Source organism: Colletotrichum graminicola, assembly GCF_000149035.1.
Source record: "Colletotrichum graminicola M1.001 genomic scaffold supercont1.2, whole genome shotgun sequence".
Lineage (NCBI taxonomy): Eukaryota > Fungi > Ascomycota > Sordariomycetes > Glomerellales > Glomerellaceae > Colletotrichum > Colletotrichum graminicola.
This window is the reverse complement of record NW_007361006.1, coordinates 760,071-811,888: the sequence shown is the minus strand read 5'-3', so window position 1 is coordinate 811,888 and position 51,818 is coordinate 760,071. Positions and strand designations below refer to the sequence as shown.

Below are 51,818 nucleotides of genomic sequence, written 5' to 3'. Positions count from 1 at the left end.
TTGCTGGGGGCAAGCCTGTTTGGCCACCCCATACGGAGTACACCATGTCTACATAGTAAGTCTCTAGCATACGTCGGCCCCCAGCCCATCTTCGTCATCGTTGGCGGTTAACCGCCGACGAGAGCAACGAAGAAGACACATTCCAGATATCGGGGTGACACGCCAAATGGAACATGGATAACCAGGGTACCTTGAAGCGACCGAGTCTGCGGCATGTCTCGAGACAGAAAATACACAAAGGCGGTTCGGAAGCGCGCCAGCCACCGCTTCCTCGATAAAGTCGTCAGGTCAGCTCTGATCTCTCATCATCGCCCAGTGGAGAAAATTTCCGGGTCAGACCGGCTGGCCTGGTCGCAGATGATGACAGCTGAGGGGATGCAAAGCGTGTCGGGCAGGTTGTCCTGAGAGTCTAGTGGGAACATCTGGACCAAGAAAGGGAAAAAAATCGTGGCAGAGCCAGGGTCTCTTCATTCTCTCTGCCAGCGGCAAGGTGGTATGGGTATGGTCCTAATGTTTGGCTTCGGGGTCTGGCTGGCATTTGTCTCGATTTACCCTCAACCTTATGGTGGAGGTAGCGGAACGCTAGGAGCATGATGCAGCGAATACCCCCAGTAACGATGCCGGTCCATCCTGGACCCGACGAATGACAGTTTCAACAACGGCACCCCCCAAAGACGTAGCCAAGCCCAGCCCCGGGACGCCAGCCCCATGCCTCACTCCGGTATCCTTGCCAGAGGCGACAGCTAAAACAAGCCTAACGCTCGCCGTGCAACCCTGCTACGTTTCCCAGCGTTCGCTCCCGCTCCGGATGAATTGACCGTCGCATGGGTGTGCTGCGCCAGGCGCTTGACACTTTGCTGTTCAGGGGCACGATCCTAGCGTTTGGGTTGGACACGCAGAAGCCGTAGCCACATGGACACGCCGCTTACTATCATTTCTTAATATGTGCCGAAAGACGGAACTCCAATTTCGGCAATATTTCTGGTTAGTGTACGGATACGGCGAGCCAGTGATGGACCTCTCAATACCACGCTGCGCTCGAAAACAAAGGCGGTGTGTAACACATCTCACGGGCGCCTTATTCGTACCTACCACGGTAGAGGGTCTTACATAGGTAGAGTCTTACATACCTAGGTAGCTTGATACGATGCGCGGTACAGAGTATCTGTACACGCGGTAGTTTTCTCTGGATACGCAAACTCCCCGTCCCATCCCATAGAACCTAGGCTCGTTGTTTGGATGTCACCGAGGCACGATGCTGGTTCATAATGTGCAGTTGGCCAATGCCCTTCATACAACTTCCCCGATGGTTCCATTCGAATTACTTCCGCCCTATCGGCGTGCGTAAGCCGATGAACATGGGAATAGCCTTTGCTAGAACCGGCTCTTGAAATTGGATATTTATGCCGTCTTGGATTTGCACTTCGCTCTCTAACCCATGCACTACGCTTCCAAGTCGTGCTTCATCGCCTATCTGTCCCTGCCATGTGATGTCCCAGCCCCTTCTTGTGTTTCACCGCTCGGCCGAGATCGCGGAGACGGCGACGGCGACTGCAATATCGGCGTATGCCCGCCGCTCGAAGATTGTAAGGAGGGCCAGAAACCCCAGCGGCGTTCCGCCCGAAATGCCGCAATCTCGATACTGCATGGTAAACTATCCATCACTCTCACGGGCCCACCTGTGGATATCCGCACACGAGGTGGCGTCCATTTCTCCTCTCTGGGTAAGACATTGTTGCATTGAAGCCCGGTGCCGTGCGTCACTGCTGTTGAGCCTCGTGGGCCTTGAAACTCCACCCTCTCTGTCTGTATCTTCGCTAGGCGCCGCCAGGTTGTCCATCACCCATAATTGGACGCCAAGTCTTTTATGGCAATTACTTCACAGAAGTCACGGGTCGATTGTGTGTACACACAATTTGGGATTGCCTTTGGACTCGGCGATCTTCATCGGACATGCTTAGCTGTCGTCGGCGAATGAGCAGGGCGGAACATGCACTTGCCCAATTCGGGATTCGTCAAGATGACCTATTGGCAACAAACCCAGAGTGACTAGGTTGGTACGTAATACAACGTGACAAGTGTGTCGTCAACACCGGGCCGGGTCCATGCAAATGACTCGGCGCCTGCCCATATGAGAGCTTCGGACTGGGTTGACCCAGGATCGCGCTTCGGAATGCATTGGGCGGTGGGCTTTTCTGATGTCGGCTCAATAACGTGGGGCCAAGTCTACGCACCACTAGGTACGGATACTTGATGGTGCATAAGGCATGAATCATACCTACACACATAGAGAGCCCTATTGTGGAACCAAGGGCCAGCTGTTCGGACGAATGAATGTGCATATAGAGGGCTGCTTGTTGAAGGGTCAGCCTTGAGCTCTGGGGAGGCGCACGAAACAACAAGGCCTACGAAGGAAGGCGTACCTATTCAAAGAGAAAACAGCCTCGGGAGGTCTAGAAATCGAGACTCTGGTTGTCTGCAGGTACGAACACTACCAGGCGGCGGTTGAGGTAACTCGGCCCTCTCGAGGCGGGCTGAGGCCACACATGGCAGGACGGGTGCGCGTACCTAGAGGGCCCTGGTTGGTCCTAGTATAGCAAGGATTGTGGAAGGCTTCCAGAAGACGGTTCGGGCTGAAGAACAAGGTGTAACGGAGTCGCCCCCCTCCTTCACCTTTCCACTACGGATACCGCGTGAAAATGAGTCTTCACTAATCTTCTTCGCAAAGAACTTAGGCCTTGTCCACGATATCAAATGGCATTTATGCACGCAGCCTTGGTACCACGCAACCCCCCATCATCCAACCAGCGGTGAGGATCCTGGGCCACAAATGCATATTTGTATGCAGCGCATAATAGTGAGGACCCTGGATCGGGTGGAAGCTATGTGGATTGTGATGGTCGGTGGACTGCATGACTTGGACCCTGAGCATCTAGAAGCTCTGAAACGCAAAGGGACTCGAAACTCGACACAAGTTGGCCTATGGTAGACACGTTGGAGGCTTTGGGGTTGGGTTATTTCGTGTTCCTCGGGGGGAGGGGGCAGTACGCAGTAAGGAGATGACTTCCGTTCGCCGCCTTCGGGTGTTTATTTAACCATCGCCAAGTTGGAATATTCTACGTCTACATCAGTCGGGCTTGTAAAGTAGAGCCCAATCACAGACACCCCCAAGCGTCGTTCTCATCGTGCTCTTCACGGAGATGATGCCGAAACGGCGGGGTAGATCTGGCCCCTTCGTTGCAATATGCCGCACACGGCTGGTGCAGGCAACATTGACCCATGCCAAGACGATGTCGGAAATTTTCTGCAGTTGCCGCAGTCCCCGCCAGACAATGTCGAACCCGAATCCCATGTGACTATTCACGCGGCCGCCCGCAAGGGAACGAGGTTCGCTCATTCCAGGCGCAGCAACAAATAGCAAGTCAATATCTCGAACTTGTTGCAACATCTTTAACAGCAAACAGCACACTTCACGGAGATCCTCTGGCGCGCAAATCGGAGTGCAGAGGATCGCAGGACGAGAGAGTGGTGCCAGAAGACCAGAGACGGCCCAGACTAGAGCATCAGGCCACTTCCGTCATCCTGGCCACACGCAACGAACAGACCTCTAGATGGTTGTGTTGTGACGATGCGCGGATAACGAAGTGCGCCGCGAAGTGCGGCTTTCGGCCACTGCCGGTGAAGAGGAGCCGTTCGCTCGCCAACAACGAAGCTTCCCTTGGCTGCTCAGACCTGTTGGCCATTCACCAACTCGGGGAGACTCGCCCTGGATGCGGCGGTAACCCAAACCCAGAGGAGGGGGGGGGTGCTTCGGTCATTAAGCACTCTGGGCATAGGTCGGCAATCTAGGATGTCTGTCCCCATGTGAATGATTACTTATCAGGGCGTATTCTCAGGGCTGTTTGAAGGCTTCGGGGAGCACGGGTTTTCGGTGTTTGAAGCGACTACGACTTACCTAACCGACTGGGGCTGAGGGCAAACGGCGAAAATAGGAACTGAGCCAAAGTGGTCAGACCAGCGAACGACATTAGTAGCTCTTGAGCTGGAGGCGAGATGCTGAACCAGTCGGAGCCGACCTAGCCCGGGTCTTTGCACAGCTGACTCAGCGAATTTCCAGCTGCTCAGTCAAACGCCGAGAAATTTCCGCCATCAGCCTCTTGTGAAAGCCGCTCAAAGGCCGCTGGAAGACCGCTAGAAGACCGCTGGGCTGTGGCCGTGAGGCGCTGAGCGAGGCCGGCCAGGACCGGGCAGCATGTGTCGATTACATCATGCCGTACATTAGCGACGACGACCTCATGGCACGATTCTGGGTCCCGATACGACTGACTTTTTCGCCCATGCCGAATTCCTCCAGGTTTTCAATCGCCGTTCGCATCTCTGTCATCACCTTCGGCGAACCCCATTCCATCTGTTTTAATCCGGATAAGCCCGAACCTGCCATTTAATTAGCAATTCAGATCCCCGAGATACCTATCTAGCACCAGACCACCAAGCCTCTCATCGCTGCACACGCGAGCACCAACGGCAAGCTATCTTATACATTTAGCTAAGAACTCGCCCCCCCTAACCGTCATCCATTCGTCACTAGTCACTGGGCACATCGTACGATACCATTTACCCCACGACCGCCGCTCCAATTCCCGACGACACCAAAACCACAAGGCTGCGCACCTAACCCGACTCTGTTGCAGCTTCACGTCACATCTCTTCTTTTTCTCATACTTTTTACTACTCCCAAAAAGGCAGGGCTATTACCTTGCATACCCTCTGATACGATACGCCGGAATTCCGCGCCACAAATCCCAACCATGAAGGTCCTCAGCAAAGAAGAGGAGGCCGAGCACTACAGCGTCGTCGTCAAGGCCGGCCTCATCGGCGGCACTGTCGGCTTCGGTGCCGGCCTCGGAGGCGTCCTCTTCGCATCCAGGCGCTACCCGGCGTTCCGTCAGCTCACCCTGCCCTTCCGCTCCTTCCTCGTCACCTCGTCCGCCACCTTCGGCGCCATCGTCCATGCCGACCGCGAATCGATCCGCTTCGGCAAGGAAAAAGACCCGATGTACGGCTACAAAGACGCGACCGCGCGCGCCGTCGCCGAGGCCAAGGCCAACGAGCCAACACTGCAGAAACTCAAGGAGTGGGGTCGCGAGAACCGCTACTCCATCGTCTTCGGCTCCTGGCTCGCCTCCATGGGCGTCGCCCTCTCCATCGTCGGCCGCGACAAGTACCTCACCGGCCCCCAGAAGCTCGTCCAGGCTCGTGTCTACGCCCAGGCCCTCGCCGTCGCCATGCTCGTCGTCACCGCCGCCTTGGAGATGAAGGACGCCAAGCAGGGCGCCGGCCGCTGGGAGACGGTTATGATTATCGATCCCGAGGACCCGGAGCACAAGCACCTCATCCAGAAGAAGATTCACAAGGAGGAATACGAGGGTCAGGACCTGTGGAAGGGTAAGCTACGCCCCCTGCTTCCGAAATGCATCCGGCCTGCTCCTTATCTGAAAAGCTCTAAACTGACTCGATATCCACAGACATGGTTGCTGCCGAGGAGCGCCGCATCGCCGCTCGCAAGGCTGGCGAACACAAGTAAACGTGTTCACCTACCCCACCTACCTATACCTTGCAACCCTCGAGCGCCCTCACCCACCTTACTTCCCAGGGGGGAGGGTGGTGGTTTTCTGTAACATTTTCCAAGTTATTTACCCCTCTACGTCATCTCTTATGTCCTACAAATAGTTAGAGGCTTTCGAAAAAGCGCATTTCTTCTCCTGGGAGTTAGAGGAGAGCGGCTTGCGGTTGGCTGGCTGGATGCATTACTGGCGTTATTTATTTGTCTGGCTTGGGGAGAGAGTGTGTGGGCGTCAAGACCAACCAGTCACAACTGTTCAATGATATGAGTGCCGAAGCAAGCGAGCGAAAGTTGCTTTCTTAGACGGACTGATGAGCATACCATGGCCTAACTTATCAGGCGATGATGAGCGTCTAGACGATCCATTGAATACAAATTCTCCATTAATCACGAAGCATCCTCCTCACACAGATAGTGTCTGGCAAGAGAGATATGTCTCATGTTTATTTCAATGTCAAGGCGTGCGAGGAATCGATTTTGCTTCGGCAACTTGGCTAGGTTGGGTTACACCCACACCTACAGACGACAACTAACATTTCTCACTAGCTTTCCTTGACACTGCCGAATTGACTCGTTCCTATGCATGGCCCGCATCTGCCGTCGTCCTCGTTTACAAATTAGAGTGTGACACGCACACACCGTATGCTTGGCTCGCAAGAATCGGAATATGTCACTCCCCCGCCACACAATCCTCCGCGAACGCGCACACCACCCCTCACCCCCTTCCTTCTATCTCTCCCTCTCCGAGGCCTTCTGAGGAAAGGCTCGCAGTTTGCTCCAAATCTCCAATCTCCAAGTCTCCAACTGCACGTAATCGACCCTAGGACGATCACCGAGACGCTACCCCCTCACACCCTCGACTAGTGACGTACATACAATCTCAATCTACCCAAGCACGTGGGGGGGACAGTGTCAATACGCGAGTCAGTCAAGGCAGTCGATCCGGCTCAGTAGACACAACAATCCTACGCTGACTCCGCGAGATCTTACGAGGTTACGGATCCGCCACGTCACACATGATAAACAGTGACAGATGGCGGTTTCGAATTGTGACTTTATTTAAGAGGGAAAATACATGCCTGCCTGCCTGCCTGCCTGTCGCCAATCGGGGTTTTATGAAGCCGTTCCGTCATCAAGCATAAGTACTGTAGCTAAGAAGATGGTGGGGGGGGGGGGGGGGGGGTTGTTGAGGTTTAACGATACAAGTTGAGCAGATCTTGAGAACACTTTCACAATAACAAAGAAAGAAAAAAAAGGAAAAAATAAGGAGGTAACACAAGATAACAAGAAACGCAATAATAACGGAGTGATAGGCCTCAAACCTCGATGGTGAAGTGGCTAATTTGGGAATAATATGCATGCACGGCCAACTCCAACATCCAAACATCGCTAAACACCTCGCTGCCGTCGAAGCCGCCGATGACAAACAGACGGCTGTCATACAACACGGTGCCGTGATAACCCCTGCCACTAGGCGGCAGCCCGTAGACACGCCGGCGATCCCAAGTCATGGTGACGAGGTTCAGCAGAAGCACATCATTAGAGTATTCGTTGCCATCGTGGCCGCCAATGACGAACAGATAGGAGCCCACGAGGGTGGCTGTGTGGGACAGGCGACGGAAGGTTTGCGGGATAGAGACTGCCTTCCAGATGTGGGCGTCGACGTCGTAGACCCACACGTCGTTGAAGCACTCGCCGCCATCGGAGCCGCCAAAGATGATGAGCTTGCTGCCTACCATATTGGCGGTGTGATACCCGCGGGGTTTCGGGCGGGTTTCCCGGACCCCGGGAGGCGGGATCCGCTCTGGTCCGGAGACGAGCTTCCACGACATCTTGTTCATGTCGCTGACGTCAAGCCTCCAGACATCATTCAGAGCACGCACGCCATCGCCACCTCCAAAGATGTAGATCCCGTTCTTATACAGGCAAGCCGTATGGGCCCGGCGTTTCGAGGGAACACGTTCGCCTGTGATCTTGGGTCGGTGCCAGCGGAAGTTGGTCGTGTCGAGAACGTATATGTCATTGTAGTACGCAGGCCCATCGCCGCCACCAAATATCACGAGTTTCTTGCCCACGGCGGTGCATGTCATTGCGCGCAGCGGAACAGGGATCTCGCCCGTGACATGTGGTACAGACCAGTAAAAAGCATCGGCGTCAAAGACATAGAGCTCGTTGAAACAAGCACGCGAGTCGCACCCTCCGAACACAAATATATTGGAGCCAACCAACGTTGTCGTATGAGCACGGAGCGACGTGTGAGGAGCACCCGAGACGGGCGCGCGAGACCAGTACATGCCTGATGAAGGAGCCGGGGGTACATCTGGCGCTGTCTTGGGGTCCTGAAGAGGCGGGAAGGGGGTATACTGGCCCTTTGGGGCAGATCGGGATGAAGAGGTCGCAATGGAGGGCTGTCGTGTCGAGGACGATGAGAAAGGGAGTGAGTGCTTGCCGGCTATTGCGGACGTTGAGCGCATGGCAATCGGGCGGCGGCTATCACGGTCGGAGCCGTGGCCGCCGGTGGACTCAGAGCCATCGTTACTATTCAGGGTTGTGGCATCGCTGGCAGTGTTGTTGGGTCGGAAGGAAGGCGGCGGTGGCTTGGGAGTGCTAGAAGTCGTGAGAGCAGTACGGGAAGGTGGCTGTACTTGTACTGCTTGTGTTTGCGAGGCCGATTGGGAGCGCTGGCGAATGGATAGCTCGGAGGGTTTGCGGCGACGGTCCTGACTCTTGGACGGGAGGTGGCCGGACGTGTGAGAACGGGGGAGGGTGCCGCCGGGGGCGGAGGGGACACGACGGTGGTCGATGTCACGGTCGCTGAGGTCTTCGAGATCGTCAGGCAGGCCAGCGACAGGCGGAGGTGGTGAGGGGCGCGGCGGACCGCCGGGCGAGGGACCGGATATCTTGTTAGAGCGGACGGCCTTGGACTTGAGGGGGGGCCGGGGGATTTTGTCCGGAGACCTGGCCGAATCAGCCATGGTTCGGCGGGGCGATGGTCATTGCCCCCCTCTCGCGAGGACGTGGATGAATGCCCGGGGGTTGGTTTAAGGGGGGCGATTGCGGCTGCGGTTGCGAGGGAGAGGAAGTTGAATGGCGAGGGCAGAGGAGGGGGGGGGGGGGGGGGGTTGGCAGGCCAATTGCCCGGGTAAGGTTGTCTCGAGAGCCGTGTTTGGGGCGGGGCGGGCGTCGGGCGTGAGTCGTGAGAGGAGTTGGGTACACGACGAGGTTGTAGTTAGGACGACCCAGCGATTGGCGGCGGTTGGTGTTTGTGGTGGTCGTCTGTCCGGATAGGTAGGTGGTTGCAGAATGCTGGAGAATCGGAGCCTAAGCCCAGCCGCAAAATGAGAACCCGTCCACCTTGGAGAGAGCACAGGTCACAGCTCTGTCCAGCTTGTCGGGGCTTGGAAGGCGGTGGTCATTACTGGCTCCGCTTCAGGGTCAAGCAAAGCGAGGCAAGGCAAGGCAAGCGAACCGGAACAGGAAGACCAGCGAAGCCAGCCCAGGTCCCCGGGCAGGGTAAGGTGCGTTCGGGTAAGGCAGGGCACGCCTTCGGTGACGGGGTCTTGTTAGTGCAGTCAGGCGCGGTGCCCCATGCCAGCTCACTAGTATCTACACAGCAAGGTAGGTACCTACCTCTATAGTTTAGGAGCGAGGTACCGTAGCCACTCGTCAGATCCGATATCTGCTAGTTCTTGGGCTAACGGGAAGGGGTATCGCGGCCGCCGTAAGGAGTATGATTTACTGGCAGAAACAGGGATCTAGTGGTGGCAAAAGTAGGGGTTTGTCATGTATATTAGAAGCAAATTAGGTAGGAAGTGTGAGAAAGGCAAAAGGCTAGCAAGCAGGCTTGTTATGGTTGCTAGACGTCTTTCGCTAGGTATTGACCGCCTTCTATTATAGGACTAGTTCAGCGGGCCACACTATACCTTATATAGTAACCGCGATACCTATTCCCGTTAGCTCCAAAGTCAGCAGATGTCGGATCTGACGAGTGGCTACGGTGCCTAGGTTGGCACTCACCTTACTGGAGCATGATGCCGGCTCCTTGCGCGCCATTGGCTAGACCACCACCGCGTCATTTGGTACCCTAGTTCCAGCCCGTGTATTACAAGTCTCGTTACGGAGTACGGGATTGCCTTTGCCGAAGCTCACCACGGACCACCGCCAGCACCTGCATTGACACCTTGCCTGATTTGCCATCGCCGCTGGTGCTGGTGAGCGACGAACGGTGTGATTAGTTGGGTGCGTGCGCAAGCAGCCCGATGTTTGCTCAGCTGTACGTGTCTGATTCCAGACTGCTGGTATCCGACATCAATCATGTCACTCGTGTGTAAGGTCATACCGAGTCGTACAACCTCGTGCTATACTCGGTGCTTGTGTGAGTGGATTCAATGTTGTTGTGTTTGGAACAGAAGAGCAGAATCCCAACGACTTTGACTGAAGAAGACCTTGAAAACACGCCGTCTCTAGGTACACTAAGGGAGCGTAACCCTCTCACGCATTCAGATCCTCCTCGTCCAGAGTGACTGTCTGTCGCCAGCTTGAACTCTGACCTCACAACCTCCCCACAACGCGGAAATCCACACAAACAAACATACGCTGGTGCGCCAAGACATCGTTCTACATAGGGATGCGGCCGAGAGACATCCCCAAAACGTCACCAACCCTCAAGCCACGCTCAAGAGACTCGCCCGAGGGCATCATCTCGCGAATTTGCATGTAGCCCAATACGCCATGGTCCTGACCCAGACTGATATCTAATAACATGACAACGGCCTATTCCGCCGAGACGTTGAATAGACGTCTGCGTGTGCCTTGTACGAGCAATTGACCTATGCTCTTGAGCATGGAGCCGCCAGTGTCTGGCTGCGAAAAGGCGATGACTATACACGGACGCAGAAGCACCGACGTGGCTCCAACGGTAGGCTCCAATGGATTCTTGATACCTTGAGACGTTAGGGAAGGTCAAAGACAAGAAGAGCTCAGCGCCACTTGATCTGATCACTTGGGTCCTTGACCGTTCCCCGTCTAGTGACGAGCTGGCGTGGCCTAGTTCTCGTGCCTATAGCCTTTCTGGTGTTCTCTATATCGTCTCTCGTCCCCTTGCTCGTTGATGAGACGGTGCTCAGTCGCGTGAACAACCAAGCCATGAGTCAGGGTTTGGGCTTCGACAGATACGACTGCTACATCACGGCGTCTATGTCAGTGACTGACCCTCTCTCTTCGTTGCACTTCGAATGAATCGCAACCCCCGAGGCTAATTAACCTACTTTTGTCCGAAGTGAACCCCGCCTGAACACCGCCCATATGTCATCACATCGGCTTTCCCACGTATCTTTCTTTTCTTTGCGGGCTTTGGTAAGCATTGGGAAGTAATGGCATTTTCGACACGCTTCGCGCGCGAGAACTACTGCTGCTACGCTGGGGATTCACCTTTGGCCGTCAAGTCCCACAAGTTTAGGCAGGTGTGCGTAAGGCGGGGCTCCGCAACAAGCTCCTTCGTTTCTGCCGGCGGAGTCCTTCACATATCTTCAACAATGACATTCCAACTTGACGGGTTACACAAACCCCACAAACAATATTTACATCCCTTTCTAGGTAATCTGAATGGTGCGACTGTTGCCGCAGATTGGGTTTCACTGACTAGCCCAAATAACGCAAAAGTAAGATAAGAAGGGGGAAGTCTAACCTGTAAAGATGGTATGACGCCAAGGCATGCTATGACGCCAAGGCATGCGCGACTAGTTCAGGGACAATCAAGGAAGTTGGCATCGTGCGATTCACATACTCTTTTGGTTCATCCAGCTTTTGACCACCGTTATGATTGTCAACTCTTTTTCAGAAACGGTGACTGTTCAAGGGTACGCGTTCCGAGATGTGCCAGGCATTTCACAAGACCCCTTACCACCAAGACAACCCATATCTCAGGTGGAGGGGCCATGATTCAGTTCTGGCAATTTCCTGCCAAAACCAGGGGAGTGTTGCAGTTGTCGATGGACAGGGCCTGGCCATACACGTGGATGGGCCATCACCGGATATATTGCCCATCAGTTTGATTGACATGGAGCCCCAGATATAATGACTGTTTTGCGTCATACTCCTGCCAATCAACCTTGGCGAGTCCGACGAACGACAACGGAGAACTGGACTGGGTAGATGGTTATCAGAGCTCTCGTAACGATCTAGCCGTCTTTGCGACCTCGCACGTTGCATCAGCGAGTGCACCTCGATACGTGCCTCGGCTGGATATCGGTATCGCAAAGATCGGAGGACGGCATTCCCAAGTTCAGATCATGATCAGACAAGGGCCTGAAGAAGCAAGGAGCCGAAACAGGCAATGGCGAAGACCAAAGTACTGTGTACCAACCGGCGTTGGACGCCGGATGTACCATCTACATCTGGAGTCCTCCACCACTTAACCCTATTAACAAGCCCACCCTCCCTCTCCAATTCTCGACGAACCACAACATGTAAGATCCATTCTACGTCATTCATACCCACACACTCAAGTAGTACCACACTTGCATCTCCGAGGACCCAATGGAAGCGCTGTAGTGGTGCCAAGGCAGTGGGTAATTGCTGCCCATCCAGCGACTCGGGTGCCTCGCCTACCTGCGAGACCGGCCGGTGCCAGGTCCATCCGTAGCGGCAGGCAAGACCATCAACCAACGGCAGAAAGGCCAACCCACCGGGGAATTGGGAACTAGCACGGATGCATCGGAGCGAAGCCGGTGCCATGACTCGCTCCGCATAGGTCACGTCCGGAAGGGGTTCAGTCGGATGTCACCCCTGATGTTCGGAGGGGGGTGGCCTGGTCGTGGAGGGATGAGTCTGCGCTAGAACTGGTGGAGTATCCAATTACCCTGGTGTTGGTTCTTGGGCCATTTATTATTCCGCCTGTGCACTAGCATCCGATATGGTGTAGTGGCCAACATGATGCCCTCTCATGATTGAGAGGCTAGGCATAGCCCCGAGTTCGATTCTCGGTTTCGGAACTTTTGCATTTTTTGTCCGTTACTCACTCACTCACTTTAGTTATATGTAAGTCGTGTTGTCTGGCAGGAAACTATCAAACAAAATAATCAACTAATGGAAGGAATAATGAATGAATGATGTTTGCCCCTGATTCTTACCTAATGGCAAGCAAATCAAATCATAGATAGATAATAATAGGTGATGGATAATAATAGGTGACAAATAATACTAGAAAACGTGTAAGCAAAACACACACACACACACACCTAGGGCCAGATCACGTATAGATAGATATAAAGAGGGAGAGATATATATGTATTAATTATATTTCATTATGGCTCAAACATAGCGAATTAGACATGCATAGTTCGACATCGTTCAATATTCGTTAATCAATCAATCAACTTGAACGGTTCCTAGAGACCGCCATGGTCCGCAACTGTCACGGACCTTCATGCTCACTCCGACACTCGTCTCAACGTGTAGTTTTAGCTGCAGCGTGCAAATTGTTCACTGTCATGCTGTGAGCACCTTGGCACCTCCAAGCTACCGCCGATGGTGCTTCGCCCCTTACCACTACGTGCTAGGAGGTCTGCGCGTCTATGGTCCAGCGTCTGAATGACAATTCTCAATGCCCTCTCGGTGATAGATTGAAGCACAACAGTCCTGAAAATGTATTCCGAATTGGAATCGGCGCTCTACTTGAGCAATGTCGCCATGGCGGCTTCAACACCCAACGCTCATGGGGCGGGGCTTCATCTCTGCCGCATCGTGTTGTGGATGTAAGTTGGCGGATAGCTTGGGAAGTGCATCGAGCGTCGATTCGATGGTTTCAACTTCATGATCTCTTTCTGACTGGCTTTCGACAACTCGATCGAGGAGGGGTATACAATAAAGAAGTTTGCCGCATCGACGGACAGCCGGAGGACTACGTTTGTACATATGTTCACCGTGTGTCCAGCAAATAGTAATGGCGGTAAGTTAGACAAGATTGGCAGTGGAAATATGAAGGAAGTCCGGTGGGTATTTTTACTCTAAAAGATTAGGATACCAACCTCACTCTTCGCTCCCGGCTTCCGAATGCAGAACACTTAGTTTTGGTGAAGAAAGGCTCTCGGTGTCTATGACTGAAACAGGGAGGGAGAGACCTCGGACCTTTCTCACATATCCATGGAAGGCTTCATCTCCCTCAATATTGAATTCTTTGCTGGGCCGCTAGGGCCTTCTGGTATTTAAGGCTATAAATATGCTTTTCCATGGTAGTGACTTCGTTGTCATCAGAGCCATCAAGCACCCATTTGGCCTCCTCTTTGTGACATCTCTTGCTCAATATCATGCTTCAAAGATGGTCTGAGGGTTTCTCGGGTAGTCTGCCGATACACATAAACCACTTTTGTCCATGGTATTGATATAATTGATTGAACAAACGAATGTGGCAGGAACAGTTGATGCTGAAGTATACCCCACCCAATAGGCAGGACGGAAAACGGCTCGGATTACACCAGTGGAATTAATCGAGTATCAATATGAGCTCGTGTTTTCTACCTGATACCTTCGAGTCGGACGATTCCCGCTATAGTTCATTAGCAACCTTGCGAATGTAAGTCGTTGCTAGGAAAAGTTTTCAGGAAACCAGTGGCCAGTCCTTGGGAGTGGTTGCTAATTCGAGTTGATACATACATCCTATGCTATCCGACACCATGATAGGAGGCAATTACATACCAAAACTACCCGACAGACCTCGCCCTTCGTTCGGGGTAGCTATCGCGATATAAGGGGAACTCCCAGAACGGCAAAAGTAACTGTGAGTAAAGTACTAGCCTAGCCAAGACCTTTTGTCGATTTTGCCATATCCTGTTTCTTTTCCTTCTTTTACCCAGGCGAAAAAGACCCAGAGAGCACCGGGCGTCCCCCAAAGCACACAGAAGTACCAACCTAAACGCCTTGCGTCCTTCTCCTTTCCGTCCCCATCAGACCATATCATAGCTCCCAGGGAATAAGATCGCATTCGCCATTCCTACAAGCGCCTTCGCGATCGGATTCCTCCCCTCCTTATCCCCCCACGGCAACAAGCCCATGGCCCTGAGTCCGTCCTCCCCGCCGGCATCGCTGACCTCCTGCACGCCTGGCCGACCCATATGCGTCGTCTCCCCTTTACCGCCCCCAAAGTCCGGGCTCGGCTGGCCGAGGAGGAACGCCTTCCGCTGGCGGGCGAGGTAAAGCGCGTTAGTCTGCGTCAGGGGACAGGCCGGGATATACATGATCGTCGCAGCCGCCGCCGACGGAGGCACCCTGTCGACGCCGTACACCATGTCCGGGTGCCAGACAACGTAGTCACCTGGTCGAACAGTTGGAATCCGCACAAGAGACTTGTCGAGCTGCAGGTGCGGGTGAAGCACTGAGTTAAGTTCTTGCGTGTACGACGGAACGGCGCCCTGGATGATACTCGTCTGAGCGAAGTCCAATGTCCAGTTTTCACGTGCAAGAAAGTTTGGAGCGGTCGGCGAGGAATTATGAGGGGAGAAGAAGGGGCGTAGCAGGAAATAGGCTGTGGCGAGCTGGAGCATGGGGCAGAGCAGAAGGGTGCCGTCGGCTGGATCGATGTCGGACATGGACAGCCAGCCCTGAAACATGCGGAACATGCTGCATGAGCCTGCTCCGTTGTAAAGGTCCGAAGTGACCTTAAGTCGGGTGCTGCTGTCCCAAGGGTCGTAGTCCTCCCACCGTCCGTCCCAGATCCGCTGATACGTTCCAGCGTTCCCATAGCCGTCGCTCTCCCAACGTTCCACGCTGCCGCCATCGACGTGGGCGTTTAGATGCCATGTCTCGTCTCCCGGGGTACGTATCCTTAGACGGTCAGCGTATGCGACGGGGTTATCGACCACCACGGGGGCGTTTGGATCCCGGGACCGCCACAGGCCCATCAAGAACCGCTGGGCGGCGAGGACATTGGGATGGGCACGACCCTTGATTTGTGCCGGAGACCAGTAGATGCCAAAGAGGTGAGGGTCGCGTGTCGGCCAGCCCTTGGTATGCGGATTCTCGGAGAGGTAAGCCTCCGTCTCCTCCCGCCAAGCATGGGCTTCAGCGGCCGGTACGACATTGCGGATGACGGCACCACCTCGACGCCGGAGCTTGGCGGCGAATTCGGACACCCGGGAGTGGTCCTGCAGCTCGGAGAAGTCAATGGTAGGAATGATGTCAGACTTGATGACGGCGATGACGGCGATCTCGGCGCGGAGGGCGACCAGCAGGCGCTCCCACGACTGCAGTATTGCATACTCCTTGCCCGCGACGAGACTCCGTTTGATCTGAGCGAACCTCGGCGGGAGTGGGATTGGCCCACCGTTCTCTGTGAAGATTTCGTCGGCACGCATAAAGCCTCTTGGATGGTTGTCCAGAGCAATTGGGAAGGACTGAGACCAAAGCAGACTGGGGGTGTCAAAAGGTGAGAGAAGCTGAGAGAACAGGTCGTCAGGCATTGATGGGGGTGGCGGAAGCAAGGGATCATCCCCGTCCTGGTCATATTGATCTCCAAACACATCGTCGTTCATGATGCACAGAAAATGACTGCAGAGTACAACGTCGTACTCGCAGTACCCTTGGTGTCGCGTGTTCGTCGTGCAAATGTTACCGGAGTGATGGCATCGGGGCCCGCCGCCGACTGGCTCCCGGGGTCCAAATGGCCCGGGAAAAGGTCGGGTCGCCGCGGCTCAGTGGTGGAGGTCACGACTTCTCGCTGACGACGCCACATACTGGCCGCTGTGCCGCAACGGGCCCCGTCCGATCCTTTCCTCGCTCCATGACCAATAGGGGAAAGTTCGGAGACCGGAAGTGAGTAATCATAAAAAAAGACTAAAAAGATTTCGAGGCCCGAGTCCGTTGTAGCCATGGATTCGGTACGCGATGAAACCATCAACCCTTGGGGCTGTAGATGCATCCAAATCGGGTTCATTCCGACAGACCCGTTGATCTGGATTGGATTTTCTTGTCCCGGTCGGTATGGGCCATCCACCGTGTTTAGGACGGGCCTAAATTCCACCGTCCGAACACCTGACCGAAATAAGCTCATGGTGCCACCTTCCCGCGCTTTGATCGTCTGAGTGGAACCTTGTCTTCCAGAGAGTCTTCGACACTCTTCCTCTTTTTTACTGGCGCTGACTGCTTGGGCTTCGACGTAGTCTTAACGGAAGTTGAAGGGGAGTCTGGGGTAGGCTTCGGAATAGAACCCTCTTGTTTGAGGAGTACATAGGCCACTTTCTCGACCTCCATTGCCCCGACACCAAGTCTTTTCAGGAGCTTACTGGCCTGAGAGTCGAGATGCTCATAATCCTTCATGCTGTACTTGAGTGAAGCCTTTTGACCCTTATTGCACAGCCAGTAATATGCTTCGTCTGAGAAGAAAAGGACTTTTTGAGGATAGTGAACTGCGAGGATAAGCGAGGCAGTGGCAGGGCCAATGCCCTTCATTTTGGTTAAGATATTCAGCGCAGCTGAAAGGTCAGCCATGTCTCGGTAGTTGTCGATGGCTTTCTTAACGGTGTCCTCGACAGCGGAGGAGTCGTTCGATGACACGAGTTTCATGAGCGTCGGGCGAAATTTCCCGTGACGACTGTAACAATAAAGTTTGAGCAATCGATGTCGTTCCAGTCACGAAAGCAACGAACAGTATGTGGCCTGGGAATCAAGCACTTTCAACGCAACGCTGCAACGGATGGTCTGAACCGAAGCCCCGCGTGTCATACCAACGGGGACAACGGTATAGAGGGGAGTTTATGCACTCACAGCTTCCAGTCAACGAGACATTTGACATCGTCATGATTCATGGCTCGTTTCGGCCCATCCTGCGAAAAGAGGGCCGGGGCGTCAACAAAACGAAACTGATCAAGTTCTTGCAGGGTCTTCTGGCCCGCCTTGGCTACACGGGGATTGTCAGGTACTTTGCCGACGGCATCTTGGAGATGAGGGGAGGCCGCGACCAAGGGCCTACTTACCACCTTTGGAGGTTGAGATGGAATCGATAAGAAGATCATAATTGGCAAGCAGCTGTCGGAACTCTTCGCAGGACATGTTGTCTGGAGAGGCAGACTTAGCACTAGCCATGCTGCTACGCGTCGTCGAAGGACAAATGCTCTGGGCGATGGCTGCTTGTGTGCTTGAACTTACTTCCTTGCAAGTTGAGAATTGCAATGGAAACAAGCTCTGACAGATACTTGTGGTGGCTAACGTTGGCTGAAGGACGTTTGGAAGACGAACTAGCTCTTGTACAGGCAAGCGTGCGCCTCGATGATGATGCTGCGACGCGTTCTAGGTGCGGAAAGCTACATGCAGAGAAGAGCCAAGTATCGAATCCTTGAACGTGTGGAAGCTGCACCCTCTATCACGAAATATGGGTCCGCGAAACGGAACAAGGCCGGGCGAACGCCAGACATGTGAAAGGAAAGGAAAAGGATAGGATGAAACGGCCGGCTCCAGCCCGGAAACCAGTAAAATCCGGCCTCCGGGCTTAGGTTTTGGTTGTCATGTCGGTGTTGGTAAAGAAACGTCCCCTCGGTGGAGGCAGCCACTAGAAGCCCGGAGGGCCCGTGCCCAAGACAGTCTGGAATGCAGATCCATGCAAGAGCAGCTACGGGGTCATTGGAGGAGAGGGGAGGGGAGGGAAAAAGTTGTCAGTCTGCGCCCGCTTTAGACCGGTTCTATTTTCCCTCCTCCCAAATCTCACGAACACTTCCGACTCTTGCGCATATCAACAACCGTCTTCACACACCATATACACACTTCGGTTCTACTCAACAAGACATTCAAGATGGGCAACGTATGTCAATCACACTCTGCACTTCCTTCACCCCACCGCCGATCAGGGTCCGGTGGAAACCAAATTGAGGGGCGGGCCAATGCTGACAACTCGGATTACAGGGCGCAAAGGCTCAGCAGAAGCGTGATCGCAACGCCAAGGACGCGAAGCCCAAGGGCTCCCAGCTCAAGGTGGTAAGTCACTGACTTCTCGTCCAGACTGCATCGCATTCTGAACGACCGTCGCTAACCATCCCGTACACAGAACGCCGCAGCAAAGGACATTCAGTGCCAGATCTGCAAGGCCACCTTCCTCAAGACCACCAAGGCACCCGCGTAAGTTGTATCGCCCCTTTCTAGACAATCTAGTGCAATACTAACGGTACAATCATCGCCTAGTCTGACCGAGCATGCCGAGAACAAGCACAGCAAGGGACTCCCCGACTGCTTTCCCTCTTTCGTTGCCGCATAATGGGGAGAAAATTCGTCCTTTGAGATACGGTGGAGTTTTCGTGAGCAGTGTGGCGAGGAGTTGTGGCAAAAATCAGCGGCACGCGGACCCGGGGGGAGGCGTGGTAGGTCGAGTCGAGTCGGGGCATTCAGCGAAAGGCGTAACATTGGAATATTGCTCTCTTTAATACTGGAATACAGAACGAGCCTATAAGTACCCATTCGTTATGAGTTTGTACGTGACACTTGTTGTTCGATTACAGAGCCCTCACCTTGAGCCACTTCATATCGATCGTTCGTACCATGGCCTCCACACGTCAACTAGGCCGCTTTGTGCGCTACAGTCTCCATTTTCAGGAACATGGAGGACTCGGCGGCTGGATGCCAGCTCGCCCTCGCAAGGCTTCGGGTGAAGCTGTGCTGTCTAGCTACACAAGGGGCGGACACCCGCCTCTTAATGAGCTGGCACCGCAGTCGAAGACACCGCAGGAACCCCTCTCTCGCTCCCTTCTGTTGCCGCTGCGGTGGCCCTCGCCTGTTCCTCCCTGATTGCAGCCAAAATGTCCGGATACCACCGCTCCCCGACATCTGGGTGACTCTTGACCCGATTCCTCAACGTCGCCTCGCCAAGCGTCTTCGCGACCCCGCCCTTCCGGAATGTAAACTCGACGTCGTCCAGCCTCGCTCCGCCGTTTTTCTCCAGCACCGCCCTCCTCTGCTCCTTGATTTCCTCCGGCACCTGCCCGACGCCCACGGTCTCCAGGTCCTCGAACTCCGCATCTCCCTTCACCCCCTGGAAGAACGGGATCGAGAACCGCGCCCCCTGCCCGGCGGGCGGGCTCAGCACGCGGTGCGTCGTCGACACGCACACATCCTGCGTGAGCGCCTCCAAGCCCTGTCCGATGGCCACCACCAGCGTCCCCTCGACCGGCGGCGCGTCGATCCATTCGCCACGAACGTTCTGCACCTGCAGCCCGCGGTGGTGGCTTGCCTGCAGTAGGTAGCTGCTTAGCATGCTATCCTTGTGCGGGCCAACGCCCTGGCCCTGGGCGGCCGGGTCGGTGATGCCGAGCTCATGCAGATCTGGATACTTTACGACCTTGAGCTTGTGCTGCTGGTTGGCGTCAAAGTATTTGGAGAAGGCGGAGGGCGGGAGCTTGATGGCCTCGGCGATTAGGGAGGTGAAGGCGATGGAGACCTTGCCCATGTGGTCCATGTACTCGGTAAAGGTGGCACGGAAGCCGGGGATAACGGCTTCGGAGGGCCACTGGTTCGGAGCCAGAAGGTTGTAATCTGTAATATTGTTATATAATCGATTATTAAAAGCTCATATTGAATCATATTTAGGGGACAGTATCATACAGAGCGGATCGTTGGGCCCCGGTATTGGATGCTCCGTAGAGAGATCGATCTGTTCCCGGTGGTCTATCTTGCCTGCCGTGATCTCGGCCGAGAGTTGAGAGTATCCCAAGAAAGACTTGGCGTTCTTCATCTCAATCTTCATTCTGCGAATAGCCGTTAGTCTAATTCAACTCGGGTTCATCCCCGAATAAGGAGCTTACGGTACTTTTCCTCAGTCGGGATGTCAAAGAAGGCCTTGCCTTGCATGATGACTCTCTGAAACAGATCATCGGGGATGCCGACATTCTTGAGATATAAGAAGCCGACTTCCATGAGTGCCTGGCGGAGGTCTTCGAGGAACTGGGGTTTTGTCTTGGGGTCCTGCGCCAAGGCGAAGTCAAGAATCGGAATCGAAGTAAAAGACATGGTGTCTCACAGTGATTGTCTCACTAGTGGATACAGAAACTCGACGGCCACGCTATGGAATAAGACGACTCGAGGAGTGTAGGGTTTCTTCCTATTCTTCACTAATATCTCGCAGAGGCCGTTCAGTGATATGATTTAGAAGAAGAGCAACAGGTTCGTGATATGAACACACTGCTGTTAAGTAAGCCGATACCTGGGCTCCCAATGAAGTGACAGACCTCGGGAATGACGTGCTTCGGCGGCGGGGCTCGGCGATCAGTCTGCCCCGCACTTCGGCGCCGCGGGAACCCCTCCTTTCTGATGCACGCCGGATCATGATCCCCATCTGTCCTACAAATGTGGCGCAATTCAAAATGCTTTTACATTCTTCTTCTATTATCGGGTATAATGCACATAGATTGACAACTTTTGTGTGTTGTAGCCGTTTCATGACCCCAAAGGCTTTGTCGCCAACAACCCCGTAACCTTGTAGAACATGTCCTCGACAGAGGGCATGGCGAACGCCGGTGCTGCGTCAAACAACTCTGCCAGCTTCTGCCTATTGATGACGGCCGGCTGGGCGTCGTCGTCGTCCAGATCCATCTCGTCCCCGTTGGCAACGTGCTCTTCTTGCTCATTGTCGCTGGCCATATCCTCGTCCTCGATAGTGTCGTCAAGAATCGCGTCCGACGAGACGGGCTCGCCGTCTAGCTGCATGTCCTCCAATGGCCTTGATAGCACCACGGATGCGGGGTCCGTAGCCTCGGCGATGGTCCAGAGCTGCGCGGCATCATCGACCGCCACGAATCCGGACGAGTTGCCAGCGGAAACGAGACTGGTGATGCGATGAGGAATGCGCCTCACGCAGAGCAACTCAGGCTCCTCAGGCTTGAACACGGCAAGCTGGGATGCTTGACCGCCGGGCACAACGACGGCAAAAGTTCTCGACTTGCGGTCGATTGCCAAATGGCTAAACTCCTTCACTGCCGCGGCATTGCGACCGCTTGGCAGCTGAATGCCATATTGCAGCTCGTCGGCCACTACATCGTACACTCTCAGGTCGTCAGAAAGGGTGATAATGTAAGGCGAGAGGACCTGCAAGCGGCGAATGTGTCCCTTCCATAGGTTCTCCAGGGTTAACCTGATTTCGCCAGACTTGGTGTCAATCACATAGACGGCGCCATCGTTCGAGCTGCCAAATGCGACGAAAAGTGTCGAGCCGTCCTCAGAAAAACACAGGCTGCCGCTGCGCTCGCTTGTCGTCTCTCCCGCAAGGGCAAGCGCATCGGCACCCACATTGCTACCGAGACCTACAGCCAAAGAGCACGACCATGAATGCAGGGCCTCACCAGTAGTGTCCTTGGAGGTGAGTCCATCTTGCTGTCTTGTCCTCGACTGCCATATGCGCGCCATGCCGTCGTCTCCGAGAGTAGCAAACCTGTTTGTTGCGTGATCTGCCGCAAGCGCAAGAACGGTCTCCGGCCGGCTGGTGACGTGCGGGCTGTTAATCCTGGAAGATAGAGCAAAGTTCTCCTCACCGGCCGTAGCAGACCAGAACTTAAGATAAACCTCGCGCCTTTCTCTCACAAACTGCTCACGCGCTTCTGGCGCGACCTTCTCGAGGTCACGCTTGGGCGGTTGCCAATCGTCGACTGTGGCCAGCCAGTGGCCGTCTTGGGAAAACGCGACGTGGGTGATGCGGGGTTCTGAGATAGGATTTCCCTTTGATGTGATATTGACATCTGTTGGCTGAGTTCTTGCTAGAGCCTGCTTTGAAATGCTGCGGAATGACTCCATATCGAACGACTGCAGCAGGGGGGCCGACTGGAGCTCACCTGCCAACATCGCCTGCTGACCCGTACCGGTGCATACGTAAAGCCTTGATGGCTTTGCAGGGTTCAGAGCAGCAGGGACAGGATGCCGCACTTCGTCAGACACTGACCAAACACGCTTGACGAGCAAGTCTTTCGGCGTTGATGTAAATCGCGCAGCCGACTGGATACCGGAGATGTACGTTGATGGCTTCATCTCTGAGGTAGAGAGAACCATGGCAGAATTGTCATCCAAGTGAAGGGCGTAAGATGCACCTGTGGGCGACACAGCAATGTTCTCGATGCTTCCCGACAGATGGGGGAGATGATTCATCTTTCCGGTGTCCATCTGCCAGAGTACAAGGACGTTTTCTGAACCACCAGAAATCATGTAGTGGCCTAAAAAGTAGATTAGCTTCCGATCACCATGCCAACTCGAATGGGTAATACTAACCATCCTTCGACCACTTCAAGCTGTGCACAGCCCTCCTGTGCCAGTGGTATTTGCGGCCCTGCAGACTGTCCTTCTTTGACTTCGGCGCGTTGATATTCTGCAGTTTTCTGAGGATGTCGTTGTAGAAATATATGGCACCCCGGGCACCGCCTGCAATGAGATCAAGGACCAAACCGTCCTTGTTGTTCTTGACTCGGATGTCGAGGGAGCAGACAATATCGGCCGTATCGAAGGTGAAGAACTCGCACTCAAGGCTCACGTCGGTCTTGGAGACCTCGGGGGCCACGGTTCCCACAACCAGACCCTCTCTCGTAGCTCCGACAATGGTCTTGCCGTCAGCACTCGAGTGGAGTAGATGGATCCCTTGATCAACCTGCTTCGACGTGAAGAGGACCTCGGAGGTGGGGTTGGTGAAGTCGGGGCCAAAGTACGCCACGATTTCGCTTCTCGATTGCTTTTTCCCCTCGGAGACGTAGATGACCTCTGTCTTATTCTTGGCTCCCTCGATCGCCACCACAGACATGTCAAGCGCCGTTTGCGACTGTGTCCGGAACTCATCATAGACCGTGGTTCCCTTCTTCCAATTGACGCGCCAGACACGGCCATCGGAGCACGCCACCCAGAGGAAATCGGGCTTGACTTGGGATTGCCGCGTGGCCACAATCGTGGGAGCCGAAACCTTCTCGGAGTATGTGTATTGGACCACTGGCAGGGCGATTTTTCGGATCAGGAGGGACTCGGCCACGGAGTAGATTTGCAAGGATGTATTGTAAGTGAGGATCAGGTACCTGGTCTAATGTTAGACAAGCGGGCGATGATACCATCATCGGGTGCACCTACTTCTCGTTCTCCGCGAATATGGGGTCAATATCAGCCATACGGCCTCCCATTGGCATAGAAACCTGCCATCCTGCTTCTTGGGCCTCGGTGTTTCCAAGCTTGACAAGCTCACTTTCGATTTGGTCGTCCGTGAGGTTCTTCTGGAGCTGCGACAGTACGTTTAAAGCATCGTCGCGAAGGTCGCCTGCGTCTGTCTGCCCGTTTTTAAGGGTTTTACCAGGGCTCTGTTTTCCCCTCTGGCGCAAGCGTTTCGCTTGCCCGTCCCTCTCGTTCAGTTCTCTTTTCCTCTTCTTCGCATCCTCCCGACTTATCGGGGTCGACGGACCGGCCATTGTATTTTTGTGTTGAACCTGGCGAGTAAACGAATCCGATGTCTTCGTATGTTTCCGGGCGGAAAGGCAGGGAAGGGAAGGTTTGCGGCCTTAGAGGTTCGTTCGGCAGTCTGGCTTGGAATTCCTGCTCTGTTCGCACACATACGACGACCCTTCGCCTTTTCCTGGAAAAAAAAGTTCGAGAGCCCAGAGAAATTTTGGTCCCGCTCCATTGCTGGGCCATGCAATTGGCGGAGCTCCCCCACAATCCTTGGTGATAAGATAAGGGACGGAACATTCACGGACCGACAAATTTTCTTTTCGCATCGCACCTTCCCGACCCGAACAGTAGAAGGGTCCAAAGTTTCTTTGACGGCGGCGACGATTTGCAAGCGACGACGGTAGCAACAATCACGACACGGTCAACATCACAAACCTAGCCCGAGCTTTCTCGATCTGCAGAAAGTCTTCACATCGAGATAATACGTCAAAATGATTATTCCCGTTCGCTGTTTCTCGTGTGGAAAGGTCAGCCTGCGGAGCGTTTGTCTTGGCCCAACCTGGGCACTAACTTTTTCTCTAGGTCACGGGCGACCTGTGGGAGCGCTACCTGAAGCTCATCGACGACGGCATTACTGATGGGTCAGTCGCCTGCGCTCATTTCCCCATCCTTGGCCCTAGCATACTAACGTGTATTGCGATAGCGATGCGATGGATCAGTTGGGCCTCAAGCGTTATTGCTGTCGTCGCATGGTCATGACCCACGTCGACCTTATCGAGAAGCTCCTGAAGTACGCATATTGTCGAATCCTCGCTATTTGGCGCATTGAAAGGCTTACAACTACAGATACACTCCCGATGGTCGCAACGAGAAGAAGATGTCCCTGAACCCGTAAACTCGCCCATGAAAGGATGATACGAATGGAGTTCTGGAATTAAGAGCATTGCAAGGCGTTAAGGAACCGCACCAGAGCAGAGTTCCCAGTGTCAAGAAAAGACGGTCGGTTACTTGTGCCATGGAAGACCAACGATATTACCCCGCGCCCTTCAGATCGCTACCACAGATTTCTCGCGTTCTTTGATCCCGTGCTCGACTGCGACAGCTGCAGTGGAGGCGTTGCAGAGTATCGCACGGGTGCAACGGTCATTCTAGTCGTTGGCTTGGCAGATTTCGGCATGATAAAGATTTCTGGGAGGTCGACCGAGGGCAATGAAGGACAGTTGTTGCGAAAACTGGTCGCCGCGACTGATTAGAACGCGTGTCTTGCCAAGACCGTGACAAACAAAGCCCCGGGCCGTCTTGCTAGTATTGTTCGCTAGGCAGCTACGGCTTTCTTACTAACTATCTGCATTACGATACTACGATAGTGATGTGAGCATATGAGACAATCCAAGAGACAAATATTGGAATATGCAGCAGCGGTACGTTTCAAATGGCGGCTATAGTGTGTTAGTCAGACTGCCTGTATTCCGGAAGGCAGGGCAAGATCTGATGTGACGATCGAGGCAAAGATACAACCAGTCCACACAACGCAGCTTCCTGCTAGTCGGCCCAGCTTGTATCGCTGACTGCTAATCCGTTTTGTTGAGCCAGTCATGTAACAGGTGGCAGAGGAATGCCGAGTGGCACATACAGTATATCCCTCGGGCCGAAGAACCTCATCCACCTCAACATCGCCCAAGTTCACTTTGAGGGCCAAGAGACGATGACTTTGCGCGATTGCGGCAAACTTTGGCGAATGAGCGAAAGAGGGCGGCTCGGCTCTTCTTGAAAGCCTAATATGGCTCGAACCATTGCTGCCCAACATTTTCGTCGACCAACACAACATGTACGGTATACTTTGCTACATTACGGCGACCCATTGCCTTACCGACTTAGGTTCTCACGGGTTGTAGCACATGTGAGTTGTAGAATGAGGGGTGCAAATTGATGTACACGTCGTAGTCCAACGGACAGCTTCCGCACCCGAGGGTCTGGGAATGGTGCGGCGGTGCTCTTGCCGCGAGGTGCACCAACATGATGTCTGGAATAGGAAGATATCCGCCGAGCTTCATTTCGTGGGCATTGATGATTTGCCGAATGGACGCAGGGGTCTCATGCACCCAGGCGTGCTATATGGCGTTCGGGGTCCGGGGATACGTCTGTTGGATCGACGCAAAGCTGTAAACAAACCTCTCGAGGACAGGTAAACTTTGGTGGATCAAGTTCCACAGTCCCTAGGCATCGAAGCCGCCGTGTTGATTCAAACGCAACAGTTGAAACGGGCTTTCCGCGATAGGGCGTAAATTGGCGCGCAGGTGCACTAGTGAATGGTGGTCAGCGTTCGATATGCAGAAAATCATAGCCCCATATCGGTTGCACGAGGGCAGGCGATGCCTGATCCGGAACCCCGAATCGTGTATTTCATGGAAACGCTTGTTGGCGCCTATGCGCCTTAGCCTGCATGCGAGATGCAGTCGTGGCTGCAGGGATGCCTTTCGACAAGCGGAGGCAGTGTTTGATACATGATCGCAATGTCGTGTATTGACGGATGGGTCGGAGAATCCTGATCGACGGCAAACGAAGGTCTGCTGCTGCTGCTGCTTGTCTGTGGCCACATTCCTTGGTCGTCAGAAGGAAGCGGGTATAATGTCTGAAGTTTCGATATCGTATCTGATGCTTCTCGATGTGGAGGGGTGGTGGAAGAACAAACCGGCCCCCTATCGGCGATCAGCAACTGGTCCGGGCACGGATTCCTGGGTCTTGGTTCCCTGGAGCTGACACCCTTAGTGTAGATAGAGGTAGATTATTCCCAGAAGTTCTGTTAGCGCTGTGATGAGTGGAGGACACCTACATAAGATCCAGGTTCATAACCGCGCTAAAATTATGGCTGGGACATGATTCTTCACGAGATGGACGAGGATGCCAGTGAACCTATAACCACCAGCGCTGGTGGGCATTTCAAGCAGAGAACTCATGAGGCATGTGCAGACTAGCTCACTAAGCGAGCTTTCTCAGGTAAGGGGAACGCCTCCGGGACATCGATGCTATAGGGTAGATAGGTGTGTTTTTTTAAAAAAAGAAAAAGAAAAAGAAAAAGAAAAAAGGTTAGGCAGGTGTTCCAACTAGCCTATATCTCCGTGGCTTAAGTCCAAGAAGGTGAATAATATATTGGAACGCTGATATACTCTGTTATAAGCTGCCGTGACCGGGAGAATTTCGGAGTTAGGGTTGTGAGATGGCAGCGAAGATTCGTCTTGACTTTGAGTTGCGACTTGAGCACAACCAACGGTGAAGGGTAGGTACCCACTGTGCCAGTAGGAATCGATGCCGTTCACGAGCCCGAGTGGCCTGTCAGACCCAAGGGTAGCGAGCGTCTCAGTGATGGCTGATCAATAGAGGGATGGGGCCGCTTGCGGTTGAAACGGATACCAACAGCACCGCGTCGCTGCTCTCTCCGACCTCACCTGAGGTCATATTAGAGTGGTGTTTTCCCTTCGTAGTGCTATCAGCCGCCTGCTTGTATTATACAAATAATTTACCACTTTGAAATGAAGTGGGAAACGAGAGATCAATGGGGCATCTAGGCGTGTGTTGTAAAGTGACCTTTACAGATGGGCTGACTCCCCACGTGTAAGTACGCTTCCATTCCTCCCTTCTTATTGTTTTGTACCCATTTTACACGCCAGAGTCTTTCTTTCTCATAGTAAAATACCAAATATCGGCCTCCATTTGACTGCATGCGCGGCAATAACTTGGGAAATGGCAGACGAGCACGCTACCAGCCTCCTCACCCTACCTACTACCTAAGATGCCTTACCCAAAGGACGGGTACCGCTTGGCCTGGCGCTTCTCGGCTTGACTTGCAACATCAACCGCACGCCGGCTCATTGACAAGGGGAAAGAAAGCATGGCTTTTGTTTATTTGACGACCGACTCGGGCCACCATCTCCGAACCCATGTCAAGTGTCGAGGTCGAGGTCGAGGCCGAGGCCACGCTCGGTTCTGTCACGCTGGAGCTGGCAAATGAGGGTACAAGTTACTTAGACCTTGCCGCAGTCGGCGCGGTAGAAGGTGAACGAGTGCCGTGTGGTGCGTCTGTTTCTCTTCCACTTCTGCTTCCAACAGTTCATCCCCGCTTTGCACCAGGCAAAGCCAAGCCAAGCCAATTCATCCACAGTCTGACCAAGGCGGTAAACATGCCCCGACCGGGACTGGCGGGAGACATGGCCACGACGACAGACGGGCAGCGCCGTTCACAACCATACCTGCGCGTTGCGGCCCCCAAGCACACACACACATGGGCATACACAAACAATTCCAGACATAATAAGCTCCTTTAGGTAGCGTGACTACGTTCCTTCGTCTTCAATTACACGGCATCCTCGGATTGGCCCTGAACACATCCTGAACGTTCTGGGCATACTTTGTTGCAGGGCAGACGAGCAGGAACGCGATTGGAAGAGGGTTGCGAGAGATATCCGTCCATCCCTCCTTGGTGCGCGAGCAGCCACACGGCAGGCAACCAAAAGGAAGACCAAAGTCCCCGTTCAGATAGTTCGAGGATGCAGACGGCGGTTGATACCACTGAGCCCGGCACACTGGCTCAGCCTAGACACACTTGGCCCCTGCCGGCCGCATTTTCTTCGATATACTGGTGAGGCAGATAGAGACCTATTCTAGTGCAAGTTGAGAACTCGGCTGAAGCGGGAGTCGGATTGCATACCGGAACTGCTCCTCAGATCGTCACATTCATTCGGCCTCTCGATTTCCTCCCATTCGATAGTTTATCACAGCCGAGCTGGTTGGTTGTCTGTCACCCAGGGTCAATCCCTCAGGCGTTCACAAAACTTGAACCAGGCGGCCACCTACCTACCTACCTACCTACCTGCCTACCTCTCTAGTGATCTTCCTTCTCGAGAGCCAAGGCATGTCCTGCCCTACGCTACCTCATTCCTCCACTCGATCGAAGGTACCAGAGAAACAAAGCCCTGCCATCCGCTCTCCCCCTGCCCTGTGCCATTTTTCTGGCCGGGCCTTCCTTGCATCTTTCGACCCTCCCCTCCTCCGAACTTAAGGTCGACCCCTCCATGGAAAGCGGGCCCCCTTGGCTACCTGCCCTGTGCAGGGATGCATGTGGTTCGCTGAATGAAGTGGTGGGGTCCACCTCTGCTAAGCGCCGACGCCTGTCTGCTTCATGCAGCTCACAGCTTGACGACGCTCTCTTCGTCCACCGGCACCACCTTGTGCTCACCTCTGACTGGTCCAACCCGTCAGAAGGTGCGCTGCGAAGACCATGAGAGAAGGAAGACGCGCAGCTGCAGCTCTTACTGGCCCATCAGCGCACTCGACATGCTTGCCAGTGCTTGCTTGCCTTAGCCGGGGTCAGGTTCGCGGAGTGATGGCTAAGGGCAAGCTGGTGGTTGCGTCCGACCGAGAGAGGAAGAGCGCGCAGTCAAAGGCGAACCAGATGACGGATTGGATCCTGCCTCGCGGAGCTTCCTCTCTCCCTCTCCCCCAACGCCTCGGCCTTGTCGAATTCAACCACTCCTTCTGCTAGCGTTTCCCCCTTCGTCCTGTCGGATCTCTTACTTCCCTAGCAGAACGGCCAGCGAACTCCACAACGATCTTCTCTGTTGGCCGCCTTCTGATACCCTACCATGTGAGGTGCCTGTTCATAGGGCGGGGCCATAGTCCATCAGCCATTCAAACAACACCCAAAACTCAGTCAGACTTTGTCTTGCTCGTTGACCGACTTGAAGAGCGACCATATGACGACGGCTTCTGCTTCTTTCTCTGCAAGTACGACGCATTCTGATCGTTAACCGAAGCGTCAAACTTCTTTTTGTTTGCCTGTACAACCAACCTGCCCACGCTGTGCCGCCTGTGCCTGCCTGTACGTGGATGTTAACGCCCACGTACTAGCACCATCTGTCTGTTCTCCGTCCTTCTGTCAGATATTATTTCTCCTCCTCGAGACCTAATAGACGACGAAGCCAGCGGTGGAGCCGTGCTTGTCACCTGTTTCGTCGAATCTTAGCCGCAGCTCTTCTCAACCGCCCCTCCTACAGCTACATTGCAGCATAATCGCCGACGCGCGCTGCTCAGCCTGATTTCGTTCTCTGGCGTCTTTGCGCCGTATCGCTCACCCACTTTCTCTTTTTTTCTCTCCCTGCCTCTCCCACCTAGGCGGTACCGCTCGCGTTGCCCGCAGGTCGAGCCAACGTATCTACCCCATAAATCGATCCTTCACTCACCCGAACCGCTGTTTTTGCACCCCTGCTACTTGGCCAGCAAGCGCAGACCCGCCGCGACGCAGCGGATCCAAGCCTGGCCCTGTCGATACTTCGCGTGAGCGAGGCACGGGCACGAATAGCCCGGGTCGGCCTGGAGCCCCCCGGCTCCCGCACCATTCGTTGCTCTACGCAGCATTGAGGTAGCATTGACGAGGCACAGCTCCTCTTAAACTGCCCTCCCCACCCTCTCGCTCTTGGGATCCTTCACCTTCAAGCCGGCTGCTGCTTGTCTGGAAGTTTAGTGATCTTCAGGCCGCTATCGACGAGACCTTCCAGCACAGCTTCGTTCCTTCGCCTCGACGGCCGCCAGTATCAAGGCCCCGGCTGAGTCGACAAACAAGCGCGCTGCGTACGATTCGCAAGGCATTCTCCAAATCGGCAGGCACCAACTGCGAGTCTGCTGGACAGCCTTGAGAGCTTCTTGTGTTGTAGTGAAGCCTTCGTTGCCAGTATTCGCGAGCAGTCTCTTGAGCTGATCATGGCACTCGAGGGCCCCCTTCGGTCGTCTATCGGAAGCCAAATATCTAGCTATTCCCATCACAACGACATTTCGATCTCATCTCCCGACAACGGATCGTTCCAGTCTCATTTTGCCAGCATGTAAGCCATCATGCAGATTTTGTACAATTGTCCCTGGACTTACGAATCATTGCAGGTCATCGAACGCTTCAGACCGCTCCAACCCCAACTCCCTCCGACCATCTTCCATTCAAAGGGTCCCGTCAACCAATTTAAACCTCATGAGTCCAAGTGATATTGTTGGTCCTTCGCCTGTAACGTCGACTGGTACGGAAACTACCGAGATCGACGACGAGGAAGCGGACGAAGTTCAACAAGCTCGTACTATGCATACCAACCCAACGCCACATCCCCAGGTACAACCTCTTTTCAGCTTGCGAAACGCGGTCAGCGTAACTAACACGGTACAGCTCATGATGCTCTCTACCAATATTCCCGACGATGTGCGGCAGAGTAATAGCGACGAGGCTGTCTCGGTCATACATGCGCCAGAAAGCTTCCACAGCTGGGTAAGCACCAAGAGACCGAGATGACTGTGGCAGTGATTGATTATAAAGCAGGTTTCAGCGGAGCCGACGGTGAAGCCGGAACAGACCAGCGAACGGTCGTCACCCAAAACCGATACAATGAGCCTTCCTTCCGTGACCGAGAATGCAATCAAGGTATGCCTATCGGTGTCGTCGCCTAGCGCAAGTTGCTCACTGAAATGGAACAGTCTAGGTCACCTGGGCTGCCTACTCCTCCTCCCCTCTCGACCGACATCAGACCTGTTAGATACAGCCTAGACAGCGCAACACCCCGCGCCCAAGACCTGCAAGATATGCTAAATGAGTCTTCCCGGCTCAGGTCTAGCAGCACAAGTAGCCTTGAAAGTGCGTTCAGTGATCTCTACTTTACTGAACAGACTAACACAAAACAGAAATCGACGAAGGTAGAGAGGTAGAGACCGATGCCGAAAACTACGACGACGATGACGACGAGCCCTTCACCCCCCCCGCTCTGCTCCGAGAAGATTCGGAGATTAGAGCGTTACGAACCGCCCTCCAGGAGTGTTGGACTCTTTGCAACACTCTGGCCAACCTGAGCTCAATTCATCGTACAAGAATGTTCAACAGCTCGGGGACACCTGACGCACACGAAAAGGCATGGATGGCATGCTGGAAGCTGTGCCAGCGTTTGTATGACAATAGAGACGAGGACGTTTACGATCACCACGTGCGAGAGAACCTTGATCTATGTCGCGACTTCTGCCAGTCACTCTTCGATGTCCGGCAAAAGAAGGATGAAGTCGCCGACTCTGTCTTGCGGGTTAGTTTCGAACTCAACAACCAGTATGTTTGGCCCTGAAATATAACCATAAGAGCCCGGGGCTGACCACATAACAGTCTATACAGCGCTCAGGATATTCAAAATCTACCAGAGCCCTTCCGCGAGCGAACTTTGGATTTCTACATCACTCTTTGTCATCGGCTGATGAAGCAGCGAAGCGAGCTGGCCGATGAAACCGACTCTTTATTGAAGGCATGTTGGTCTCTTGCCGAAATGCTATTCAGCCTAAGGCAGAACAAGCGCGATGGCAGAGCGCCCGATGAGGAGCTCCTGGGCTCGGCTGTTCAGGCCTGCTGGGAACTTTGTGATTTGTTCAGAGATGGGTGGACTCAGGTTCGACCAGACCGAAACACCCCACGACCGAGCCAGACCAGCTTTTTTGGTCACCAACAACAGTACGATCAGCCCTCTCGTGGCGAGAGTAGAGCCTCAAACCGCTCTTCCTATTCGAAGAGAGAAAGCCACAAGGGTCTGTCGGAAGAACGACCCCGAAAACCTCCACCAGTCCCGGAAACTCCCGTTACAGAGTTCGAAGACACGCCCATTTCCCCTGAGAGCTCCTCGCCTCGGGCCCCAAACATTCTCGTTCTAGGCACAACGTCAGACAGCGGACGTGGTCGATGGTCGAGCTCCGCTTCACAGCTTTCAAGCTATTCGCAGAGTAGCAACAAGACCTCGAGTACGGCGACGACCACAACGGCTGGAGAAGACAGCAATAGCGGCCGCATCAAGGCCTTGATCATCAAAGCGGCCATGAACGTCGGTTTTGCCCGAGACCCGGCCCTCGACAGCAAGGCTGAGAAAGCAGCCCTACAGGCCTTCGTCAAGCACATGCCCACTGGGTCATTCGGGTCTCTGCCGGCACACTCGACCCTTCTGCAGCACTACAAGAACCTGGTCCAGGCTGACTCGTCGTTCCGGGGATCATCGCTGCTTCCAGCCCGTGGGAAACGCATCTCGGCGCACGATATGGCCAAGAGTGTTCACTATATGTGCCAGAGGGCCACCCAGTATGGCTTCTTGCGCGACCTCTATAAGCTGGTGTTCGGCTTCCCACCGGAGGAAGGTGAGTCAAGGAAGTCGACCACGATCGCCATTTAAACATCGCCAATCCACCTGATTTCCTTTCCCCTGCTTCTCTCGACTCCCAGATATTGTCAAATGAAAATAGAGTCATCATTCTTATTATGATCTATAAAGAAAGGGGAAAGGGCGGGCATTGTTCTTTTTTTCATTTATTAAAAAAAGTTCCATGATTCTACCTTTTTCTTGACGAAATCTGGCTTGGAGAGGATTTCTGCATGACTTGAACGCACAACACACGCATCACGCAAACGCATGGCAACACTAGGGGCAAGTGCCTGTCTCTTCATTTTCATCGTACTAGATACCCACCGTGGACGGACTTTGGGGGCGCTGCGAGATTGGAATTTCGAAGGTTAGAAAATCACCTTATCGTTTCTTTTATGATCTCTACCTGGAGGTTGGGGAGGGATGGCTTGGAGGACTCACTCATTCTTAACGCGTGTCACAATGGAGGTTTTGTGGCCCTATCTGGAAATGGAAATTATACATTATAGCCCGCGTCGCAAGGACAACCAATGAACTATCTATCCATGTGAAAATTCCCATAACCGCCGGCCTTCCTCATCTGTATGGGGATCTTGAAATTTATAAACTTGTGAACTCATGGCTGAACTTGTGTGTTCTAGGTGCACTTTGGCGAATGCTCTGGTTTGTTGTCTATACTGATCCAGCCTGATCGGGACAAAGTAGCCCTATGAAGTAAAGGTGTGTGAAGTTGAGGGATAAAGTGCAAGCTGTGTGTGCTCTTACTCGGAGTGGCCCGATTGAGTCCGGTCATCAACTCCCTGTGCTTAATCAACACCATGAGTGAGATAAGCACCAGGAAGGAGATCATCTCCAAGAAGGGGATCAAAACTCCAGTCAATGTCGTCGTCAAAATGGTCGAGGCCGTCAAGGAAATCGAGACCATTATTAAACCCTGACTGTTCTGGGACCGCCATTACTTCGGAGCCAGACTGTCCCAGATTCTCGCCGTCCCATACATAACCACTGGTATCCGTTTCGACGATAGCATCTCCAACGAATGCCTCCAAAGAATCTTGAACGGCCTGGTTCATCACAGGGTCGTGTGCCTCCAAGAGCTGCGGAAAGTGAAATGAGTTGCTGGCTTGGTGATTGTTTTGGGGGCCGAACTCCATCTTGTTGAAAATCTGGCTCCATGCTGCATCTGAAAACATGGAACTTGTGTCTGTGGACACCATTGTTGACTGTGTTGCTGTAGACAGTGAAGTCGGAACTGAAGTCGGTCCTTGGGCCGAGGTGCTGTTCGTGCAAGCGTTGTTGTCCCAAATCTGGGGTATCTGAAAAGATGAAGGCATCGTCGGGGAGTCCTTGGGCTGGGTCTTGTGGCCAACACCTTTGATAAATTGGCTGCATGGGAAATGCTTGTTCTTGTTACCATCGGCGTAGGTGTCGTCAGCCTTGTCTGAGTCAACCGGAGCGGCAGGTTCTTCAGAAGGGGCAATATCGCAGAAGTTCGTGGTGCCCTGTTCCATGCCTTGATGTTTGAGGTTGTCCATCGACATTTGGGCTGGTTTAGCCGTAGGAACCTGAGCGAAATTGTTATTTTTCAACTCCAGTCTTGCCCGTTTCGCCTTGGGTCCTTCCATGAAGTCAGGGGCAGTATCAGGCGAGGACGATATATCATTGAAACCATCAATAGGAGGCATCTGTCTTGCTGCAGAACTCGGAAGCATTTCACCAGGATCCTCGAGCTGTCTCTTCTGGGTTGTGGAGGGATACAGAAGTTTGTTGTAGAAGTGCAGAACAGGCTGGTAGCCGTAAGGGGTCTTGTATGCCGTCGGGGCATACTGGTCAAACCAGTACGTTCCAGTTGGATCTGGGGCGCTGACATGTGACTGGTATTGCGGGAACTTCTCACGCTGCAGCTGCGACTCCAACCGCAGCTCAGTAGGTCCCCCCCATGATGGCCTTATCATGGATTTGTTGAGGTTTTCGGAAGGCTTGCTCGTATTATGTACCGGATATTGCAGCTTTTGATGCTCCCCTGGCAGAGACCTTGTATGCTCCCAGCTTGGCTGAGGCATGTGGGGGACAGATGAACGGGGGAGCTCTTTCCCGAGTTGGACATGCTGAGTGGGTTGACTTTGTGATGTCAGCTGATATGATAAAGCAAACGGAGGCTGAGAACCAACTGACCCCTTTGGCGATGACTTGGCCATTTTCCTGTTTCCGCTGCTCTCCGGGAGCTTGCGATTGATGAGCGCCGTACTGCCGAATGGTTATTATTCATTGACAAGTTCTCCTTTGCTCCGTAGCACGACACACTGAAGGAAAACAATGAACTGGAATAAAATTAATAAGAGAGGACCGCACTCACCCGAACTCAGGGTCATGGCCATATTTATTCTTAATGTATCGAAGCTGCGACGCAGAAAGGGATTTGCCGAATTTCTTCTGGTACTCGTAAAGAACGATGTCGCGTTTCTTGTCGGCGAGAACCTGCTCTAGGACGAAGATTATCTGATCCTCGGTGTAAGATATTTGGCCAACCATTTTGTGAATGCTTTGCTGTGATTGCCTGGAATGGGCTGAGTTGGTCAAGTCATTGGATTTGAGGAGTATGTGGCTGCCGAGGCAAGGTTTACGACAGTGGTTGGGAACGAAGGAAGTGATTAGCTTGCCAGCAGATGTCGACATTATATGAAGGCAAAGAAAAATGAGATGGGAGTGGGAGTGATTCACCGCGTGGTTTTGACAGTAGGCCGTTGCAGCGGATACGATTCAGGAAGGTCGGTACATATTTATGCGATGGAAGGAAGGAGCTGCTGCCTTTTTCTAGAGGAAGGCTCAAGACACGCGAGTCCAGATGGAATATGAGGAGGTAATCTACCAATTCGGCCATCCGCCCGTTTACTATGGCGGTGAGCCATGCTCTAATCTAGGGTTATAGATAGGCGTGGTTGCCAGTCATGTTGTCTTTCCCTCCATCTACTATCTAAAGGCATCCTGAGCTTCTCATTTTACGAACAAGCATCTGCAGCCTACACAGGTATGCTTGCTAGTTGCTGTGCTTCGTGCTTGCGCGCAAATATGCCCCACCAACACGTTACATTAATGACTTCTTCAGCCCCACCCCAATCGTCTTGACCATCGAGAGTTCCCTCCTCGAAGCAGACCAGAGGCAGCTCTTGGCGTCCCATGGCATCTCTGAATGATTCCAATAGCAGTTTCGTCGTTTCGTCTCGCAAAGGGACCATTACGATGGCGCGCGCGTCATCTTCAGTCGATAGCTGTTCGGAAAAAGCGCCGGCTAGGAGGCCTGGGTGACAGTCATCGTAGAGCGAATCAGCGGCGAGGACGACCTGTAGAAGATGTAAGCAAGTTGGAACGGTTATGCGGTTCAGTCACGCAAACCTTGAACTGGTTCTTCTTGTCAAACAAGTCTGGGTCAACTTCGTCTTCTCCTGAGCCACCCCAGGTGAGGGCTCCCGCGTCCAGTGACCCCCCGAGCTTCTCCACGGTAGCCCGGTTGGTCTCAATATTGTGCCGCAAATTCGGCATAATATCTGGCAAGTCACTTAAGACAACGTGGGCCTTCCAGAGTGCCGCCGCCGCGATTCCGAGCAGGCCCGTGCCGGAGCCTAACTCCAATACGGACGGCCGAGGCTGGCCAAGTGACTCGTCGAAGAGACGGAAGAGAGCAGTCGAGCCGATAGACGGCAGGCTTTGAGCCAAGACGTACGAGGAGGCCCATGTCTTGAGGCCGAGCGAGTCGCCGGTCAGGGGTGGTTCACGGATGATGAGTTCGAACGTCGGTGTGAGAGCATCTTCCCGGAAGGGCCATCGCCGAGTAATCTCGCCCATGGCTACACTCTGCGTAAGAGACCGGACGCCCGAGTCTGAGAAGCGGTAGTTCTATCTCTCACATACCTGTTCTTCCACAGCGCTCGGCCATTCTGCGACTGGCTTCTGACCAAATCCCCTCCTTCTCATCGTCATTTTTGATCCAGGAGAGACCGCTCTTGATGATGGACGATAGGTACAGTGATACTTCGCGCCGGAAGTAGGACGTTGCCTCCTGCTCATGGATAATGTCTGATCTTCTGCGGTTGTGACTCCAGATCGGGGGGCTGAGTTCCAGTTGCTTCAGTGTGCCGAGTATGTCGTCACTTGACGGTTTCTGCCACATCTGCGGGAAGTCTTTTGGCTCGAGTAACATTGTTGTTGACTAACAAGTGTCTATGTGTAGTTGTCTGTCTTGTATTCGTGGATTTCCCCGGAAGAATGACGAAAGGAAGGGAAAAGAAAGCAACGCCGGAAAAAGAGGCGTGCGCTGTCCGCAAGCCAGAAAAGGAAACGTGCTGTCTTAAAATGGCCGGGAAATTTTCAGCGGCGGTCAAGACTTGCACAAGGACCCCATCACCAAAACACGCCGCGGCGACAGTGGCCATTCCGATAAGGGGCCCTTATCGCCAAGCTACCAAAATCCCACAAAACGTCCAGATCGGGCAGGTGGGGTGTCTGCTTTGGAGGGTCTTTCCCTCCCGAGGAACCGACGAAGCCAGCTCCCTCATTGGCTAGCCTCATTTGCAAGGCTGCCATCAGCCCCTGCGACCCCACGTCACAGAAAAATCGTATATAAAGCTCCAATTTCCACGCAGGTTCTGACTCCCATCTTCTTTTCCCCTTCTTCAAGCACCGTCCTCTTCAACGCTGCGTTTCTATGCTGCAAACGGAGAGATTCGCGCGCAAGCAAGAGTCTCTCATCACTGGCATATGAGAAATTCGGAGTAACTTCTTCACACCACTCACCCAATGTCGCCTGCCTTGTGCGGGATTGACGGGTCTGCCCGCGAGGGCCTGGCGTGACTTCACGTCTGCAATTGGCATCAGAAAAGCAGGGTCCGGGCCGACCTCATGTATATCCTGAATCCCTTCCGGGGGATGCAGTAGAAGATGGGGTTCTAGGACTCGGTGTCCCTATGGGAGAGCCGTTGCGAAAAGATTGTGCAGAGCACTTGAGTGCGATACGCAGCGTCTGGACACTGGCTGGCCTTGGCTGGTCAGGGGCTTGACAATTCAATTCCGATCATTCTGTTGAGGACGGTGCTTCACCTTTTTCCATCATGTAAGCAATGTCTCTTGCGCGATTGCTCTTATGGGTTAAGGATACTACTAACGAATAATTACAATACCTTTTATTAGACTGCCGTTTCACCCGGTGCTTCGCCTGCAACAACACCATTCCCGCGTCGTTGGTCATCAGCGTATCCAGTGCACTGCCGACGTGTCCTCTCACAACCATATTGCCGACTGCCCCATATTAACGACCCCGTACGACGGCTCTGTTGACCACTGTGCTCTGTCTGGTCGCTGTGGCATTTTCTAGTTGCTGTTGTCATCGGGAGCAACATACGTCTTCTCCGCTGCGGGCAGCTTGCCCAAAAGGCTTTTCCACATCACCGATTCGGGATTTGCCGCTGTCCAGGCCCTGTTCAAGTGCCAGATCAAATCTCCACACGCCAGATGATCCATATGGGCTCTCCCACCAAGCTCTACAATTTCCTCGACAGCCTTGGTGATGTTCTTGAATTGACGCTCGATAATGGCGTTCCTTTCGTGAAGGCCATGGACCGAGGGAAGCCTGTCCTTCTCGGCTGATTGGAGATGTCGCAAGCAGAGGCCAATCTGTGCCATGACTGAGTCAAAGTCGGCCGATCTCTCAGCCTGTGCCTCCTCTTGCTTCATCCCCGACTGTACCATGTCACTCCAAATCTTATCCAGCGTGTCTGCGCTGACGAAGCTTTTGACGGCGTTGCACTGTGTTCTGAATTTGTCGTCGATTGTCTTGTAGACATTGTACGCCGTCTCAAGTTGTGCATGGAGCTGGCTCAGCAAGAGTCTGACCTCGATGAGTCGCCGCTCTCGAAGGTGGATTGCAACCTCAGGGTTGGCACTGAGAGGAGACGGGCGTGTGATTGCAAGGGTCTTGTCGATCTGCTTGCCACGGTCGGTCACGTCGCGGCTTCCGTCACCGCCGCCTCCCCTCTCGGTCTGTGTCTGGCCGACTCCCTTCTTCTCGCGACGCTTGCGGTTTTCTGCCAGTGGCGGAACTTCGCGGTCGCTCGGACCGGGGTCCATGAATGGCGGGATGTCGCGGTCAGTGCGAAGCGGGCACGCGGTGGACCAAACGATGTCGCCGGGTAACGCCGCATAGAGATCCTCGATGCGGTAAGGCGAAAGCGACGAAAGCCGCGGGTTGTAGGGTCGAGGTTGTCGGTCGTAGTGTGTGTGGTCGTATTCGTAGTACGGCATCTTTCCCGGGTCTTGACAGCGTTGTTTTTGGATGAGGACGATGCGCACTCGTTGTCTCGAATGTGTCCTACGCCAGTGTGGTTGATGATGAGGATCCCGTGCAAGTGGGAGACGCTAAGTATTTACTTGGATGCCATTTGCAGCCTCGGCGCCTACGCATAAACGGGTCATTCTGGTGTTGTTGAGTGAAGACTGCCTTGTTTCCCCTGATCTGACCGTCACCACCTCCCTGCCTTCCGGGAAGGCTGCCAACAAGGAAGGCCGGAATCCGGCTTCCGTTGGGATATCAAGGAGACAAACCCGCTTTCTTCAGTGTATCATTAGACAAACAGAGATGCCTTCGCCCCGAAAACATTTGCGCATCTTGCTCGCTCTTAGTTATCTTTTGAGGCCGAGAACCGGCAGCCGGCATTGCGTGATCGAAGCCGGAGCATGTGGAAGCATCCTCCGAATGCCGCCTTCCTAAACCAATGCAAGCTTCTGCGGCTCAAGCCGACTTTCTCAGTCTTGCTATAGCCATCGCCGCAAAGTAAGGCGAGAAGGGACCCAGTTTCCCTAGGCGCACAAAGCCAGCTGGTTGTCGAATTGAGGCCATTTGAGTGATTGTCTTTTGACACTGCGTTTTCAAAATCAAATGAATCCCACCCGCGTTGGTCTGATCAGTGCAAGGTAGCATGCCGCCTAGCTCCCCGGCCACCGATACCGAGGCCGCCGCCACCATCACCACCACCTCCACACTAGGACGACCCGACCCCCGGGAAAGGCTAATAAACGGTGGCGGGCCGGGAACCGAGCGGGTCTTGGCGTCGTTGGCCCCCCCTCCTTCCCCATCTCTCCGTTCCCATTAGTCGCTTCCAACCCAGGGGGAAGGCGGGAGAGCGGAAGAAGGGTTCCCCCTCTCGCGCCCTTCTATTTTGGGCTTGTTTTATGATATTTCTGGAAATGACAACAATCGGGTTACCTTTGTACTTTGACATTTAACAGCAAACTTTAGGGGGGTTAGAGTTACTTCTTGCCCACTCTTCCGGCGACGGGTAGCAGAGAGATGCTTGACAAAAGTTTGAGATAAGTTTGTGGCTGGCAGCGCAAACGCGGAAGCAGACTCGCAACTCGCGTCAGCCCATCCACGCCACATGCAAACTTACATGACGGGTTACCCGAAAACGTCATTCCACTGTTGTCCCTAACCAATGGCTTTCACCGGGCAGGCGGATTGCGCGAGGGGGTAAAATACGGGAAATAGACCCATGTCGTTCATCGCGGCTGCCTCGACGCGGCCTTGAGGACAGACCTCACTTCCCCGAACCTCAACACGACGCTGGCATACTTTCTACTACATGCGTGCTTCCGGAGTCAAAATCTTACAAACAGTAAACTAGTTTATGATTTTTATTTTTTCCAAAAGACATCGGGCAGCCGAAGCCGATCACCAAGTCTATATCGTTGTTTGGATGCTTATTGTACATCCCCCCCTCTCAATGGAGGGGAAAAAAGACTGGGGTCAGTCACTGGCCAATCCTGCGCTGACCAACACAGCTCGCAGCTCCCCCCCCCTAGCTCTGGTGGAAACCGCTCCAGAAAAACAAAAACAAAGAGCGTTGACAATCTGAGCCCCAATCTCGTGCGGAGCAGCGAATGGGTTGGAGTAAAAAGGTAACGCTGCGACGTCAGAGTGGGCACCTTCTTGAAAAGTAAACAAAACAGGAGGAAGATACCTGAGGGAAATTACGGAATGGCCTTTAACACCCCCCCTTCCATCTCCCTCCATGTCATACAATCAATGTACCTAGCCTGAACAAGCCGACTGCACGACTGCAATACCTATGCAACGAGTTTCAGGAGGCGCACGGTCGACTTCTACTCTTTCTTTTTTCTATTTGTTTCCAAAGGAACAAACTAGGGACTCTCATCTGCAAGATACAACACCTGGATCAAGAGGGATATGAAGTTAGTACTTTGCATGAACAAGATGCCTTTCTTGCTCCTACGGCAGAATGCCTAGGACGGCCATTGCATAAAACGTGGCAGGGGCCTAAAAGCAGCTCGTCGTCTTTGATATGGTTTTCATTTGCATTCTCTGCATGCGTCTGTCTTCGGCTACTGCCTGGTATCAAGAAAATTGAAGAGGTAAAGAAAAGAAAGGAACAAGGGAAACACGATATCCAGAGGAACAAAATCCTGACCCGTATCCACGGTGTTCCAGTTGTGGTTCCCTCTGTCCTTCCCTCCCCAGAGTCCATGCAATCCTATATGCTGGTCGCTGATGACCATCCGAGCCCTGTTGATGCAAATGCGATCCCAGTATGAGGAAAATAAACAAAGAGAGAAAATCATTTCGCTGTTGCTGATGCTTTCGTGCGGCCGTCCTATCCAGGATTACGGCGAGATGTCCCCGATAATTATTCGCTTGTGAAAGAAAACCGCCCCTTTCAAATCGTCAAATCTTTTTTTTTGTTCGCCGTGCCCTTAGCCGTTTTGATCGCCGATCCATTGGCCTTATCGAGCAGTCTGGGATGTCCATCCTTGATCACATTCTAAGCGACCGCGATTGCAGGTGGACATTCCCTGTAGATCTCTGTCTTCATGCTCTTCAGTCGCTCGCGCATCTCGAGTAGGTCGTTCATCTTCTGCTGGGGCGGGTCGCGCATGTCGGCAATCTCCCAGTGCAGAGTCTCATACTTTTGGTAGAACGCCTTGAAACGCGCGGCTTTGCTGACCAGTTCAGGGCTGAGTCCGCGTTGACGCTTGGGAACTGGCTTGGTCCGGGCGCTCTCGTTGGAGTCGGAAGATTCCACCAACTTGCGCTTCTTGGGTGGCGCCGAGTGGTCCAGGTCTGATGCGTTCGTTGGCGGTGACGAAGCCAACGGCGAAGACTTGGCTGGCGAAGTGTTTTTGCTCTTGTAAGAGACGCCAGATGAATTGCGGGACGAGTTATGCGAGGCATCTGCGGGGCGCTGCTTCAGGCTAACGGGTGCCTTGATCGGCGCCCTGGGCTTCGCTCGCTTGGCCAGGGGAACGCCAGAGCTGGAGCTGCTGTCGTCTGCCTCGTCTTCTCGCTGTCGCTTAGGCGGCTGCGACTTGATCGCCTTCACAGCCTCCCGGGGAGGCTGAGGTGATTTCTCCTTGGGCCGCTCGATCGATCTCTCAACCGATCGGTCCGCTGGCTTCTCCACCGCTCTGGCTTTTGGCTTGGGCACAGCGATCTTTGGCTTTGGTGCAGGCGCCTCAGGTTTCTTCTTGGGGGCAGGTGCAGCGGCAGGTGCTGGTCTAGGCTTGGAGGCCACGATAGTTGCCATCGGCTTGTCCTCCGAGGACTCAGAGTCCGAGTCTGAATTGGTGACGAATTCTGCAGAGAGAACACGGCCGTTCTTGCCCGGGGCAGGCGCCTTCTCTTTACTTTTGATTGGTGCGGCCCTGGGAGTCGAAGTTTTCTTGTTCGTCGACAAGAGGCGCTTGACCTGGGAGTCAGCGGCCTTCTTCGGTTTCGCTGGTAGCGGATTCGACGATGACCGTGACATTGTTTCGCCACCCTTCATCTTGAGGACGTCTTCGTCTCCGTTGTCGCTGGTTGCGTCGCTGACCTTGATCTTGGGTGGGGGTGCCGCGGAAGAAGCCTTGGCAATGTTCGCCTGCAACTTGCTAAGGATCTTGCCCTTTCCTCGCTCTTCCCTCGGCAGGAGCTTCTGCCAGTCGGGCTCCGTAGTTGCCAACCGCATCTTGTCAAACTGTCGGATCGCATTATCGATCGCCTTTTGCCGGGTATCTTGGGTATCATAGTCGTACTTCCACACATCCAACTCTCTCCAGTAGTGCTTTCTCAACGCCCACATTTGCGTGTCCGGCTCGAATTGGGCAACCTTCTCCAGGGCGGGCTTGAAGTCTTCCTCTTTACCCTCCCAGAGGCCTTCTAGGTAGTCGTATGGCCGGTCCTGTACCGCCAGCTCGTGGACGATCATCGACCTCTGCTCCTTGGACTTCTCGACAACCTGTTGCGAGGACGAGAAGACTGGGTTTGTCGATGGTGAGCTGACGGCTACCAGAGCCGGAGACCCCGAAGGAGAAGACTTGCCGCCGCCGTTGCCATAGGACGCCATGCTCGACAGCAACGACTTGGCCGTCTTCCCTGTGGCCTTCTTGTTGTTTGATGGCGGTAACCTGTCCATGACCCGTGACCTATTGCCCTTGTTAGTTGTGCCATGACTAGCTCTGCCCAGTCACCGTCCACGTACTGCTTCTTCGACGCCGTCGCCGCGGCGATGGAGTTTTGCAGATTCTCTATATCTGAGTCCATGCCAGACGACGAGGTCGAAGGGGCGCCCTTTGCCTTGGCTTGTTCGGCCTTCTTAGGGGCCTCGGAGCTGGGCAGCTTCTTCCATAATGAGGAGGTTTGTGGTAATCGCGTGGCTCGTTTAGTCGACTCGAAAGGTTTCGTGAGGAAGAGGTCGTGTGAGTATGGTTCGGAAACCGGAGAAAGGATATGGGAGCTAGATCCGTAGAGCAATGTCTTGGAAGGCAAAACAGTTAGCACGCTGGCACAAAGAGGACTCGCGTCGGTCGACGGGTTTTGTTTGGGAGTGCAGCTCTTCCCCTCAAGATAGACAATGGGATTGTATCAAGGGGTTCGGAATGTCGGCAGGGAAGGTGCTGAGAACTGCTTACCGGGCTACTCCCCAAGGACAGTTGGAGGTCCTCGCCACTTTGCACACACCTGATCATGTCCTCCAGGACATGGTCGGATAGATTGATGGTAAAGGCCTGGGGCGGTACAGGATTGCCCGAGGCAGCCGAGCTCTCAAGAATGAGGCCGGTTTCGGGAACTTTGAGCGAAGGCATCGTGTATCTCTCTTTCCCTCTCGGATCACGCGAATCGGCTGTGTCGGAGGCTGGTCGCACTTTGCATGCTCAAGCTCGGCTTGAAAGATGTAGCAAGAAGACCAGAAGCTAGTATGAGGTCGGATTGAACAGTCGAGAAACGAAGGAAAAGGCTATCGGGTTGGGTAGTTGAGTTGTTGGAGACTTCCAAGTTGCGTGTATTGTTCTTGTAGGCGGATTATGGGGCGCAGGTAGGCAGGACGTCACATTGTAATGGCGAGTCGAATGGGGGGGCTTTTTCCGGCCTCGCAGGCAGTGAATGGGAGGGGGCGACGGTGTGATTGAGGTTGCGAGCTCCCCCTTTTTTTGCTTCCTTCTCGTCCCAAGGGTTGTGCCAAGTAAGAGGTTCACCACGATAACAAGGACAAGTGAGAAAGTTGCCTTGGAGGCAGAGAGGGTGAGGAGGAGGTGAAGGTGAGGAAAAGAAGTCGAGTACAGGAACAGGAGGAAGAGTAGCGGAGATGGAAGCACGGCCAGTCAGCCCATGTCCCCGGCCAAAAAGAGGGTGGGCCGTGGAACTTGCAGAGAGCGAGCGAGAGAGGACTTGGGGAGTGAGTGAGCCCCTCCCCCCCCCAGAGCAGGCTGGACCGCAGCAGGGCCGCCTCCAGACGTAGCAGGGCACCACCCACCAGCTCAAATTAGTGCTGGTACCTTTCTGGATACTTCGAGAGGGTAGTGGGGCTGGCTGGTTGCCCGCTGGGAGGACCCCTTAAAGACTGCTGGAGCACGCTGAATTTCTTGCAACAGTGGCCAAGGGCCCGCTGAGATGTAGGTATAGACCGTGTACCCAGCCCCCATGCGAGACAGGGTGCCACGCCTGGCCAATAACGGGTACATGTCGTGTACCTACTTTGCTGAGTTGATCAACTGAGTTTCCCAGTACCCATGAGGGAGGGGAGAGGGCAGGCACACTGAGTGACTGAGCAAAAGAGGAAGCAGGGGACCCGCCCTGAGTGCGATCTCTTGGGCAACCGGCGGCCATTACTGGCTGGGACGGAGGATTCGTCGGGGGACGCTGGTCGACGTGCTGGTACCTCTGATACCTCTGACCTTTCTGGTGGGCACGACAGGGGTGGTCGGTGTGGTGCCGGTATCCACGAGAAGGGAACGTCTAACTAAAGCACCTAGTCCTAGTCGGCCTGCCTCAAGAGGAAGAACAGAGGGACCCCAAGTCCCAAGGGAGTCGAAAGGAGAGCAACTGAGGGAGAGAAAGACCCTCGATTCTGGCCTTCCCTCTGTCTGCGTGCCGCTTGAGGAACGACCGCGTTCAGCACTGGCCAGCCCAGAGAGGAAAACCGGCCGGCCCCCTCGTCCCTCTCAGAGACAGAGAGTGAGACGGACGGACCGACGGACTGGCTGACTGGACAAGATATTCCTGGGCTCTTCTGGCTGCTGAGTCGAGAGGGGCTGTTGTAATGCATCGACCAGAGCCAGCCCCGTACGCAGCCGCGGCGCCACATGAACAAGGGCAAAGACATTGAACGGTGGCAGCGAGACAACACAACACAACACCGCCAAAGAGGCACCACCCGGGGTTCTCGATAGCGTGGGCAATAAATGGGCCAGAACCAACCCACGGGAATGGCTATCGTGCCATTGGCAAAGGGTACGACAGTAACAACAACTCGGCCGGGGGAGAGAGGGAGGGGGCAAGCCGGAATTGCATCCGATGACAGGCAATCGCCGGTCCCTCACTTCGTTCCATAGCATCAATCCATAATCCAGTCAACCTTCACCGTATCCCTCTGTTCCTCGTCTGCCAGTCACGCGGCGCAGGTCCACTTGGCAGCATGACACTTGACAGCAAAAAGCCCATGAAGAAAGCGTAATAAATGAAGAAGAAACTGTTAGACACGCCCCAAGCGGCAAATACACTACCTACCTACTAGTAAGACGAACATGCTGATTTGACTGCACCGCAGCCGAAAACAAAGTGACCGCAATACAATACCTCGCCGTTCCAAGCAGGGAAAGGGAAGGTGGTATTCGCATTTGCTTTTTTTTTGTTATCCTTTACTCCGTACGGATACTCCGTACTCCTTCTTGAGTCCCACAAATGTTCCCGTTCCCACTCGTTGGGCAATATCCTCACCTTACCCCCTTGTAACTCGTCTCCTGAGACTTCATCGCTTTCTTTTTGTCATGATAAACCGCCAAAGAAGAGGGAGACAAATCGCACTTGCTGGCCGGTTGCTCGCTTAACGGGAACCGGGAGCGGGCAGCATGTGATAAACCCTCGGACTCTATTAGGCTTTGTCTCGCCGTTTCCATGAGCTGCCCATATCCTTCTGGATCAGCATCTTTGATTCATGTTTCTACCGTGTGGGGATAGAAACATCATGCAATCGTCCACCCTTATTGGATGGGCAAGGGGCAACAATCCCATCGAGTAATTACTACATAGTAAGGCACTCTGCACTCACCGTCTAGGTACCATGGGGTGGAGAGAATGCCCAGCTGCTTCAATGCTTCAAATTGTTTGACTGACGGGCTATCCGTCCAAACTTGACACACGGCCGCGAACCTTAATGGGAACTGGATGGGGGAGGGGGGCGCACTCTCAAGGACAAAACCGCGTTGTCCAACCCAGTCTGCCTAGGTAAGTGCTAGTCCCAGGTCGACCGCATCTAGCGGATCTGCCACCCGAACGTGGCCCTCGCCTCCGTCTCAACTGTAAGTAACATGGTTACATGCTCACTACCTTCACTCGTCGGTCCGACCATGGCCCTTCCGCTGCTGCATCTGTCTGCAAGGCATTTCAATCCGTTTAGCTGGGACACGGATATGCTTGCACCCGCGAGCGTGCAATACATGATTAGAGGAAGAATGCGACGGATTTCGGCACTCCATTGCCAGAGATAATTGGGATGGCGCACATGCTTGATCCAACCCGCCCGTTGACTGCATTCCTCCCTCGGTTGGCAACATCGCACTTGTAATCGTAGGGACGAAGCCGATCCACTTCGGTGCTACAGTACTTCGTGCAGCGCAATCCTCAGGTGAGAGATGGGTTTGTGTCTCGTCCTGGTACCTTGCCGTTGGCGTGCTTGTACACTATTATTTCGGCGATGCCCAAGCCCAGACGGACCCACTTTCTCTCTCCAAGATACTGCAGCGGTACATGACCTCGTGGCTGCAACCAAAAGTGCCATTCTCCCGCGCCCCCGGCACATCGTCACCCGTCCACTTGGGCGCCGCTGGACTGACCGTAAAGAGCGCTCCAAGAGCAATCTTTGTTGCAGAACGGATGGCGGTTGGCGATTAGCAGGTAGGTGGCAGGCAGACGGAGCTGCAACACCCACAATGAAAGGCAGGAACGTTCGCTTCATGTTTGTCTCGTTTCAACCCTCGGGTGTTTCCCCCATGCACCCACCTTTGGCTTTGCCGTCTTTTCTCTTTGCTGGTTTTTTTATTTTGATTTGATTCATTTCTTTTTCGACGCCAACGTCTTTACGCCAGATCGTTTTGCTTCTTTCCTAGCCTCCCTTCAGCCAGCCAAGCTGACTCTGCGAAACAGGGGCGCAGCCTATTAAACGTGTCGTCTACAGGCCTCTCGCTCATCTTTGGAAATCATTCGAGTTATGCCAGTGACCGGTACCACAAACACGGAATCGTCGCCCCGAGGCGGGAAGCAACCCATCCCGTTCACCTGCCGACGCTGGTGCACCTGGCCGGTGAATCAAGTGACAGCACAAGCGAGACCGTCTCCACATGAACCCACACGAGATCCGCACCAGCTGCAGCATGAGAAGGTCAGGTACCACCATCCGCCCGTCTGTGACTCCGTTCGAAGGACGAGGCGACCTTGACGACATGCTCAACCACTGGCTGCACATGGACAATAGGCACAACACCTTGCATTTCGGCTTTTCTAAGAGGCTTGGCCGGGGCCAACTCGAAGCTCACAGCAACAGGCCAACCGTCTGATTCACCAGACTTCATCTTCCCTTTCCTGGGCCGTATTGAAACCAGTCATATGTCGACGACTGCGGCGACCAGCGACACGACAGTTGCAGTACGTACATGTATTGCTGGTGTGCCAGTTCAGCCGAACGTGGGCACGGTGTGGGCGGTGTTGGAATGTTAGGAGGGTTCCCTGATCAGGCACGCACCAGTTGCTGCGCAGTCAACGTTGTTACGGTCACTGGCCACGTTCTGGCCGCAAAAGGGAAAGCCAAGGAGCATCAGGCAAGGTGAGGTCAGCCGGCGCCAATACGAATGGTGTAGCAGCAGCCACCGGCGGTACAGTCGTCAGCCCGCCTCGCCTTGCAATGCCAGCGAAGCAAAGAAAGATGCAAAGAAGCCTCCCGAATACCCACGTCTGGGTTGGGTTCCCCGTCCTGACTCGTCGATCCCCTTTGTTCGTTTCGACTTCTCTCGGCAGGCGTGGAAAGCATTCGCAAGACACCAAGCGGCAGCATGATGCCTGCTCACCTCCTCTGCGGCAACGTTAGATTCTTTCCCGGATACCGGGTCAGCAATCAATTGTCAATCACAAAAACAGGCGACTTTTGCCTTCCGGTCGAGGCCCGGCAGGTTGGGCACCAGCCACTCACTACAAGCTCAGTGCACCCACCCTCAAACTGTCGTATAGCCTGGGTACCCTTCAGGTCCGGGACAGGCTGTATTCTGCGCCCGAGGTACATGTCCGATACCTGGCTAACCCGAAGATAGCAGCACGTACCGTACAGTACTCTGCTCAGCCGAGGTACCTAAGTACCCACCTACGAGTAGGTACGGAGTAGATACTTCGCACCTACCTAGGCAGGTACTCGCAGGTGTACACCATCCAGTCCGGAATGGGTACCTGGAGGACAGCAGCCGTGACGCCTGACGCTGTTGTACCTCGAGCATCCCTGCGCATCTGCGTACTACCATGTACCTATGGAGGTAGGGAAGCCTACGCTCGTCCTCAGGCAAGCGCGTGGTCCAGTCAGCTCTTTTCTCGACGACGCCTCCAAAGTCTTGAGAGCAGCTGGTCTGATTCCTCGGAATGACGAAAAAGAAAGCACCACTCCAATCGACGGCGACGCTAAACGCTCACAGACAACCCCTCGCCGAGATCGAACAATACCAAAACCTAGAAATCTCTCCGCCATGAACCACTCCCTGTCACTCAAATACTTGGGCTACCCGCAGAACGACCCGCCTGCAGTCGTCTTGACGTTTTCCATGGCGAGTCGTTCGCCCCCCCTGTTGCTTCACACAGTGACACAGCTCCTTGCAATAAATGACTGGCCAACAGAAACCGTACGCTGCCGACTCTCTGTGATCCACTCGATTTCTTACTTGGGGGTTGACAGGAAATTGAGTCCATTTTCGGGCCCATTCCCTCTCCGTGATAGCGTTCCCCGAAGCCAGAAAGAGACTTTGATGGTTGTGGGATGGATGGTGGTGCGGTATAACGGATTATGCTTCGAACTCATGGGTCGGCTGGTTTTGCCCATACCGACTTGTTGATCCATCGTTCTAGAGGGTTTGACACGGCATACCTAGTGCCAGGAGTGTTGAGTATCGCAAGCTCCCTCCGCCCGCCGAACGTCACACAGGACTGACTTGATGACGAATACCTTGATCGTTGTGCAGTCACTTCCGGGATCGCCCTCCGTCTCCCGTCATTGGTCGTGTTGCTTGCTGTCAGCTCCGGTGCAAGGCAAGGCGTAATTGAGGCAACGTGATATTTGCAACTAGTCACAACGAGCCCATACTCGGTCACGGGTTAGTCATCCACCTACCTACCTACCCAGGTAGGTTGGTAGGTAGCATACATGCAGGCTAGCTGTAGTTTCCATTTGGTTCGCAGTCGAAGTTGGGAGAAAAGGCAGATGGCAGCTGCTTGCCTGCTTGCCTGCCAGACAGAACCGTGCTTTTGTGGTCGTCACGTCGTCTTGGTCGGTGCACCTTGATGTCTCAACCTTGCCTGAAACACGCCCTTTCTTTCTTTCTTTCTTTGCCGTTTTCCCTAGCGACATAGGCGACAAGGTAGTTGGCCCCCACCTTGCCCTCCTGTCTCTACCTTGAAGAAGGAGAAGAAGGGGCAACAGAGTGGACATCCCATTTAGACTCGGCCAAGACCAATGAGGCGGAAGCGGGAGATACAGGCTCCCAATTGCTGCTGCTTGATTGAACGGGCAAGTTTATTGCACTGGAGAAGGCAGAGAAGGGTCTTGAGTCACTCAGTGTAGCAGTCACCCTGCATAGCGTTTGGCCGGTCGCTGAAAAGTTCTTCTGGTTTTGGTCCAAGAGGAAGAACGCAAGGCCAGAGCACTTGCCACGACGCTCTTGCGTGACGAACTTGACGGGTGGGTAGGCACTTGACCGGTAACTTACTTCATGCCAGGTACCTCACGCAGTGTCTTGGCGCCATCAACAAACTGAAAGTAATCCTACCTACGTGCAACCTACCTATGCGCACAGTCCTCGGCAACCACTAGGTAATCAACCATGTACCTCCCGACTTACACAGGCACTCGGCAGCTCTCGCACACACCAATGCCAACCACTCTGATGCCGTCATCCGCCGTATTGCGAGCCGCAAGTACCCAGCGCTCTGGGCAATCGCCAGTACGCATGGCATGGCTTCAACTGGAATCTGCGTTAGTGCCATTCGCCTGTCTTCTGCACTGGGAGGTCCAAGACAGAACGACGAACAAATCGACGATCCCTTGCGTCTCACCTAAGCCCATCGCACCAACCAGCCTGCCCCGGCGTTCCCGCCCCCCCCTTTGGCTTCCCTGTCAGCCAATCAATCACTGAGCCCCTCGTTCCTGACTTCGCGGCCGGACTTTGGGGCATGACTTTTGGGTTGGCCTCTCCTTCGATGGTCTTCTCCATGTTGGAAAACATGGATCGTCTGTGTTGCGCCGGCTCACTAACAAACCTTGATAAGAACGGCCTTTACACACGCCAGCAACAATAACGGGTAAGCTTGACGAGCGTCCAGGGCAAACATGGCACCCACATTGCAATATACAATGCCTACGTGATACTTCCAAGGGCCACAGTGGACAAGACATGTCTATTTTGTATTTTGTATCCTACCTAAGTAAGCATTATCAGGATGCTGCCAAAGGGAACCTCCATGAACGCAGTATAACTAATACTCCGTTTCAAATCTCGACAAACGCCTATCGCATGAGTGTTTACTCTGCTAGACATCTCCATTCATATGGCGCCAACGCTCTGTTGATGCTGCCAGCCTCAATGTAGGGAACACAATCAACTTGACCGCCCAGTCATACCCTGAGATGGGAAACCAGAAACACGTCTAGCCCGCCAGCTAGTGCCAGGCTCCTCGGCGACTTCCTCGCCCACCCCGTGGTCCCCTTGCTGAGCAAGAATAAAAACCCGCTACCAGCGGCAACGCAAGAATAATTCGGGCAAGCGCCTATTAGCCTGGTCCGACGACGCATAATATGATCTCGACATGACCTGCAGAAGGCCAATGTGTTCCCCTC

General features: G+C 54.0%; 16 protein-coding genes and 1 non-coding gene across 17 annotated transcripts; 7 read left to right on the top strand and 10 right to left on the bottom strand.

The window, feature by feature from the left end:
- Window positions 1–4,808: 4,808 nt before the first annotated feature.
- Window positions 4,809–5,584, top strand: GLRG_00699 (uncharacterized protein; the record flags this gene model as incomplete). The annotated part of the gene is made up of 2 exons (XM_008091384.1): window positions 4,809–5,445; window positions 5,526–5,584. The coding sequence occupies 2 exons, from the start codon at window positions 4,809–4,811 to the stop codon at window positions 5,582–5,584; spliced, it is 696 nt and encodes a 231-aa protein (XP_008089575.1).
- A 1,355-nt stretch (window positions 5,585–6,939) lies between these two features.
- GLRG_00698 (kelch domain-containing protein) lies at window positions 6,940–8,598 on the bottom strand (the record flags this gene model as incomplete). The annotated part of the gene is made up of 1 exon (XM_008091383.1): window positions 6,940–8,598. The coding sequence occupies one exon, from the start codon at window positions 8,596–8,598 to the stop codon at window positions 6,940–6,942; it is 1,659 nt and encodes a 552-aa protein (XP_008089574.1).
- Window positions 8,599–12,530: 3,932 nt separating this feature from the next.
- GLRG_13020 lies at window positions 12,531–12,615 on the top strand. Its single transcript has one exon. It is a non-coding gene; the product is annotated as a tRNA-Glu (tRNA).
- Window positions 12,616–14,565: 1,950 nt separating this feature from the next.
- On the bottom strand, window positions 14,566–16,077 carry GLRG_00697 (uncharacterized protein; the record flags this gene model as incomplete). The annotated part of the gene is made up of 1 exon (XM_008091382.1): window positions 14,566–16,077. The coding sequence occupies one exon, from the start codon at window positions 16,075–16,077 to the stop codon at window positions 14,566–14,568; it is 1,512 nt and encodes a 503-aa protein (XP_008089573.1).
- Window positions 16,078–16,663: 586 nt separating this feature from the next.
- Window positions 16,664–17,665, bottom strand: GLRG_00696 (uncharacterized protein; the record flags this gene model as incomplete). The annotated part of the gene is made up of 3 exons (XM_008091381.1): window positions 16,664–17,207; window positions 17,381–17,513; window positions 17,590–17,665. 3 exons carry the CDS (start codon window positions 17,663–17,665, stop codon window positions 16,664–16,666), a joined length of 753 nt encoding a protein of 250 aa, XP_008089572.1.
- A 736-nt stretch (window positions 17,666–18,401) lies between these two features.
- GLRG_00695 (uncharacterized protein) lies at window positions 18,402–18,860 on the top strand (the record flags this gene model as incomplete). The annotated part of the gene is made up of 4 exons (XM_008091380.1): window positions 18,402–18,410; window positions 18,512–18,583; window positions 18,654–18,724; window positions 18,788–18,860. The coding sequence occupies 4 exons, from the start codon at window positions 18,402–18,404 to the stop codon at window positions 18,858–18,860; spliced, it is 225 nt and encodes a 74-aa protein (XP_008089571.1).
- Window positions 18,861–19,292: 432 nt separating this feature from the next.
- On the bottom strand, window positions 19,293–20,605 carry GLRG_00694 (2OG-Fe(II) oxygenase superfamily protein; the record flags this gene model as incomplete). Its single annotated transcript, XM_008091379.1, has 3 exons — window positions 19,293–20,131; window positions 20,201–20,343; window positions 20,406–20,605. 3 exons carry the CDS (start codon window positions 20,603–20,605, stop codon window positions 19,293–19,295), a joined length of 1,182 nt encoding a protein of 393 aa, XP_008089570.1.
- Window positions 20,606–21,031: 426 nt separating this feature from the next.
- GLRG_00693 (WD domain-containing protein) lies at window positions 21,032–24,021 on the bottom strand (the record flags this gene model as incomplete). Its single annotated transcript, XM_008091378.1, has 3 exons — window positions 21,032–22,794; window positions 22,850–23,637; window positions 23,690–24,021. 3 exons carry the CDS (start codon window positions 24,019–24,021, stop codon window positions 21,032–21,034), a joined length of 2,883 nt encoding a protein of 960 aa, XP_008089569.1.
- Window positions 24,022–24,492: 471 nt separating this feature from the next.
- Window positions 24,493–24,896, top strand: GLRG_00692 (RNA polymerase N/8 kDa subunit; the record flags this gene model as incomplete). Its single annotated transcript, XM_008091377.1, has 4 exons — window positions 24,493–24,528; window positions 24,584–24,642; window positions 24,705–24,791; window positions 24,848–24,896. 4 exons carry the CDS (start codon window positions 24,493–24,495, stop codon window positions 24,894–24,896), a joined length of 231 nt encoding a protein of 76 aa, XP_008089568.1.
- A 3,043-nt stretch (window positions 24,897–27,939) lies between these two features.
- GLRG_00691 (uncharacterized protein) lies at window positions 27,940–28,323 on the top strand (the record flags this gene model as incomplete). Its single annotated transcript, XM_008091376.1, has 2 exons — window positions 27,940–28,072; window positions 28,130–28,323. The coding sequence occupies 2 exons, from the start codon at window positions 27,940–27,942 to the stop codon at window positions 28,321–28,323; spliced, it is 327 nt and encodes a 108-aa protein (XP_008089567.1).
- A 1,058-nt stretch (window positions 28,324–29,381) lies between these two features.
- On the top strand, window positions 29,382–29,540 carry GLRG_00690 (uncharacterized protein; the record flags this gene model as incomplete). Its single annotated transcript, XM_008091375.1, has 1 exon — window positions 29,382–29,540. One exon carries the CDS (start codon window positions 29,382–29,384, stop codon window positions 29,538–29,540), a length of 159 nt encoding a protein of 52 aa, XP_008089566.1.
- A 1,214-nt stretch (window positions 29,541–30,754) lies between these two features.
- GLRG_00689 (uncharacterized protein) lies at window positions 30,755–33,225 on the top strand (the record flags this gene model as incomplete). The annotated part of the gene is made up of 7 exons (XM_008091374.1): window positions 30,755–30,876; window positions 30,932–31,151; window positions 31,206–31,304; window positions 31,356–31,457; window positions 31,511–31,667; window positions 31,715–32,126; window positions 32,181–33,225. 7 exons carry the CDS (start codon window positions 30,755–30,757, stop codon window positions 33,223–33,225), a joined length of 2,157 nt encoding a protein of 718 aa, XP_008089565.1.
- Window positions 33,226–34,001: 776 nt separating this feature from the next.
- GLRG_00688 (uncharacterized protein) lies at window positions 34,002–35,150 on the bottom strand (the record flags this gene model as incomplete). The annotated part of the gene is made up of 1 exon (XM_008091373.1): window positions 34,002–35,150. The coding sequence occupies one exon, from the start codon at window positions 35,148–35,150 to the stop codon at window positions 34,002–34,004; it is 1,149 nt and encodes a 382-aa protein (XP_008089564.1).
- Window positions 35,151–35,547: 397 nt separating this feature from the next.
- On the bottom strand, window positions 35,548–35,727 carry GLRG_00687 (uncharacterized protein; the record flags this gene model as incomplete). The annotated part of the gene is made up of 1 exon (XM_008091372.1): window positions 35,548–35,727. One exon carries the CDS (start codon window positions 35,725–35,727, stop codon window positions 35,548–35,550), a length of 180 nt encoding a protein of 59 aa, XP_008089563.1.
- Window positions 35,728–36,215: 488 nt separating this feature from the next.
- GLRG_00686 (uncharacterized protein) lies at window positions 36,216–37,393 on the bottom strand (the record flags this gene model as incomplete). The annotated part of the gene is made up of 3 exons (XM_008091371.1): window positions 36,216–36,536; window positions 36,589–37,040; window positions 37,105–37,393. The coding sequence occupies 3 exons, from the start codon at window positions 37,391–37,393 to the stop codon at window positions 36,216–36,218; spliced, it is 1,062 nt and encodes a 353-aa protein (XP_008089562.1).
- A 1,166-nt stretch (window positions 37,394–38,559) lies between these two features.
- Window positions 38,560–39,489, bottom strand: GLRG_00685 (uncharacterized protein; the record flags this gene model as incomplete). The annotated part of the gene is made up of 1 exon (XM_008091370.1): window positions 38,560–39,489. The coding sequence occupies one exon, from the start codon at window positions 39,487–39,489 to the stop codon at window positions 38,560–38,562; it is 930 nt and encodes a 309-aa protein (XP_008089561.1).
- Window positions 39,490–42,023: 2,534 nt separating this feature from the next.
- Window positions 42,024–44,322, bottom strand: GLRG_00684 (uncharacterized protein; the record flags this gene model as incomplete). The annotated part of the gene is made up of 3 exons (XM_008091369.1): window positions 42,024–43,662; window positions 43,719–43,993; window positions 44,149–44,322. The coding sequence occupies 3 exons, from the start codon at window positions 44,320–44,322 to the stop codon at window positions 42,024–42,026; spliced, it is 2,088 nt and encodes a 695-aa protein (XP_008089560.1).
- Between the last annotated feature and the right edge of the window lie 7,496 nt (window positions 44,323–51,818).